Here is a 71112-nt window from a genome sequence, read left to right as displayed (position 1 = left end):
GTGCTGAGAATGACCCACCATCCAAATAGTATCTGCTCTGTGAGGGTCCATGGGGGTCCTATGACCTAGCTTCAACTTGCCTTACCTTAGAAATATAACACAGTCCTGGACCCACCAGTTTACATCTTGACATCTTGAATTTTTTCCTAAATCTTAATAATTTAGCCCATCAATATCACGTCCCTTTTAACAGAAAATCTGGGAAAACATACATTTATTAAAAACATCCTAAAGACTTTTATTTTGAAAGGCCTTTTCTTATTAAATGTTATTGCTCTGTATTGTTATATTGTATTTAATTTACCTTTGTAGCACCTTGAGATATTCACTTTAACGAAAAGTACATTATTATTAAAATGTATTGTTGTTATTATTTTCTCTGGGTACTATTTTGCCTCAGAAGGCCTTACATGTATCCCTCCACCATGAGTTCAGCGCTAAAAATCTTCTCGAAACTATTTCAGACATCAGGCGGCATATTCATAATCATTTCATGCAATATTTCTCTGTAACTGAGCGACTTCGAATGGCTTTGTTTACATCTTAACAATGTAATTGTTAACCGAAGAAGTCGGTTTCCTATTCGAATTTTCCCGTTCCACCTTAAATGCTGCAGCAGTCACATCCTGGCGCCTGATGCCACAATGTAAGACTGCACCGTTTAAGGTGGAACGGGAAAATTCGAACAAGAAGCTATTAAGATGAGCTAACCTAGCTGGCCGAAAGTGCCAAGTCCTGCTCCTGTGTTACTTCACGACTCCTGATGTTTTAAAAAACCGAACCATTCTGCGAAGATGAAGGAAAAACGCGGTATAAACGGTCGAAGTTATCGCACCTTCAGCAGCGCAGCTCCGGCTTTTCTATCAACACTACCCGCTGTAGCGCAGCAGGCTCTTCTTCTGCTCTGTATTAGTGCATGAGAACCGCAGTTACACACTTAGCGCCACCACTCGGACTCGGATCTCTACAGAGACAGATATACACACACCTCGATGCCGGAGAAGGGTCCGGCTGGAATCATGCACCGCCAGCTTCACAGCCGGTTTCCTATTCCCACCCATTATAGCAAAAACAGGCCTGCTGAACTGCAGAGGACGCCCGCGAGCGAATCCTCAATCAATGGGAGTGAATGGAACCCAACGGCTAAAAACGAAGTTAAAATAGTTTCTAATCACTGAACTAGAATTTTCCTTTAATTTTACACAGTAGAAGGATGGATTTCCCTGAAAGACTAAGAAATCTTATCCATATATTTCACTTTTTTCTACAGTAAACGGATTTCAGGAAGAGGGAGGCGGGCTTCACTGCTAGAGCGTGATGATTGAAGGGCGAGCGGAGCAGCTCATTGGCTGTTCGCGCTCACAGACATACATGAGGCGCCGTTTTAAACTCCATCCATCCATCCATCCATCCATTTTCTAAGCCGCTTCTCCGTCAGGGTCGCGGGGGGATGCTGGAACCTATCCCAGCAGTCTTCGGGCGGAAGGCAGGATACACCCTGGACAGGTCGCTAGTCCATCGCAGGGCAGACAGACAGACACAGACAGTCACTCACACCCAGGGGCAGTGTAGCATGTCCAATCAGCCTGACTGCATGTCTTTGGACTGTGGGAGGAAACCGGAGAACCCGGAGGAAACCCACGCAGACACGGGGAGAACAAACTCCACACAGAGAGGACCCTGGCTCAGAGAGTGACGCCCACTTTCACGAGTTTGGTTTTTCCGCCTTCGTGTTAGAACTTCCGGTCAGCTACTTGGCTAGCTAGCTACAAGAAACAAAATGCACAAGGTTACATGGGGGGAGACCAAAGAAGCAATAAAAAGCTCGAATGGGACAACATTACCTCACCCAAGGGTCAGAACACAGTGGGTGGATGAGATGAAAGGGTGGTCTGAGGTTACCTATGGCAACATTTTCAATTATTTTGTACTGTCGGGAGACGTCGACGGTTCGGCGATGAAAAACTATAAAGGTTAGAGATACTGAAAAGATACTGAAAAATTAAATGCAGATACAAAATAATGCATAGTGAAGACTGAATAGTTCATAGTAGTCACTAAATATTAATTGTAGATAAATAATCTACAATAATCTAAATCTAAATAATCCACCATGGATACTGAATATTCATAGTGGACAGTACAAAATTCATAGTTATTACATGATAATTTGTAATAGATAGTGTATAATTCATAGCACAAAAAATCATAGGAATCACCACATGTTAATAATAGACACTGTAAAATGCATAGTCGATACTGAATAATTCATAATAAAGACTGATTCATGTGTGAGTGTTTCAGTAGCGTGTCCGAGTGTTTCAGTGGCATGTGTGAGTGTTTCAGTGGTGTGTGTGAGTGTTTCAGTGGCTTGTGTGAGTGTTTCAGTGGCGTGTGCGAGTGTTTCAGTGGCGTGTGCGAGTGTTTCAGTGGCTTGTGCGAGTGTTTCAGTGGCGTGTGCGAGTGTTTCAGTGGCTTGTGCGAGTGTTTCAGTGCCGTGTGCGAGTGTTTCAGTGCCGTGTGCGAGTGTTTCAGTGCCGTGTGCGAGTGTTTCAGTGGTGTGTCCGAGTGTTTCAGTGGCTTGTTTGAGTGTTTCAGTGGCGTGTGTGAGTGTTTCAGTGGCGTGTGCGAGTGTTTCAGTGGCGTGTGCGAGTGTTTCATTGGCGTGTGCGAGTGTTTCAGTGGCATGAGAGAGTGTTTCATTGGCGTGTGTGAGTGTTTCAGTGGCATGAGCGAGTGTATCAGTGGCGTGTGTGAGTGTTTCAGTGGCATGTGAGTGTTTCAATGGCATGAGCGAGTGTATCAGTGGCTTGTGTGAGTGTTTCAGTGGCATGAGCGAGTGTTTCATTGGCGTGTGCGAGTGTTTCATTGGCGTGTGTGAGTGTTTCAGTGGCGTGTGAGTGTTTCATTGGCGTGTGTGAGTGTTTCATTGGCGTGTGTGAGTGTTTCAGTGGCGTGTGAGAGTGTTACAGTGGCGTGAGCGAGTGTTTCAGTGGCGTGTGTGAGTGTTTCCGTGGCTTGTGTGAGTGTTTCATTGGCGTGTGTGAGTGTTTAAGTGGCGTGTGCGAGTGTTTCATTGGCGTGTGCGAGTATTTCAGTGGCATGAGCGAGTGTTTCATTGGCGTGTGTGAGTGTTTCTCTTGTGTGTTTGAGTGGCGTCTGTGTGTTTGAGTGGCGTCTGAGTGTTTCAGTGGCGTGAGCAAGCGTTTCATTGGCGTGTGCGAGTGTTTCAGTGGCGTGTGAGAGTGTTTCAGTGGCGTGTGAGAGTGTTTCCGTGGCTTTTGTGAGTGTTTCATTGGCATGTGTGAGTGTTTAAGTGGCGTGTGCGAGTGTTTCATTGGCGTGTGCAAGTGTTTCATTGGCATGTGTGAGAGTGTTTCAGTGGCGTGTGAGAGTGTTTCATTGGCGTGTGTGAGTGTTTCAGTGGCGTGTGTGAGTGTTTCAGTGGCTTCTGTGAGTGTTTCATTGGCGTGTGTGAGTGTTTCATTGGCGTGTGTGAGTGTTTCAGTGGCGTGTGAGAGTGTTTCATTGGCGTGTGTGAGTGTTTCATTGGCGTGTGCGAGTGTTTCAGTGGCGTGTGAGAGTGTTTCAGTGGCGTGTGAGAGTGTTTCATTGGCGTGTGTGAGTGTTTCATTGGCGTGTGTGAGTGTTTCAGTAGTGTGAGCGAGCGTTTCATTGGCGTGTGCGAGTGTTTCAGTGGCGTGTGTGAGTGTTTCAGTGGCTTCTGTGAGTGTTTCATTGGCGTGTGTGAGTGTTTCATTGGCGTGTGTGAGTGTTTCAGTAGTGTGAGCGAGCGTTTCATTGGCGTGTGCGAGTGTTTCAGTGGCGTGTGTTTCAGTGGTATGAGCGAGTATTTCATTGGCGTGTGTGAGTGTTTAAGTGGCGTGTATGAGTGTTTCAGTGGCATGAGCGAGCGTTTCACTTGCGTTTGTGAGTGTTTCAGTGGCGTGTGAGAGTGTTTCAGTAGCGTGTTCGAGTGTTTCAGTGGCGTGTGAGTGTTTCAGTGGCGTGAGCGAGTGTTTCATTGGTGTGTGTGAATGTTTCAGTGGCGTGTGAGTGTTTCAGTGGCGTGTGAGAGTGTTTCATTGGCATGTGTGAGTGTTTCAGTGGCGTGTGAGAGTGTTTCCGTGGCTTGTGTGAGTGTTTCAGTGGCTTCTGTGAGTGTTTCATTGGCGTGTGTGAGTGTTTAAGTGCCGTGTGTGAGTGTTTCATTGGCATGTGTGAGTGTTTCAGTAGTGTGAGCGAGCGTTTCATTGGCGTGTGCGAGTGTTTCAGTGGCGTGTGTTTCAGTGGTATGAGTGAGTGTTTCATTGGCATGTGTGAGTGTTTCATTGGCGTGTGTGAGTGTTTAAGTGGCGTGTGCGAGTGTTTCATTGGTGTGTGTGAATGTTTCAGTGGCGTGTGAGTGTTTCAGTGGCGTGTGTGAGTATTTCAGTGGCATGAGCGAGCGTTTCACTTGCGTTTTTGAGTGTTTCCGTGGCTTGTGTGAGTGTTTCAGTGGCTTCTGTGAGTGTTTCATTGGCGTGTGTGAGTGTTTAAGTGCCGTGTGTGAGTGTTTCATTGGCGTGTGTGAGTGTTTCAGTAGTGTGAGCGAGCGTTTCATTGGCGTGTGCGAGTGTTTCAGTGGCGTGTGTTTCAGTGGTATGAGTGAGTGTTTCATTGGCGTGTGTGAGTGTTTCATTGGCGTGTGTGAGTGTTTAAGTGGCATGTGCAGGTGTTTCATTGGTGTGTGTGAATGTTTCAGTGGCGTGTGAGTGTTTCAGTGGCGTGTATGAGTGTTTCAGTGGCATGAGCGAGCGTTTCACTTGCGTTTTTGAGTGTTTCAGTGGCGTGTGAGAGTGTTTCAGTAGCGTGTCCGAGTGTTTCAGTGGCGTGTGAGAGTTTCAGTGGCGTGAGCGAATGTTTCAGTGGCGTGTGAGTGTTTCAGTGGCATGAGCGAGCGTTTCACTTGCGTTTGTGAGTGTTTCAGTGGCGTGTGAGAGTGTTTCAGTAGCGTGTCCGAGTGTTTCAGTGGCGTGTGAGAGTGTTTCAGTGGCGTGTGAGAGTGTTTCAGTGGCGTGAGCGAGTGTTTCAGTGGCTTGTGTGAGTGTTTCAGTGGCATGAGCGAGCGTTTCACTTGCGTTTGTGAGTGTTTCAGTGGCGTGTGAGAGTGTTTCAGTGGCGTGTGAGAGTGTTTCAGTGGCATGTGTGAGTGTTTAGGTGGCTTGTGTGAGTGTTTCAGTGGCGTGTGAGAGTGTTTCAGTGGTGTGAGCGAGTGTTTCAGTAGCGTGTCCGAGTGTTTCAGTGGCGTGTGTGAGTGTTTCCGTGGCTTGTGTGAGTGTTTCAGTGGCTTGTGTGAGTGTTTCATTGTCGTGTGTGAGTGTTTCATTGGCGTGTGCGAGTGTTTCAGTGGTGTGTGTGAGCGTTTCAGTGGAGTGAGCAAGTGTTTCAGTAGCGTGTGAGAGTGTTTCAGTGGCGTGTGAGTGTTTCAGTGGCGTGAGCGAGTGTTTCAGTAGCGTGTCCGTGCGTTTCATCGGCATGAGCGAGCGTTTCACTTGTGTGTGTGAGTGTTTCAGTGGCATGAACGAGCGTTTCACTTGCGTTTGTGAGTGTTTCAGTGGCGTGTGAGAGTGTTTCAGTAGCGTGTCCGAGTGTTTCAGTGGCGTGTGCGAGTGTTTCATTGGCGTGTGTGAGTGTTTCAGTGGCATGAGCGAGCGTTTCACTTGCGTTTGTGAGTGTTTCAGTGGCGTGTGAGAGTGTTTCAGTAGCGTGTGTGAGTGTTTCAGTGGCGTGTGAGAGTGTTTCAGTGGCGTGTGTGAGTGTTTCATTGGCGTGAGCGAGTGTTTCAGTGGCGTGTGTGAGTGTTTCATTGGCGTGTGTGAGTGTTTCATTGGCGTGTGTGAGTGTTTCAGTAGTGTGAGCGAGCGTTTCATTGGCGTGTGCGAGTGTTTCAGTGGCTTGTGTTTCAGTGGTATGAGCGAGTGTTTCATTGGCGTGTGTGAGTGTTTAAGTGGCGTGTGTGAGTGTTTCTGTGGTATGAGCGAGTGTTTCATTGGCGTGTGCGAGTGTTTCAGTGGCGTGTGTTTCAGTGGTATGAGCGAGTGTTTCATTGGCGTGTGTGAGTGTTTAAGTGGCGTGTGTGAGTGTTTCAGTGGTATGAGCGAGTGTTTCATTGGCGTGTGTGAGTGTTTCATTGGTGTGTGTGTGAGTGTTTCAGTGGCGTGTCTGAGTGTTTCAGTGGCGTGTCTGAGTGTTTCAGTGGCGTGTCCGAGTGTTTCAGTGGCGTGTGACAGTGTTTCAGTGGCGTCTGAGAGTGTTTCAGTGGCGTGAGCGAGTGTTTCAGTTGCGTGTGTGAGCGTTTCAGTGGCGTGTGAGATCGTTTCAGTGGCGTGTGAGTGTTCCAGTGGCTTGAGCGAGTGTTTCAGTAGCGTGTCCGAGTGATTCAGTGGCGTGTGTGAGTGTTTCAGTGGCGTGAGCGAGTGCTTCAGTGGCGAGTGTGAGTGTTTCAGTGGCATGTGTTTCAGTGGCATGACCGAGTGTTTCAGTGGCGTGTGCGAGTGTTTCAGTGGCGTGTGCGAGTGTTTCAGTGGCGTGTGTGAGTGTTTCAGTGGCGTGTGAGAGTGTTTCATTGGCGTGTGTGAGTGTTTCATTGGCGTGAGCGAGTGTTTCAGTGGCGTGAGCGAGTGTTTCAGTGGCGTGTGTGAGTGTTTCCGTGGCTTGTGTGAGTGTTTCAGTGGCGTGTGTGAGTGTTTCATTGGCGTGTGTGAGTGTTTAAGTGGCGTGTGTGAGTGTTTCATTGGCGTGTGTGAGTGTTTCAGTAGTGTGAGCGAGCGTTTCATTGGCGTGTGTGTGTTTCAGTGGCGTGTGTTTCAGTGGCGTGTGCGAGTGTTTCATTGGTGTGTGTGAATGTTTCAGTGGCGTGTGAGTGTTTCAGTGTCGTGTGAGTGTTTCAGTGGCATGAGCGAGTGTTTCACTTGCGTTTGTGAGTGTTTCAGTGGCGTGTGAGAGTGTTTCAGTAGCGTGTCCGAGTGTTTCAGTGGTGTGTGAGAGTGTTTCAGTGGCATGAGCGAGCGTTTCACTTGCGTTTGTGAGTGTTTCAGTGGCGTGTGAGAGTGTTTCAGTAGCGTGTCCGAGTGTTTTAGTGGCATGTGAGAGTGTTTTAGTGGCGTGTGAGAGTGTTTTAGTGGCGTGTGAGAGTGTTTCAGTGGCGTGTGAGAGTGTTTCAGTGGTGTGAGCGAGGGTTTCAGTAGCGTGTCCGAGTGTTTCAGTGGCGTGTGTGAGTGTTTCCGTGGCTTGTGTGAGTGTTTCAGTGGCTTGTGCGAGTGTTTCAGTGGCGTGTGCGAGTGTTTCATTGGCGTGTGCGAGTGTTTCATTGGCGTGTGAGTGTTTCAGTGGTGTGTGTGAGTGTTTCAGTGGAGTGTGTCAGTGTTTCAGTAGTGTGTGAGTGTTTCAGTGACGTGAGCGAGTATTTCAGTAGCGTGTCCGAGCGTTTCATTGGCATAAGCGAGCGTTTCACTTGCGTGTGTGAGTGTTTCAGTGGCGTGTGTGTGTTTCAGTGGCATGAACGAGTGTTTCAGTGGCGTGAGTGAGTGTTTCAGTGGCGTGTGTGAGTGTTTCAGTGGCGTGAGGGAGTGTTTCACTTGCGTGTGTGAGCGTTTCAGTTAGGTGTGTGAGTGTTTCAGTGGCGTGTAAGTAATTCAGTGGCATAAGCGAGTGTTTCAGTAGCGTGTGTGAGTGTTTCAGTGGCATGAGCGAGTGTTTCAGTAGCGTGTCCGAGTGTTTCAGTGGCATGAGCGAGCGTTTCACTTGCGTTTGTGAGTGTTTCAGTGGCGTGTGAGAGTGTTTCAGTGGCGTGTCCGAGTGTTTCAGTGGCATGAGCGAGCGTTTCACTTGCGTTTGTGAGTGTTTCAGTGGCGTGTGAGAGTGTTTCAGTAGCGTGTCCTAGTGTTTCAGTGGCGTGTCCGAGTGTTTCAGTGGCGTGAGCGAGTGTTTCAGTAGCATGTCCGAGTGTTTCAGTGGCGTGTGTGAGTGTTTCCGTGGCTTGTGTGAGTGTTTCCGTGGCGTGTGAGTGTTTCAGTGGCATGAGCGAGTGTTTCAGTGGCGTGTGAGTGTTTCAGTGGCGTGAGCGAGTGTTTCAGTGGCGTGTGAGTGTTTCAGTGGCGTGAGCGAACGTTTCAGTTAGGTGTTTGAGTGTTTCAGTAGCGTGTTCGAGTGTTTCATTGGCGTGTGTGAGTGTTTCAGTGGTGTGAGCGAGTGTTTCAGTAGCGTGTCCGAGTGTTTCAGTGGCGTGTCCGAGTGTTTCCGTGGTTTGTGTGATTGTTTCAGTGGCTTGTGTGAGTGTTTCAGTGGCGTGTGTGAGTGTTTCATTGGCGTGTGCGAGTGTTTCATTGGCGTGTGCGAGTGTTTCATTGGCGTGTGAGTGTTTCAGTGGCGTGTGAGTGTTTCAGTGGCGTGTGTGAGTGTTTCAGTGGCGTGTGAGTGTTTCAGTGGTGTGAGCGAGTGTTTCATTGGCATGAGCGAGCGTTTCAGTGGCGTGAGCGAGTGTTTCAGTGGCGTGTGAGTGTTTCAGTGGCGTGAGCGAACGTTTCAGTTAGGTGTTTGAGTGTTTCAGTAGCGTGTTCGAGTGTTTCATTGGCGTGTGTGAGTGTTTCAGTGGTGTGAGCGAGTGTTTCAGTAGCGTGTCCGAGTGTTTCAGTGGCGTGTCCGAGTGTTTCCGTGGTTTGTGTGATTGTTTCAGTGGCTTGTGTGAGTGTTTCAGTGGCGTGTGTGAGTGTTTCATTGGCGTGTGCGAGTGTTTCATTGGCGTGTGCGAGTGTTTCATTGGCGTGTGAGTGTTTCAGTGGCGTGTGAGTGTTTCAGTGGCGTGTGTGAGTGTTTCAGTGGCGTGTGAGTGTTTCAGTGGTGTGAGCGAGTGTTTCATTGGCATGAGCGAGCGTTTCACTTGCATGTGTGAGTGTTTCAGTGGAGTGTGTGAGTGTTTCAGTAGCGTGTGAGTGTTTCAGTGGCGTGAGCGAGTGTTTCAGTAGCGTGTCCGAGCATTTCATTGGCATGAGCGAGCGTTTCACTTGCGGGTGTGAGTGTTTCAGTGGCGTCTGTGTGTTTCAGTGGCATGAACGAGTGTTTCAGTGGCGTGAGTGAGTGTTTCAGTGGCGTGAGTGAGTATTTCACTTGCGTGTGTGAGTGTTTCAGTCGCGTGTGAGTGTTTCAGTGGCGTGATCGAGCGTTTCAGTTAGGTGTGTGAGTGTTTCAGTGGCGTGTGAGCATTTCAGTGGCATGAGCGAGTGTTTCAGTAGCGTGTCTGAGCGTTTCATTGGCATGAGCAAGCGTTTCAGTAGCGTGTCCGAGTGTTTCAGTGGCGTGTCCGAGTGTTTCAGTGGCGTGAGCGAGTGTTTCAGTAGCGTGTCCGAGTGTTTCAGTGGCGTGTGTGAGTGTTTCAGTGGCGTGTGTGAGTGTTTCCGTGGCTTGTGTGAGTGTTTCAGTGGCGTGTGAGTGTTTCAGTGGCGTGAGCGAGTGTTACAGTAGCGTGTCCGAGCGTTTCATCGGCATGAGCGAGCGTTTCACTTGTGTGTGTGAGTGTTTCAGTGGCATGAACGAGTGTTTCATTGGCGTGTGAGTGTTTCAGTGGCATGTCTGAGTGTTTCAGTGGCGTGAGCGAGTGTTTCAGTTGCGTCTGAGAGTGTTTCAGTGGCGTCTGAGAGTGTTTCAGTGGCGTGTGAGATCGTTTCAGTGGCGTGTGAGTGTTCCAGTGGCGTGAGCGAGTGTTTCAGTAGCGTGTCCGAGTGTTTCAGTGGCGTGAGCGAGTGCTTCAGTGGCGAGTGTGAGAGTTTCAGTGGCGTGTGTTTCAGTGGCATGACCGTGTTTCATTGGCGTGTGAGAGTGTTTCCGTAGCGTGTCCGAGTGTTTCAGTGGCGTGTGAGAGTGTTTCAGTGGCATGAGCGAGTGCTTCAGTGGCATGTGAGTGTTTCAGAGGCGTGAGCGAGTGCTTCAGTGGCAAGTGTGAGTGTTTCAGTGGCATGACCGAGTGTTTCATTGGCGTGTGAGAGTGTTTCAGTGGCGTGAGCGAGTATTTCAGTAGCGTGTCCGAGTGTTTCAGTGGCATGAGCGAGTGCTTCAGTGGCATGTGAGTGTTTCAGTGGCGTGAGCGAGTGTTTCAGTTGCGTGTGTGAGCATTTCAGTGGCGTGTGAGATCGTTTCAGTGGCGTGTGAGATCGTTTCAGTGGCGTGTGAGTGTTCCAGTGGCTTGAGCGAGTGTTTCAGTAGCGTGTCCGAGTGTTTCAGTGGCGTGTGTGAGTGTTTCAGTGGCATGACCGAGTGTTTCAGTGGCGTGTGAGAGTATTTCAGTGGCGTGTGAGAGTGTTTCAGTGGCGTGTGAGTGTTTCAGTGGCATGAGCGAGTGTTTCAGTGGCGTGTGAGAGTGTTTCAGTGGCGTGAGCGAGTGTTTCAGTGGCATGTGAGAGTATTTCAGTGGCGTGTGAGAGTGTTTCAGTGGCGTGTGAGAGTGTTTCAGTGGCGTGAGCGAGTGTTTCAGTGGCATGTGAGAGTATTTCAGTGGCGTGTGAGAGTGTTTCAGTGGCGTGTGAGTGTTTCAGTGGCGTGAGCGAGTGTTTCAGTGGCGTTTGTGAGCGTTTCAGTGGCGTGAGCGAGCGTTTCAGTGGCGTGTGTGAGTGTTTCCGTGGCGTGAGCGAGTGTTTCAGTAGCGTGTCCGAGTGTTTCAGTGGCGTGAGCGAGTGCTTCAGTGGCGAGTGTGAGAGTTTCAGTGGCGTGTGTTTCAGTGGCATGACCGTGTTTCATTGGCGTGTGAGAGTGTTTCAGTAGCGTGTCCGAGTGTTTCAGTGGCGTGTGAGAGTGTTTCAGTGGCATGAGCGAGTGCTTCAGTGGCATGTGAGTGTTTCAGAGGCGTGAGCGAGTGCTTCAGTGGCAAGTGTGAGTGTTTCAGTGGCATGACCGAGTGTTTCATTGGCGTGAGAGTGTTTCAGTGGCGTGAGCGAATATTTCAGTAGCGTGTCCGAGTGTTTCAGTGGCATGAGCGAGTGCTTCAGTGGCATGTGAGTGTTTCAGTGGCGTGAGCGAGTGTTTCAGTTGCGTGTGTGAGCATTTCAGTGGCGTGTGAGATCGTTTCAGTGGCGTGTGAGATCGTTTCAGTGGCGTGTGAGTGTTCCAGTGGCTTGAGCGAGTGTTTCAGTAGCGTGTCCGAGTGTTTCAGTGGCGTGTGTGAGTGTTTCAGTGGCATGACCGAGTGTTTCAGTGGCGTGTGAGAGTATTTCAGTGGCGTGTGTGAGTGTTTCAGTGGCATGACCGAGTGTTTCAGTGGCGTGTGAGAGTATTTCAGTGGCGTGTGAGAGTGTTTCAGTGGCGTGTGAGTGTTTCAGTGGCGTGAGCGAGTGTTTCAGTGGCGTGTGAGAGTGTTTCAGTGGCGTGAGCGAGTGTTTCAGTGGCATGTGAGAGTATTTCAGTGGCGTGTGAGAGTGTTTCAGTGGCGTGTGAGTGTTTCAGTGGCGTGTGAGAGTGTTTCAGTGGCGTGAGCGAGTGTTTCAGTGGCATGTGAGAGTATTTCAGTGGCGTGTGAGAGTGTTTCAGTGGCGTGTGAGTGTTTCAGTGGCGTGAGCGAGTGTTTCAGTGGCGTTTGTGAGCGTTTCAGTGGCGTGAGCGAGCGTTTCAGTGGCGTGTGCGAGTGTTTCCGTGGCGTGAGCGAGTGTTTCAGTAGCATGTCCGAGTGTTTCAGTGGCGTGAGCGAGTGCTTCAGTGGCGAGTGTGAGAGTTTCAGTGGCGTGTGTTTCAGTGGCATGACCGTGTTTCATTGGCGTGTGAGAGTGTTTCAGTAGCGTGTCCGAGTGTTTCAGTGGCGTGTGAGAGTGTTTCAGTGGCATGAGCGAGTGCTTCAGTGGCATGTGAGTGTTTCAGAGGCGTGAGCGAGTGCTTCAGTGGCAAGTGTGAGTGTTTCAGTGGCATGACCGAGTGTTTCATTGGCGTGTGAGAGTGTTTCAGTGGCGTGAGCGAGTATTTCAGTAGCGTGTCCGAGTGTTTCAGTGGCATGAGCGAGTGCTTCAGTGGCATGTGAGTGTTTCAGTGGCGTGAGCGAGTGTTTCAGTTGCGTGTGTGAGCATTTCAGTGGCGTGTGAGATCGTTTCAGTGGCGTGTGAGTGTTCCAGTGGCTTGAGCGAGTGTTTCAGTAGCGTGTCCGAGTGTTTCAGTGGCGTGTGTGAGTGTTTCAGTGGCATGACCGAGTGTTTCAGTGGCGTGTGAGAGTATTTCAGTGGCGTGTGAGAGTGTTTCAGTGGCGTGTGAGTGTTTCAGTGGCGTGAGCGAGTGTTTCAGTGGCGTGTGAGAGTATTTCAGTGGCGTGTGAGAGTGTTTCAGTGGCGTGTGAGTGTTTCAGTGGCATGAGCGAGTGTTTCAGTGGCGTGTGAGAGTGTTTCAGTGGCGTGAGCGAGTGTTTCAGTGGCGTGTGAGAGTGTTTCAGTGGCGTGAGCGAGTGTTTCAGTGGCATGTGAGAGTATTTCAGTGGCGTGTGAGAGTGTTTCAGTGGCGTGTGAGTGTTTCAGTGGCGTGTGAGAGTGTTTCAGTGGCGTGAGCGAGTGTTTCAGTGGCATGTGAGAGTATTTCAGTGGCGTGTGAGAGTGTTTCAGTGGCGTGAGCGAGTGTTTCAGTGGCGTTTGTGAGCGTTTCAGTGGCGTGAGCGAGCGTTTCAGTGGCGTGTGTGAGTGTTTCCGTGGCTTGTGTGAGTATTTCAGTGGCATGAGCGAGTGCTTCAGTGGCGTGTGAGAGTGTTTTAGTTGCGTGTGTTTCAGTGGCATGACCGAGTGTTTCAGTGGCGTGTGAGTGTTTCAGTTGCGTGTGAGTGTTTCATTGGCGTGAGCGAGTGTTTCAGTAGCGTGTCCGAGTGTTTCAGTGGCGTGAGCGAGTGTTTGTGTATTTCACAATAAACAGCCACACACAGACATCACACACACACACACACACACACACACACACACACAGAAAAAAGAACTGACCCTCATACACACAGAATAACACACATTTTAAAAGAAGAAATCACACACAGAAAGACAGACACACACAAAATAACACACACAGATAAACAAAAATACACACACAACCACACTGTAAGGGGGAGCGAGGAGGCGGACGCACACGCTGAGATAAGCGAGATTTAATACGGGCAAATCCAGGGTCAAAGTCAAAGCGGTCTTTGAGAGCCAACACGGATAGAACGAGGGTAATACATGATAGACGGCAGAATACAACTGTTAACACAGACAAGCACATTCAACAGAGACCGGTACAATCACACAAAGACTGGCAAACACAAGGGGCATACCCAGGGCTTAAATACACGGAACAATGAGGGACAGGTGAACACAATTGTGGTGGAGTTACCAAACCAAAACAATCGCACATGGACAGGACTGGGACACCAAAACAAAGAAGCACATGGCATGGGAGGAGCCAATCGTGACACACACACACACACACACTGCACAATATCACTCACAAACACACATTGAAAGGAAATCACACACATGCACACACACAAACACACATTGAAAGTAAATCACACACACACACAAATTCATTAACAGAAACAAAAATAAATAAAATATTAAAAATATCAGCAGCCTGTTTATTCTTTACTGTTACTGTGTCCAAGTAACAAGTTCCTTTTTAAGTATGTGTACTTCAGTTAAACAATCTAGCGACTGTTTATCAGTGTGGGAACAAACTGAAAGTGATGTTTATAAAGGAAAAGGTTCTATTTAGGACTAGAGTTTTATACAGAACCACTTGCCTGATTAAATGGTTCTTTCGATGGTGAAAAGGTTTTTCAGATTGATGGAGAATGTGTTGTATGTTGTTCTAGATAGCGCCAAAAAGCATTATGCTACTGTTACAATGTCCAACTTGCCTACAATTGCAAAACCCTTTTTGGTGCTACATAGAACCATTTACAAAAGGGTTCTTAAAAGAACCTTACACATGTTCTCCATTAATCTGAAGAACGATTTCATCCTTAAATGGTTCATTGCATGGGGCAATGGTTCTTCAAATTGTTGTTCTCCATTACATGGTTCTGTATCGCACCCAAAAGGGTTCTGTTATTGTATACAAGCTTGACATCATAACAGTAGCAGAATGCTTTTTTGGTGCTACATAGAACCAAATACAACACATTCTCCATCAACCGTTTCACCATCCAAAGAACCATTTAAAACGGTTTACATTTTGTAAACCATTTACAAAATGGCTCTTCAGATCCCTGATTTAGGAATGATAAGTATGTTCCATAATCACTTGGGCAGCTCCTCAGGGTCTAGACACTTGCAGAAGGAGGTGAAGATGGACTGAGCGTATGCGGTTCCTGCATTCCAGCTTCAGCTTTTGAGGAACAGGTGCTTGCAGAGGGAGGTGAAGATGGACTGAGCATATGTGGTTCCTGCATTCCACCTTCAGCTCTTGAAGAACAGGCACTTACAGAAGGAAATGAAGATGGACTGAGCGTATGTGGTTCCTGCATTCCACCTTCAGCTCTTGAGGAACAGGCACTTGCAGAAGGAGGTGAAGATGGACTGAGCGTATGCGGTTCCTGCATTCCACCTTCAGATTCTTCAGATCCCTGAAAGGCTTAGTTGTTCACAAGCAAGTATGGGGCAAGGTTCACCACTTTGTGAACAACTGCGTGAGCAAATAGTCCAACAGTTTCAGAACAACGTTTCTCAACGTGCAATTTCAAGGAATTTAGGGATTTCATCATCTACAGTCCATAAAATCGTCAAAAGATTCAGAGAATCTGGAGAAATCTCTGCAAGTAAGCAGCAAGGCAGAAAACCAACATTGAATGCCTGTGACCTTCGATCCCTCAGGCAGCACTGCATTAAAAACCAACATCATTCTGTAACGGATATTAACCACATGGGCTCAGGAACACTTCAGAAAACCACTGTCAGTGAACACAGTTCGTCGCTCCATCTACAAGTGCAAGTTAAAACTCTGGATTGTTATCAGCGCAAAGTTCAAAAGCCAGCATCTCTGATGGTCTGGGGGTGTGTTAGTGCCCATGGCATGGGTAACTTGCACATCTGTGAAGGCACCATTAATGCTGAAAGGTTTTGGAGCAACATATGCTGCCATCCAAGCAATGTCTTTTTCAGGGACGTCCTGCTTATTCCAAGCCACATTCTGCACGTGTAACAACAGCGTGGCGTTGTAGTACAAGAGTGTGGGTACTAGACTGGCCTGCCTACACTCCAGAACTGTCTCCCATTGAAAATGTGTGGTGCATTATGAAGCGCAAGATACGACAACGGAGACCCCGGACTGTTGAGCAACTGAAGTTGTACATCAAGCAAGAATGGGAAAGAATTCCACCTACAAAGCTTCAACAATTAGTGGCCTCAGTTCTCAAACGCTTATTGAGTGTTGTTTAAAGGAAACGTGATGTAACACAGTGGTAAACATGCCCCTGTCCCAACTTCTTTGGAACGTGTTGCAGGCATCAAATTCAAAATGAGTGAATATTTGCAATAAACAAAGTTTCTGTTTGAACATTAAATATCTTGTCTTTGTAGTGTATTCAAGTGAATATAGGTTGAAAAGGATTTGCAAATCATCGTATTCTGTTTTTATTTATGTTTTACACAATGTCATACAATTCATTGGAACTGGGGTTGTATACAGCACCAAAAAACATTCTTCCATTGTTATACTGAACCCTTTTTGGTGCTACATCGAACGCTTTTTAAAAAGGTTCTGTATAAATCCATCTGCAGCACATTATCATTATCGTTGAAGAACACTCACAATGCAAAGAACCCTTTAATCATGCAAACGGTTCCTGATTGTTCATGGTTCTAAATAGAACCATTCCCTTTACTAAAGAACCCTTAAAAAAACATCTTTTGTAAGTATATACAGTCAATAAAGATTATTCTTCAAGGTTGCTTTCATAAAGGCAATGGTTATACTCAGAACTGTGAGTTCTATGTGGAACCATTTCATGCTTGAATGGTTCTTTGCATGGTAAAATGGCTCTTCAGTGGATCTTGATGGAGAATGTGTTGCATATGTCAAGCTTGTCACTTTTCTGTACTTCATATTTTAGAACCTTTATAGTTTTGTGGAAAGGTTCTATATAGAACCCTATACAACATCAATCTTGAAGAACTATTAAAGCATAGAGAACCCATGGTTCTCAATAGAACCATACCCTGTACTAAAGAACCCTTGAAGAATCGTCTTTTTGGGGGGAATGTACGCAAATGTCTCGTTAGGAAATGTGCATCGATCCACAATCGTTCAAGAAAGAATCACGGTGCAGCTGAGAATCGATTGTTTTCGGCCCACCCACTGATACGGTGCACATCGTGCTGTTTTGCAGCAGTACAGCGAGAGCGGACAGAGGCTTGGGAGCGGCAGGGTTGCCAGCTCGGGCGTTTTTAATCTGGCAACCCGGGTTGGGGAGCGGTCGGACATCTTGATGAGGATGAGCTGCTGAGAGACCGCAGTGTGACCAGGGAGCTCTGCCTCAACAACAGCGAATAAATTACCTTTAGTGCTCCTTTTCGGGCTCACCCAGAGAGCCGTCGGTAAGTGTGAAGCTCTGTTTTCGCTGTTTATGTAAATTAAAATCCCGGCGAAGGAAACGAGTTGAATTCGGGAAGCTTTATCTCAGCCACGACCAGCTAATGGAGCCAACACAAGTGCTTCTACGAGGCTGAATTTGGCTTCCTATTCCCCAGCTTCTCGTTCGAATTTTCCCGTTCCACCTTAAATGGGGCTGCAGTCTGCAGCCTGGCTCCTGAAGCGCTCGTAGTACTTGCTGCGGCGTTTAAGGTGGAACGGGGAAATTCGAACCAGACGCTATCGAGTAAGAAGCTAACTAGTAGCAATCTAGTATTTTGGCAAGATGATGTGTGTGGGCTTATATTTAACCCGATGGACCGCAGAAACCGTAAAATATTATATCTTTAACGTTATTTAAAGAATAGTTGGTGCCAAAATCGTAGCTAAGCTAGGTTAGCGTGTTTGCTTGTTAGTCTGCCTGACACGAACTGGTTAGCTTAGCTTATTTTAGCATAGCCAGCAGTGATGGCCAGGTCATTTAATCACATTTCAAACGCTGGTTTTGTTTTAAAATGAACATGTGTTTGATTATTTCGCACCTTAGACGTGGGTAATAATCTTAAGCACGGTATTATTTCACCAAAATCAAGAAAAACAGGGACAGTATTTTTTCCGTTGGGTGGCTGGCTAGTAGGCATTCAGCTTAACATACAGCGAAAATGTTCCTATTTTCTGCTCTAACACGTCTAATTTAGATAATCGACTAATTGCCGAACACTTCATGGGGTTAAAAGTGGTGTTTCTGAACAGGACACTCGCTCAAATGTGCATTTAACGCTACACGGTTGGGAAGCTGCCATAATCCAGCAGCGCCTGCCCGCCGCAGTGCCTTTGGGCGACATGTCGGCCGCTGCGGGTCGGTGGAACAGCGGCAGTGCGGGTATAACGTTACAGAAACAGCGGTTTTCTGATTAAACCGGTTTATTATAGCAGATTATTTCTTACAGGAGCTCGTTTTGAGTTCACATGTGCTGAACTAGTGATGCAGTGTGCGGTCTGCAGTGTGACATGACCTGATTGGTCCCAGCTGGTATTTATGCGTCTAAAAGCCCAAAGTGAAGTGTCTGTCTGATCTGTGGAGCCGCTTAGGTGACATGGTGATTACTTTTTAATAAGACGTGGCCACAAGTTAATATATTGAGGCTATGGAGTAATATATTGAAGCCACATGTTACTATTTTGAGGCCACAATATGCTATATTCAAGCCACACATGAATATATTGAGGCCACAGGTTGCTACATCGATGCCAGAATATGTAATATTGAGGCCATGGGGTAATATATTGAAGCCACAGGTTACTATTTTGAGGCTACAATATGCTAAATTCAGCCCACAAATTAATATATTGAAGCCACAGATTACTAAATTGAGGCCAGAATATGCAATATTGAGGCCACACGTTTATATTACTCCATAGCCTCAATATATTTTGAAGCCACAGGTTACTATTTTGAGGCCGCACTATGCTAAATTGAGGCCACAAATGAATAAATTTAGACCACAAATTAATATATTGAGGCTATGGGGTAATATATTGAAGCCACAGATTAGTATTTTGAGGCCACAATATGCTAAATTCAGGCTACAAATTAATATATTGAGGCCACAAATTAATAAATTGAGACCACAAATTATGAGAAAATGATGACTGTCTCGTTGGGGGCTCAGTACTAATGAGTGGTTGTTAATTATTCTTATGAAGGTAATGTATAGGCGTGGGGTTATACAGGCTCCATCGTTATAAAACCTGCACAGTCACTGGTTTGTCTGATTTGGTGAATAAAGCTTTCAGTTCACTGATTTGTTGGAGTTCATACATACAGGCGCACTGGAAATATACAGCTGGTCACTGGAAAGCGGTGGTCGAGAGCCGGGAGCGCTCATTACAGCACTCTTAATTACAATAATTACAAACCGTGTGTTTGAGAGACTTTTAGCTTTGTGTTTATTTACCCGAGATGGTAAAGGTAGTGCATCTCATCGGCGTGTCCTTGGTTGGTTTCTCTGTTCTCAAGAGCATTAACACTACCAGGTGTATTTTTAGGTCTTCCTAAAAGGAGAGGATTAGTGAGGGGCTCACAGGTCGAGCTTTCGCCTTCCTTGCTCTTTATTATGGATAAAGTGTTAAATTCAGAGGTTAGTCACACGTCTGTGAAGCAAAATTTGTTTTATAATATGACTTTTTATTATTAATACACTGTACTGGCTGGTAACTGCGAGGGATGTAACAGTGCGGTATTGTGTATTGAATTGTATTACAACTTTGTTGTATTGTGGCTGGCTGTTTAATCAGGACACTGGACAGCACAGCCTCTGTTTCATGTGGTCATTTAAATGTTTTAATGCTTTAATAAACTGAAAATGGAAATGGTAAGAATTTAACCGAAGACACGTTTTCAGTCGCTCGTTTTTTACTGTGTTAAAATCAAGGCGCCACCATATTTTACCGTATTGAAATAGACTTTCCTGAACCGTTACACTCGCCGTCACCACTGTCCTTTTGCAGCTTTGAGCCTGTTCAAGATTCAGGTGTTACAATACAAAGCACTATAGAAATTCTCAGTATAAGAAACCACAAAAACAGAATGAGAGCGAGAAAATATGCAACATATTGTCACTGTCCAAAGAAAAACGAGTGTCCCCAAAATAGTGACTTCACAGGAGAAGTCAAAAACACTAACCTTTCAGTGCAAGTTAATGTAAAGAGGTTTTATTGCAAGTGATTTTAGAGCATTTCTGGTGGTCCATTCGTCAGGATATTCACACAACGTCAAGGATTTTGGTGTAGAAAACTAAAAATTGACAAAAATGAAGATGCGTGGTTTACGTTGGACAGTGGCGCTGCATGTCGTTGATGTTGAAGGACGCGTGTGTGTGTGTGTGTATATGTGTGTGTGTGTGTGTATATATATATATATATATATATATATATATATATATATATATATATATATATATATATATATATATATATATATATACACACACACACACACACACACGATGACTTGTCTGGTTCAGAATCTCAAACGGTTTCCTTTGGTCCAGGTCTAGAGTGGCATACACTCAACACAGAATGCTTAAAACTTCGGTGTTATAAGATTCATCCTTATATCTTGATATTAGGCAGCACATTTGGCTTACTGGAACCTTTCTGCGATGCTTGTTCTTACGCTTGAGTCGTGAATGACAAACACTGCAGGGTATTTTGTACACGCTCGCATTGGCGAGATATATTTTTGAGTGTTGTCTCCTTCTTCACTTGCGTGGCCCTTGATGCGGAAAGCATAAATCAGGCCTTGTCGTGCACGTTGGGCGTGCATCGCGCGGTTTTATGAAAGGCTCCACTGATAACACAGCAGTGGCAGTAGTAAGATAGAGAGTCACTGTGGTTACCATTTCTGATCTAGTCCACTTTATCAGGGTTTCATGTATTGGAAAGTACATCACAGTCACAGTAAACCATAATACAATCGCAGTATTTTCATACTGTTTTCCTGTTTTCTTCTTTCACATTCTTCTTTTGTGCTGTGCGTATTGTGACCTAACCAGAGTACTGAACCTGGACTCTGTCCCTAAATCACCCTTTACGGACGATCTTTTATTTTTCTGAGCCAAATCAATCACAGCTCTGGAGAACCAAAACATTTTTAATACAGGAACAATTTCATAACGCATGGAAATCATGTCCTAAGAAATGCAAATCATATCAAACTTGAAAATTCTTGTTCAGCCAAATATGTGTATTTATACAGTACTGTGTGAAAGTTTTAGGCATCTAAAGAAATTTTTTAAACACTTTACCTCAGCAGGGAGTTTATCACAATATACATTAGAATAAAGTCATATTCATAACTCAAATAAACATAAAAACAATAAAAAGTAACAAGATTTCTTTGGTCCATATTTTTCCCCGACACCTTCACAGCTGCCACAGAGACTTGTTCATATCATCAATTACATCATGAGCTCAATTTACTGAAGCACTGATTGGTCAAACCAGGAGCTGCTGTTTAACTACATATAATACTGGGCTTCCTCGAGGAGAGGTTTGGAAATGTTTATCCAGAAAATCCAGAAAATCACTGTTTATTACATATATATAAAATCATTATTAATTAATTTTCTATGCATTTTGTTTATTCAAATATTAACACTTTTCTCAGCAACTAAACACAAACCACACAAATAAATAGATGTTGAAAATGTGTCTTGGGTGCCTTTCATACAGACTTTCATACAGTACTTTGTGTGTATATATATTTGTGTGTGTATATTTTTTATATATATATATATATATATATATATAATAATTATTCTGCCTTCATGCATATCAGTCTTTGCATTGCTTCAGAAAACAGCCTGATTTCCCTGCCGAGCTCCATATTTAATGCAAATGCGAACTCGCTGCTGGAAATAGCGCAGCGCTGTTATGACGTGGCAGACTTATAGCTGAGTTGATGTGGCTTCCGTGAGTTTCTCTCTAATGCCCTCATCATTTCAGGTTATTGTGTGTCGGTAACCTCGTTTCTCTTCCTTCCAGTTTTCCCACCATGGCCAGCGAACACTAAGCAGAGGCTGCCACCATGATCGGAGGACTTTTCATCTACAACCACAAGGGCGAGGTGCTGATCTCCCGCGTCTACCGCGATGACATAGGGTGAGAGCCGCTCGGTCCATTGGCGTCCCATTTGTGTTGGGACTGGAGGATACGACGGGCGCAGTGGACAGAGCATAGGGTTTGTGGTTTGGGTGTGGCGAAAGGGAAGGAAGATAGCTGCAGGAAGGTTTTGTAACCATTTGATCTGCTGTATTATCCAGTATTTTTGAGTTTAAGCACCACATCCAGTTCAGCCCACATTCACGTTTGTTTCAAGTCAGTTGTTTTAAGCCTTTGCATTTGCATCGAAGTGTGAAATTGTTTTTGTCTGTGAAAACTACAGATATATAGATAGATTAAAAAAATAATAATATATAGAGATAGATAGATATGAATATATATATATATCAATATCAAGAAAAATATATACAGAGGCAAAAAGGAACAGAGTTGAATACAGAGCAGTGCAACACACTACAATACACTACATATCTTTTAGTCCAGCTCCTTAATCTTAGATTACATTTAAAGTTGTTTTTGACACAAATTTTGCACAAAACAGCAAAATGTTCCCAAAGACCCAGACCCTGACTGTTAAAAGCACGGTTGCCGTGGTTACGTGGGGTCTGTAAATCGCTGCCTGTCGCAGAGCCGGGAAGCGCGTGTGAGTGAGTCACTGGTGTTTGCTGAGCTGAGCAGGGCTGGAAGAACGAGGGAGCTCAGAGGGTAAAGGAAGAGGAGATGCTGAATAGACAGATGGACCCAGCCTGAAAACGTACAAACATAAAATTCTAAGGTCTTGGAGATCGATGACAAGAGCTGCGTCATGGGGCTTGACGCTGTTTTCACATATAGTTTGTTTTAAAAGAACCAAGCGGAGTTCTGTTAGAGTGAACCGGGAAGGGAATTGACTGCAAACGACCTCAGTCTGTTTTGTGTTCACAGTGTAAGTGAACTGTAAAGATGTTGGGCCGTTTCAGCATCTGTAGTGGACTCAGACCGCTGAGTCATGGTTTCTTTTGCGTATGTGAACAGACCAAACGAACTCGGACCCCTCTAAACCAAAAACAACCACCTCAAGAGTTCGGTTCATTTGTAGTTCGTTTTGTGGTCAGATTGATTTGTGCATTGTGAAAACGAAACGGCCCCCGTCCGCTTTAGCTTTGCTTTATGCTGAAGACCTTGAGGCTCAGCGTACACATAGCCACGGTCTTCAGCACCTCAGCAGGTAAAACAGACCAAGGGTCATTTATGAGGTTCTACTCAGGATATTGTCTGTCTGCGATCTGAGACAGACAGCAACACTGACTTATTAAAGCAATAAGATGCGAGAGTTCGCGTGATTTTACCATGTTAAAGACCTGAGCTGAGGGCTCTGAACGCTGAATGAACGAACCTTCGCTGGGTGGAGCTTCAGTGAGGAGCACAGCCAAAAACAGAGCCCACCCCCGCGGACCCACAGGGCCATTTTTACAATTTTGCGCAATGCGCTTAAGCCAATCGTTTCAGCGCGGCCAATAGGAGAGCAGCAGGCGGGTCTGCTGATTCTTCTTGTCACCCGATAGGTCGGATTTATCAGAGAATACTGCCCACTTGCCAAGCGCTTTGCACCGTGAGTGCTGTGAAAGTTCTAAAGGAGCTGTAGTGTAAGTGGTCTAAGATGTCAAATCACCTGTGAACACAATAAGAACTGAGGCCATTTGCAGTTGGTTCCCTTCCAGGTTCACTTTAACACTTTTTTTTTTTTTAATTTAAATGAACCTTATGTGAAAACACTGTCAGTGAGTCCACTTCAGACACTGAAATGGCCCAAGTGTGAAAACGCCCTGAAACTATGCTGACAAAAAAATGTAAAATGCTCATCATTGTCATATTCAAATTGTTACAGCTTTATGAACATCTCTAATTGTTGAGTTCAGTCAGTTTATCAGTATAAAATTGTTAAATAAATCTGTGTTTAGAACAAGTTAAAAATGAGTGACCCATTTTGTTGATTGCGTTGGGCACAGAAGGGCCCAGCATTAAGAGTTCCTTTCACTGGAACTAAGGGTCCAACCCAACTCCTGAAAAAACACCCCCATACCATAATCCCCCCTCCACCAAACTTTACACTTGGCACAATTAAGTCAGACAAGTACCGTCTCCTGGCAACCGCCAAACCCAGACTCCTCTATCGGATTGCCAGATGGAGAAGCGTGATTGGTCACTCCAGAGAACACGTCTCCACTGCTCTAGAGTCCAGTGGTGGCGCTTTACACCACTGCATTCCACGCTTTGCATTGTGCTTGGTGATGTACGGATTGGATGCAGCTACTCTGCCGTTCCATGAAGCTCTCTATGCTGTTCTTGAGCTGATCTGAAGACCACATGAAGTTAGGAGGTCTGTAGCGATTGACTCTGCAGAAAGTTGGTGACCTCTGCGCACTATGCCCCTCAGCATCCACTGACCCCGCACTGTCATTTCACGTGGCCGACCACTTCCTGGCTGAGTTGCTGTCGTTCCCAGTCGCTTCCACTTTGTTATAATCAGGGGTGCACATAACTTTTTTAGTGAGTTACTCATGTGAGTACCAGCAAATAGTGTTTGGTACTCACCTCATCCGTGATAAGTCTTAAAAGTCCTCCTCACTATCCACCGCACTGTCGCCCCCATTGTCCTCCTCAGATGCTGCTGCTGCTATAGATGTACTTCCTTGCCCTTGGTTGAGCCTCCGGTTGGCTGTCTCCATCCACAGGTCAACAGCTGGCTTTGGGTTAAATGTCTCTGTGGTCTCCTTTGACAGGTGGATGTGCATATGGGCTGAGAGACGAGCATGTGACAGGCGGGATCTGTATTTGTTTTTGATTGTTAAGATGTGAAAAACCTCTCTCACAAGCTGCACTGCTCAAAGGCAGTGCAAGAGACAGCTTAACCAGCTCTTTGATGTTGGAGTAAGCATCCGGGTTACTTGGATTATTTACTATTTGGACTAGGTCATACACAGAAGATGCTCCCAGCCGTTTTGCTGCCTGCTTTAAGCGCATCCATTCTGTCAGAGTGATGTCTTTATTGAGCTGCAAGATGGCCTCGTATTTTTGGAGAATGTTGCAAATTGTTGTGTTTCCAAAACTGTGGAGGCCTTGCATTTCCTGAGGCCAGGTTGAATGGTCAAATACTAAGAAGTGATCACATGACTTAAGGGAGTCATATCTAGTTTCAAACTCTTCAATTAACGCACTGAGTAAGTCTGTCTTGTCTATGTCAGCCTCAGCATTAGAAACAGTCTGTGCACTATGGTCTCCAGCATCAAGCATAAGTTTGAATTGCCCAATGGCCACCATGAGTTCGTCCTTACATTCCCCTATGGTCAGCTTTTCTTTCTGAAATCTGATTGATGTGGTCTTCAAAATGTTGCCAATGTCAACCATGTGTGTTAGAAAGCATTGAAAACGCTCTGTGCAGATATGCTGCAAGTCAGGGTTATCACTTGTAGCCAATTGCATTTTAATGGCTGGCAATAGTCTTGATATTTTTAACAGTACTTCGTGCCGCCATGCAGACCACCTAATATTATGAAACTTTCCCAATTTCACAAAGGAGATCCCATTTTCTTCACATAGCTTCTGCAATGCAGCCGTTTTTTTTCGCACCACCTTTCTGTAAATAAAACTGCAGCAGCCTGACCACAGACTGATTGAAGGTGTTGCAGTACGGAACCTTGCGGTCAGCTGATTTTGCGCAATTCTCCAGCGTGTGTGCAGTGCACAGAATGTGCACAAGATTGTCTCCAATCGCAACTAGTCCCTTTAGTTTTGGCACAACGCCGTTGTACACCCCGACGTTAACAGCTGCGCCGTCTGTGCACACAGCGACCAACTTTGTTCTCCAGTCGTCCAAGCATGCGTCCTGAAAAAGTTTTACAAGCCCGTCTGTTATTGCCTGTGCGGTGCGGTCGGCACCCAATTCGACCAATCCGAGAAAGTCTGACGAAAACTCTCCATTGGTGGATACTGACACAATGTACACGATTTCCTGCTCAGTTTTTGTGATGTCTTCGGACCCGTCAAAAAGCAGTCCCCAAAACTGAGCAGCCTGCAACTTTGCTCGTAGCTCCCTGCTGATGGTATGCGCTATGCTCTGCATAATCCTTGTGCCCCCTTCACGTGAATGATAAGCAGTCCCAACATTAACTCCTAGCCGCTTCAGCAACGGAATATCCTCCGCAAATGACGACATGGGACGGGTGTGTTTCGCTTTATGGAAAGCAAGGAGAAAAACGTTAAAAAGGGCTTGCCTTTGTTGATCAGTAAGCTTGTCTCGCCATCTGCTAAGTGGACGACTTGCTATGTCTTCTCGGCTAGCTTGTTTATTAGCAATGGCTTGCGCCACAGTGGCATGTTCCTTGCTCTTTTCGTGTTTGTTAAATAACGGATGATTGAAATTCTTCGACCCTTTATAAAATGCACCTGTTTTGTCTGCTAGCTGTGGATGGGCACGGCAAATCTTGCACCACATTTCTGTTCGCTCATCATTAGCCTCAAGCCACGGCACTTCTTGCAGCCACTTCTCCGAAAAAAGTCTTTTCTTCGGCTCTGGCTCCAGTTGCTGTTTCTTAGTTGGGGGCGAAACTCCAAAGAAGCTGCTTACTGTTGTCTGTTTCTTCTTAGACATGTTTGACTATAATTACCAACATTTACCGATGTACACTGGCGACTTGAGCAGTCATGTGAAATATTTCAGGAGGGATCGTCAGTACGCAAGAGCGCGGTAGTGACCCAAGTGGCAGTACGCGTTGCTAATTTTTGTCGCGCATGCGTACCTGCGTACCAGTTATGTGCATCCCTGGTTATAATCCCTCTGACAGTTGACTGTGGAATATTTAGTAGTGAGGAAATTTCACGACTGGACTTGCTGCACAGGTGGCGTCTGATCACAGTGCCACGCTGGAATTCACTGAGCTCCTGAGAGCGACCCATTCTTTCACTAATGTCTGTAGAAGCAGTCTGCAGGCCTAGGGGCTTGGGTTTATACACCTGTGGCCATGGAAGTGATTGGAACTCCTGAATTCACTGATTTGGGTGGGTGAGTGAATACTTTTGGCACTATAGAGTATTCACTGTATATAGTCCTAACAGTATACAGTACAGTTTCTGCAGCACTTTATTTCATTTGATGTCCAGTCTACTCCAGCCAAACTTTGAATAAAGCATATATGAGACAAGTGACACCAGGTAAAGATTATTAAGGAAGAAGCAGGGCTGTCAGTCCTGTAGTGATATTTAATGTGACAATGGTGTTTCTTGCTAAATGGAGAGAAAAAAAGCAGCTGTTAGGATAAATGTAGTAAATTAACTCTTACTTCCAGTATGAAAAGATGAACTGGTTTTCAGCATGAAATGCATAAGCTGCAATATCTGAGTCATCAAACCAGACCTGCGTTACTTTCTCTGAAGGAGTTGAAGTCTATAAAATATGCTTTTCTGTCTCTAAGTGTTCAGTGGGCTGTAGACACAGTGGGTGTGAGTCACTTTGGCGAACCAGATAACCTGATAAGGGTTTACTGTCTGTTCAGTTTAAACATGCACTTTGGATCCCTTCCAGCTTCAGGCAGGAGAAATACTACTACTACTTATATTTAATAAGTAGAATAATAATTATTATAATAGTAATAAAACATTTTGGTAGATTAAACAAGTGGGTTTGAGACGAATAAAATACAAAGGAGCAAAAGACAAATTTTAAAATTAGTAAGGGTATGTACTCTAATGTGCACTAGAGGTGGACGATATGGCAAAAATGTAATATCACGACACTTCAAGAAATTTTCATGTCACAATACTTGTGTTTTTGGACATCTGATCAGTTGACACATTGGAAAAAGAACAAGTAGCACTACATTAAAAATAATCCTATAGGGGCTCCTGAGTGGCGCAACCGTCTAAGCACCTAGCCTGTCCTATGTAGCGGGTTGAATTGGAAATAACTAAAATTGGGGAGAAATCAGGTCAAAAATAAATAAATAAATCAAAAATTTGAAAAGGGATTATTTTTTTAATCAAACCAGTGAACAACATGATTTTTACGCAGTATTTGGCATGCTGTGTTGCAGTAAATCCAGTTCAACAGGACAAATTTTGCTCTCTTTTTAATTAAACATGCAGTTGGTCAGTGTTCCTACGATTACTGATGGTATGCATGATACACTAAGTATTCGCTTGTCTGGCTTCACACACATATATGAACTTGAGTGACATCCCATTCTTAATACATAGGGTTTAACATAATGTCGGCCCACTATATGCAGCTATAACAGCTTCAACTCTTCTGGGAAGGCTTTCCACAAGGGTTAGGAGTGTGTATATGGGGAATTTTTTACCGTTCTTCCAGAAGCGCATTTGTGAGGTCAGACACGTTGCACAGATGGCGTCCGATCACGGTACCACGCTGGAACTCACTGAGCTCCTGAGAGCGACCCATTCTTTCACTAATGTTTGTAGAAGCAGTCTGCAGGCCTAGGGGCTTGGTTTTATACACCTGTGGTCATGGAAGTGATTGGAACACCTGAATTCAATGATTTGGATGGGAGAGTGAAAACGTTTGGAAATATAGTTTATGTTCAGAAAAGCATATTGTGTCGTATTGTGACATAATTTATCATGATAACAATATATATTGTCACAGTACCCAGCCATATTGTGCTATATATATATATATATATATATATATATATATATATATATATATATATATATAAACAAACAGATTACAAAGTGAGGACAAACTCATAAACAAGAAGAATGAAACTTACACAGTGTAGTTTTAAGTTTTGGGGATTTGGATGCCTCTCTGGTGGAAGTATGTAATTGCATACAAAATGCTGAAGAGCATTTTGGGTTGTGCTTTGGACTCCTTCCTCGAGAGGGTGAATCTGAGGATTTAAAGTGAATTCAAAGAGAACTCGCTCATTACTATTATTGTCATGTCATGTCTGTGCATGTGAAATTTATGCGTAAAGACGTATAGCGAGGTGTGAATCTCCCAACTCAATAGCTCTAACTTTTAAATGATTAATTCAGGCTTTATAGGGTGGCTCACATAAGCAGACGCTCACTGTATTTTTGCAACTCTCACATATATGTTGCTGTTGTCGGAAGAAAACCTTGTATCTCCAAAATAACTTCACAGAAGGAAGAAAAAAAACTATTTTTAATGTAAGTCAATGGAGCCAGATTTTTTCCAGTCATTTTGGGCCGTTTCTTTTGGTCCATTCATCATGACATTTATACATGATGTAAAAAAAAAAACAGGCACTTTCAGATTTTGGAGATAGGAGGTTTTCTTCCGACAGCAGCAATATATTTATTCTTCATATTTATGCTCACCTGTTGTGTCTGTTTTGTTGCAGGAGAAACGCAGTGGATGCGTTCCGGGTGAACGTTATCCATGCTCGGCAGCAGGTTCGCTCTCCTGTCACCAACATAGCCCGCACCAGTTTCTTCCACGTCAAACGTTCCAACATCTGGCTGGCCGCTGTGACCAAGCAGAATGTCAACGCAGCCATGGTGTTCGAGTTCCTCTACAAGATGTGTGACGTTATGACCGCTTACTTTGGCAAGATCAGCGAGGAGAACATCAAGAACAACTTTGTGTTGATCTACGAGCTGCTGGATGGTAAAGTGGAACTCATTCATTTGTTCATTCAACTCTTGGCTATGTGTGATTACCTTTAGCCCAGGAAATGCAGATGCTGATATTTTAATAATGTCTGTTGTCAGTCGTAGATGCTGTCTCTCTTTCTCTCTTCGTGTTCCTTTTTTCCAGCATATTCCTGCTTTCCGTCATCCCAAAGTGTGTCTGGAGTTTCTGTCGTGCTGTTGTTTTTTTAGGTTTTGATTTTTATGGCTTGTAGATGAGAAAATCAAAACCTAAAGAAAATACTGCGCAGACAGTGCAGCGTCTCTGCGCATCTCGGGAGTGATCTCACAACAGTCCTAACTAGGCTGCTTGTGAGGAGCGTGGGTGTTTGACAAGAGTGCTTATTGAGTAGTGTTTAGTGAGTGTCCATGTGTCAGGTAAATCACCGTTCACTTGCTTGGTTGTTTTCCTGCTACTATAGAGATCTTGGACTTTGGTTACCCCCAGAATTCTGAGACTGGCGCGCTAAAGACCTTCATCACTCAGCAGGGCATAAAGAGCCAGGTGGGTGCAAGAAGAAAGCCCAGAGGTTATTGCTACTTATTTGCCCAGTATGAAGTGATGATTTAGCCAAGAATCTAATTTATACAGCTTTCACTTCACCCCAGATGTAGTTGATCATCCAGGACATGTTTGCTGTCCGATGTTTGTTTTGCGCTGAAGTTACGAGTCTAACATAAGAAAATTAAGGCTTCAAGCTGGCTGTATGTCATACGGCATCAGAAACCACATAATTAATCTTTAAACATTTGACAATTTGACACAAATCAAAGTTAGTGATTGGGTATAAGCTTCTAATCCTTGTCAGCTAGATTAGCTTCATAGCTCCAGTGCAAAACTGAAATAGTGGGATGCACATGCCTTGGCTGAAGGTCTACATTCGCTGTAGGCAGAAAATTGTGTGTTAATTTGACTTTGGGCCAAGCCATCACTTCCAGTGCTAATTATTGCCATTTGTCTTTTTAATTAGGCTAATTAGTAGAGAAAGTTTACCTTTTTTTAATCATTAAAGTGTAACACACACCTTGAGCTTTCCAAATATCTAAAGATTAAAAGTGAGTTTTCTAACATGTGGTTATTTATTGTTGTTGTTAGATTTATTTATTAGTTAAAAAAACTTAATACAACATCACTCTGGAAAAAAATTGTCACTGCAAGTAGAATTAAAGTGAATCTTGCCAAATCTGGAAACCCTAACCAGGTTGCAGAGACCTGTAGAGAGCAGAGGACGCAGCATCTTTGACATGCGTGCTGTCTAATGTAAAAAGAAATATTTTTTTGGGTTCCCCAGCTTGCCACACTGGCAGACCCCTTTAAGAAGCCTCCAGGAGCCCTTTTGAAAAGAACGGTTCTTGAATGAAGTAAAACTGCTGAAGCAAGATGCTTGATGAAGCCCAGTGAAGTAGTTTGAAGTTCCTGTTAGAGCTTGTAGAGTTTTAAGGGTTCCTCCAATAACCTTTAATGGGTTTATATGGGACGTTTTTAAGCACTGAAAATCGATCTTTCAGTTCTCTAAATAACCTGTTGGAAATTTGAGGCCCTGAAAGTTTTACAGGGTTTTATTCTCAGTTATGAATGTGGTGACATTTTTGCATAACGTCCAGGCAAATCATCTTGCAGTCTTTAGATGCTACTGATGATTCAGTAGTGTTTAGTCTTTTTTGTCACACTGATTAAAAAAAAATGCGCTGAACTGCTTTGATAAAAATGAATGAAAGTTAGAGATTCACATAGCTTTTCTGTTTTATTATTTTTTAAAAATATCTTAATTATTGAGTCAAATATTCACAATGTTTATGAATAACTACTGTATGGCTAAGCTTTACAGGCCATGCTTTCTCCGTCTGCGATTGTCGATGAAGCTTCTTTCTTTTTTGCATTTTTCAAAAAACCCCAGCTGCTCCTATGTGGACATCATTCATCGCTTAGGGGTGTAGAAAATACTTCAGTCTTGTTAAATAGCATGTATTAAAGTTAAAGCCAGTGAGAGACTTTGCATTTTTGGCATACTGACACAGTACTGAGTGAAAGATTTAGCCATCTAAGCAAACTTTTTAAACACTTTACCTCAGCAGTGAGTTTATCATAATACACATTAGAATAAAGTCATATTCATAATTCAAATAAACATAAAATCAAAAAAAGGTAACAAGAATTTCTTGGGTCCATATTTCACTATTGTGTGTGTGTATGTGTGTGTGTGTGTGTGTGTACGTATATGTGTATGGGTATGTGTGTATATATATATATATATATATATATATATATATATATATATATATATATATATATATATATATATATATATATATATATATATATATATAAAATCATTATTAATCAGTATTCTATACATTTTGTTTATTCAAATATTAACACTTGGCAAATAAACACAAACTACACATAAATAGTTTTTGGAAATGTGTCTTGGGTGCCTAAGTCTTTGGCACAGTACTGTATGTCTCAGATTATCTTTGAAGGAGCCAACTGGTAGGTCAGCTTTGTTTCAGTTCTAACTGTTGTGTGACCGGATTGCTTTGGTGGAGTTGTCACCTTGGTATGAATCACATTTTTGATTTAGCTTCTCAACACTGATGATACTGGGTTTCAGGAAATGAGCAAGTGTTTCAAATGTCAGAAGTTTTATTTATTGTAATTTAAACCTATAAACAAAGACATAAGTGCATCGTGAATATCATCGCTGTCCAAAGAAACACATGTAGCTCCAAAATAGTAACTTTACAGGAGAGGGCTTTCTTTACAGCTAATGTAAGTGAGTGGAAATATATTTTTTTTCTAAGCAGTTTTTGGCACATTTTCATTGGTCCATTCATCATGAAATTTTCACCCGGTGTAAAGAATGACTGCCGTGCTCAAAGCCTGTAGAAAAGTGCAAATGCCAAAAAATGGAGATGCATGTTTTTCTTCGCACGGCGACCATATGCTACATTCTGATTCAGTCAAGCTGACGATGCTTATGAAGATGGATAAATGCAGATAAAATGTCAATGTAAGTGATTCAAATAAAAAATCAGAATTCGTAAAGAACAATTTCATAATCACATCTTGGGTCCCTAAATCGAAATCTAATGGAACGTAGAGATTCTCACCCTGAACTAGTTCATATAAACAGATAAAAAAAAACAAATAAAACAAAGTAGTTTTGTTTTTTAGTCTTCGGTTTAAAGGGCTCAAGTCCTACATTTTTATAGTAATGTATTTTAATTTTTTTTTTTTTGACGTGTGGTTTTATGTCCCTCCAAATTAAATTTTGATTGTCATTATAAACTGACAGTCCTGAAAGTATGTTTTTCTTGAGGGAGAGAAAACGGAGTCGCTAATGTGTTTTGATCATATTTTTTTTTCTTCCTTTGCCGCACCTCATCGCCTGATCTGACAACTTTAACTGCTGCTTTCCAGCATCATGTGAGTGCAAATGTGTTACGTCAGTTTTTACTGTGCCATAAATATACAATCAGACTTGAGTGTCTGTCAGTCAGACAAACGCTTTGATTTCACCTCTTGCTCACCTGCCTTCAGACAAAAGAGGAGCAGTCCCAGATCACCAGTCAGGTGACCGGACAGATCGGCTGGAGGCGTGAGGGTATAAAGTACCGGCGCAATGAGCTCTTCCTGGATGTTCTGGAGAGCGTTAATCTGCTGATGTCACCACAGGGTAATGTTGATCTTCTCTGCGTCTGAGCTGGAGCAGCATACTTTATAGTTTGCCCTTCATATGAGTTTTCAGATTTTTTTTTTTTTTTTTTTTTTTTTTTTGCATTTTTCAAAAAACCCCAGCTGCTCCTATGTGGACATCATTCATCGCTTAGGGGTGTAGAAAATACTTCAGTCTTGTTAAATAGCATGTATTAAAGTTAAAGCCAGTGAGAGACTTTGTATTTTTGGCATACTGACACAGTACTGAGTGAAAGATTTAGCCATCTAAGCAAACTTTTTAAACACTTTACCTCAGCAGTGAGTTTATCATAATATACATTAGAATAAATTCATATTCATAATTCAAATAAACATAAAAGCAAAAAAGTAACAAGAATTTCTTTGGTCCATATTTTTCCCCGACACCTTCACAGCTGCCACAGAGACTTGTTCATATCATCAATTACATCATGAGCTCAATTTACTGAAGCACTGATTGGTCAAACCAGGAGCTTCTTTTTAACTACATATAATACTGGGCTTCCTCGAGGAGACGTTTGGAAATGGTTAAACACACTAACATCCAGAAAATCACTTTTTATATATATATATATATATATATATATATATATATATATATATATATATATATATATATATATATATATATATATATAATGTAAAATAATTGTTAATTAATATATATATAATTATTAATTAATATTCTATACTAATATTCTACACATGTTTATTCAAATATTAACACTTCTCAACAAACTACACAAATAGATTTTGAAAATGTGTCTTGGGTGCCTAAAACTTTCACACAGTATTGTGTACTTCTATTTAACTGCTCTAAGGAACATTTTTCTTAAAACGTCTTTGACCCTTGACACCACATAATTGTCATTCCTTGAAACTCGGATGCAGTTTAGATTAGTTTGGAGCTGATGGAGCATAAATAGCATTGGTTGCACACAGACGAGGATATTTCAGGAGAGTCTGGCTGCAGACCTGCTCTCTCAGCCCCACTGACATGTGCACATGCATTCTCTGCCACAACAGCACGGTAACCTTTGGCTGCTGCTGCTTAGCGACACCATCACTTAATCCATTTTTCGTCTATAATGAGGAGAACTCCATTTAATGTACCTCCCTGTTGAAAAAAAGTCATAGAACCCATTACAAGTGTCCTCTGGTTCCTGGTGGTTTTCAGTAGTCTCTGATGGTGTTCTGTGTTTTCCTGATGGGTTGAAATCACAGTGTAAAGGATTCTGATTGTTCAATCAGGTGTTTTTGGGACTGATTCCAGACACATTTGATCGTTTCTTAATGATTTCTAATGGCAAACATCAAGCCAATTCCTGATGGGGAAACAAAATCAGGTTTTATTCCTCGCGGCTCTGCAAACACAGTTATGTTGTGACAGTGTACTGTTTTGATGCCCACAACTTCGTCTGCTTGGTGCTCTCTACAGTGTCATAACACAAACATAATTCTTCAGAAAGTTGTGACTACATTGTCTGACCATTTTCTAGGAGACGACGTTGACGAGACGGCAGAAGTAATCAGTACCACGTTGACTGTACGCTGTCACAATCTTCTAGAATGCTTAATGAGTTTAATCAGTATTACAGTTTTTCATACCCGGTTCTTCATCTTCAGCATGGCTTTCATTAGTTTTGGTAGCCTTTCTGTTTTTTTTTTTTAGATTAGATTAATTAGATTAGATTAAGTGACCCTTATTAGTCCCACAACGGGGAAATTTAACCCATCCGTGAAGTGAAACACCACGTACTCTCTAGTGAGCACACACACTAGGGGGCAGTGAGCACACTTACCTGGAGCGGTGGGCAGCCCAATCCGCAGCACCCAGGGAGCAGTTGGGGGTTAGGTGTCTTGCTCAAGGACACCTCAGTCATGTGCATTTGGCTCTAGGGATCAAGCCGGCGACTTTCCGGTCACAAGGCTGGTTCCCTAAATTCTAGCCCATGACTGCCCCATTTCTGAGAATAAACCTGACATTTGAGTTTAATCGTCGTGGTGGGTTTTATTTTGAACGTTTCTTTATTTAATTATTAATATAGGGTTAATATACATCCAGTGCAGCTCTTGTTGCCCAGCAGTTCGTGTTTTGCTGTTTTTCCTCATAAAACAGACAAAAACACTGTCGTGGCACAGCAGCACTGACGTCATCAGTAGGCTGGCAGTGCATGTCAGGCTGAGAGTGCATATCCGCAGCCAGACCCTTCTTGGATATTTACAGACCCCCTGAATTTAAAAGCAAGGCAGTGTGCCTCACATAAAGGGAAGCCGTCACATTGTTTAAAGAATATACACATGCTTGCTACGCTTGAAAACATAAGACTAATGAGCTGCTGCGTTGTTGTTTTGTATTTTTGGCCCCTGGCTTACCACAGATCTTACACTTTGGTCATCCAAGACTGAAGACTTGGAGCCTTTTTCTGCTACTCCTTCAAAGTTAGCGTGGCATTTTAAAGTTTTAAAACAAAGAGAGCATAACTGAGAGAACAGCTGTGAATTTGTGAGCACTGCTGCATGATTGGAACAAGTGTAGAGAGACCCTCCCACCCCCACCATGGACTGTTCTCGCTGCTGGCCTCTGGAAGGAGGTTCTGAAGCCTTCGAAGCAGAACAGCCAGGTTCAAAAACAACTTCTTCCCACATGCCATAAGACGGCTGAGCACTAAATAAAAAAATCTATTTATCTGGTGATATGCATATGTTTACATACGCACTACACTTTGCACTACGTTGTATTACTTATACATTTTTATTTATTTATTTTTTAATCTCCCCAATCTACTCTGAGCCAAGGCACCGAAATTAACGGAGTTAATTTGAATGACAATAAAATCTGTGTAAATCTAAGTTTAAGTGTGTATGTGTGTTTTTGTTTTTTTTTGCAGGTCAGGTGCTGAGCGCTCACGTCTCAGGTCGTGTGGTCATGAAGAGCTACTTGAGCGGAATGCCCGAGTGTAAGTTCGGTATGAACGACAAGATCGTCATAGACAAGCAGGGTAAAGGGGGCACCACTGATGAAGCAGGCAAAAGGTGAGGTTGTTTAACCGCCATCTGGTCTTTTATCATGTAAGTCTGGTCTTTGTGAAATTTATGGATATGTAAACATCAGAACTGAGATTTGAGTGAAGTACTGATATTTGAAAATCACTGATAGATCTGATTTAAAAATACTGGTAGACTGTTTTCTCTAATATAAAGAAAAACACTGTCTTGTCCTGTAGGCCTAACTTTGTTCCTTTAGAAATCTACATTTTATGGTTTGGCCACACGGTGGCATGAGGAAGGTTCCTGCAGCACTTGGCCATTGAACTGGTTCAATTTATCTTTGAAAGAAAATTTCCCCAAAAACCACAGTTTTGCTCTTAATCTCGTGATTGCTTTTCTTTCATTGTTTGCCCCAAGAGGTTGGGAAAAATGATTGATTCCGAGATTCATCACTTTTCTCTATTGAAAGATTCTGCATCAGTATAAGAATGACCTAATCATACTTTTTATATTTCATGGACTTATGCATACAAAAAATGCCTTGTAGTGAACAATGTAACACACAGAACCAAAATATTAAAATTAAGTTTTATTCATTGTCATTTAAACCTATAAACAAAGACATAAGTGCACTGTGAATAGCATCACTGTCCAAAGAAACACATGTAGCTCCAAAATAGTAACTTTACAGGAGAGGGCTTTACAGCTAATGTAAGTCGAAGGAAAGGTTGTTTTTCTTTTTCTTTTTTTTTTTTTTTCCTTTTTTCTTTTCTAAGCAGTTTTTGGTGCTTTTTTTTTTTTTTTGGTCCATTCATCATGAAATTTTCACACTGTGTAAAGAATGACTGCAGTGTTCAAATCCTGTAAAAAAAAAAGTGAAAGTGGCAAAAAGTGGAGATGCATGTTTTTCTTCGCACGGCGACGATATGCTACATTCTGATTCAGTCAAGCTGATGATGCTTATGAAGATGGATAAATGCAGATAAAATGTCAATGTAAGTGATTCAAATTCAAAAATCAGGATTCATAAAGAACAATTTCATAATCACATCTTGGGTCCCTAAATCAAAATCTAATGGAACGTAGAGATTCTCACCCTGAACTAGTTCATATAAACAGATAAAAATGTAAAAAAAAACCAAATAAAACAATAAAGTAGTTTTGTTTTTTAGTCTTCGGTTTAAAGGGCTCAAGTCCTACATTTTTATAGTAATGTATTATTTTCCAGAGGTCCATTTATGACATGTGGTTTTATGTAGCAAAAAAGCCATGACCATTTCAAGAAGATCTCTCATCATGTGTCACTTCAAATTAAACAGCTTTTTTTTGTTACTGCTTTTTTAAAACTGATCTATGTAAATGGGTTCTGTTATTAATGTGCCTCGTTCAAAAAGCAGTCCAGGCTGAAACACTTTGCGTAACATCTTTGCGAATGTGTGCTTTTAAGTAGGCGACTGATTGAAAAATAAAGATGCATAAAGAACCGTTTTAAATCGCTTCTTGGCTGAATCAAAATACACCGATTAGGCATAACGTTCTGATCACCTCCTTGTTTCTACACTCATTGTCCATTTTCTCAGCTCCACTTACTGTATAGCTGCACTTTGTAGTTCTACAGTTACAGCCTGTAGTCCATCTGTTTCTCTGATACTTTGTTACCCTGTTCTTCAGTGGTCAGGACCCCAATGAACCCTCACAGAGCAGGTACTATTTGGGTGGTGGGTCATTCTCAGCACTGCAGTAACACTGACGTGGTGGTGTTGTGCTGGTACGAGTGGATCACACACAGCAGTGCTGCTGGAGTTTTTAAATACCTCAGTGTCACTGCTGGACTGAAAATAGTCCACCAACCAAAAATATCCAGCCAACAGCCTCCTGTGACCACTGATGGACTAGAGGATGACCAACACAAACTGCAGCAGCAGATGAGCTAGTGCCTCTGACTTTACATTTACAAGGTGGACCAACAAGGTAGGAGTGTCTAATAGAGTGGACAGTGAGTGGACACAGTGTTTAAAACCTTCAGCAGCACTGCTGTGTCTGATCCACTCAGACCAGCACAACACACACTAACACCCCACCACCACCATGTCCGTGTTACTACAGTGCTGAGAATGATCCACCACCCAAATAGTACCTGCTCTGTGAGGGTCCATGGGGGTCCTGACCGCTGAAGAACAGGGTAACAAAGTATCAGAGAAACAGATGGACTACAGGCTGTAACTGTAGAACTACAAAGTGCACCTATACAGTAATATAGGTCATAATGTTATGCCTGATCTCAGTCTGACCCTTTCACTGTATTAAATATGCGCAAGCAGTTAAGCAGCAAAGTCTGTCGTCAAAACACAAATTTCATTGTTCAGAAAACTGAAATTATCACGCCTCCCAAGGCTGGAGAACTGAATTAGTCATCAAATACCCCAAACCAGAGAAGCAAATATGTAATTCGGTCAAGCTTGGATGCAAATGAATATCGAGTGAGGATTTATTCACACAAAAAAGAAACAGATTTTTATGAAGCATGTTTTGTTTGAACACTGATGTGAGTACAGTCAGTATGCGTGGTGTTATTATAAACCCCCGTCTTGTCATGCATTGTCATCTTTATTTTCCCGTGTGGTTGTGATGGCAAGTGTCTAAGTGCTAGGTTCTCTTCTGTTTCTCCTGAAAGTGGCAGTGGGTTTGTCCTTTGGTTCATCCTCTGTTTTGTTTTGTTTTTTGTTTATTTTTATTTTGTGCCGTTTTCTCTTCTCTCTCTTTGCTGGACTTCAGTGAGTTGGGGGGCAGGTAGCGTACCTCTCACTCCTGACCTCACCTGGTCTGCCATCTGCATATCGTCCTGTCTTTACTGTGTGTAGAACCGTCTGGTGTGTTTGTGTCATGCCATCATGCCGGTCTCAGTAGGATTTAGGCTCTGTGACAGACCTGACTTGACTTGCATGGCATGGCACTTGTGTTGCCTTTATTTGTACTTGAGAATGAGTGTTAGTAAGGTGAGTGAGGTCCATCTTTGTTTATTTGTGGCCTGTTTCAGAGGTTTAACTTTTCTGAAATCATGAATTCATCTGTCCTGTCCTTTTGTAAAACTAGCCACCCCAACTGTGCCCCTTCCTACACCCTACAAATGTTTTTAACATAATAAATGGCCACTATTTCAATTTTATAAGTATTTGTACACCTGTGACCTCCTTATTGGGCCCGTGGTTCCCTTCACACTCCCAAACTCTGACCAAAACAGAACTTGAATAGGGCCTGGCTGATATATTGCTTGCCCAATCACATTGGCTGACATTTAAGGTTTCATGGGTTTATCAGTGTTAAGATTAGGGTTGTCCTGATCTGATCCAAACGATCAGGATCTGAGCTGATCCAGGCATAAGTTCACAGATTGCTATCAGGCCTTTTAAGCCCAATTGCATTCCAGTCTTTCCTTCTTACCTTTTGCGTTCTTAAGCCAGGGTTACAATAAACAGCTTTTCCCTGATTTTAGCCCAGATTCTCAGTCTGGCAGAGTCTGTGCTTGTCAGGTCTAAGATGTTATGCTTAGAGTTTCTTCCGGCAGTATGCCACCAGAAGCATGTACAAAAACTTCAGCCTATATTTTTCTGCTGACAGGTAATGACACGCTCTGCTTTACGAGCGCCTTCTGGTTTTAAAACCAGTGTGTTAATCGAAACAGTACATTCAAACAGGAGCGGGCTACTGTGAGCATACAGCACTATGAAATCCAAGAGTATTCACACGAGTATTAACTGATTATTTCACATAATTAGTCGACAGAAATCAGAAAATCAGTTAAGAGTCTTTACAGCTGTACACACATGATAAAAGATTATTTCACTGCAGAACATTGAAGTACCTGATACAAAGAACAATTGGGGACATCTATCACATTTGGTCCTATGCCAGTAAAGTTGTGCGCAAAGGTTTGAGCACCCCTGGCCAAATGACAGAATAAGGGAAAACTCCCTCTACAGCATGTGTCATGCTCCAGTCCTCGTGGGCCACTGTAGACTTCAGTTCACTGCCTCATTAAACACCCCGATTCAGCTAATCAGCAAGGCAGTCATAACCTTTAGTCAGAGCGTTAGATGAGTGTAAACACTGTTCTCTTCAGCACTTTGGGTTGGAAGGTCCCCAGTTTGACATGCCTGCTCTCTACTCCTGCACATCTGAATGCATAGTTACTTTTTATTTGTAGGGTTCAGCCTATTGGGATAAACATAAAACCCAGTGTGGCCTTTGTAGAGGTTGTGGCACTTTTTATTTTTTTCAAATCTGTTAAATTCAGCACACAAATTTGCAGAAAAATGTCATGTATAGGTTTGTGCTCTGTGTTACTTACTTTATATTTATTTTCAGTTGGAAAATCAACAAAACATGTACTTTCTCCAGGGGTGTTCAAACATTTCTGTGAAACAGGCTATAAAAAGTAGGCATCAGGCAAAATTAGAGTCCAGGTTGTCACACAATGCGCATACTAAAAATGAAGTCATTTTCTGTAGGATTAAATATTGATGGGCTAGGATATTAAAAGAAGCAGATCAGGATCGGCTGATTTATCAACATTAACATACCCTGATCAGATGGAGGAGTAGAAACCGCTGGATCAGGACATCCCTACAGATTCAGATTCCTTTATTGATCCCAGGGGGAAATTGCAGGAAATGTGGCGTCAGATTAGTGTTGTTAGCCCTGGCTCTTTTCATATTGGCCACGCCCCATTCCCGTACATGTTGTCATATAGAGTTTGTTTAAAAACATGCTTGTGACTGAGGTTTTGTTCTGGTCAAAGTGATGCAAGCCCCAGTCCCTCCCAATATGTTGCTAATGCATAAACCTACTGCTGTAGTTCAGTTTCACTGCACTAAAGCTCTTTGTTCACCATCTGTCTGCTGTGTTCTCCTCTCTGTGTCCTGCAGTAGTGGGAAACAGTCTATAGCCATTGACGACTGCACCTTCCACCAGTGTGTACGACTCAGCAAGTTTGACTCCGAGCGCAGTATAAGCTTCATCCCGCCGGATGGAGAGTACGAGCTCATGAGGTCTGTGTGTGTGTGTGTGTGTGTGTGTGTGTGTGTGTGTACGTCAGTTTATACACCATGTGTCCTTGTGTGGGCCTTTTAACCAATCCTGTCTCCTGTGCATCCTTGCTGTAGGTATCGCACCACTAAGGACATTATTCTTCCTTTCCGTGTCATCCCGCTGGTCAGAGAGGTAGGCCGCACCAAACTGGAGGTGAAGGTGGTCATCAAGTCCAATTTCAAACCCTCGCTGCTGGCGCAGAAAATTGAGGTGCGTCAGTAGGTGCTAATTTAAGACAGCCACATAAGTACTATTCAGACAGGATCGGTTTTACAATGTAATGTGGTCTTTACCAGAATATGTCTGCATTTAGTTCTGAGTCCATCATGTCAGGACTGCACGTTTATGTGTCTGTGAAGATTATGGCAGCTTTTTAGCTACCATTAAATGTACTGAGTAAATAATTTAAGCTTATGTCTAGGGCTGAATATTATGAGTATTGAAACTATACTGTGAAAGACTGCAATTTTTATAATGCAAGAGATGCAGTTTTTATTGCAGCCTGCATTATCATAATGTTTAGCTTATTAACTGTCTGTACATGAGTTTGGAAGCGACCAAATGTCTGTGTACTGTGTATGTTAACTGGCAGTCTGACACAGTACATTCAGTGTTTAACTTTTCAAGCCAGAAAAGGCGAGTTAGCTGGTGGTCTTGGATAAAATAACAAGACTGGGCCTTAAATAAGAGAAAATAATCACAATTTTGTCACAAAATTTGTCAGAAAAGGCATAGTTAAATATTTTGGCCAAATAGTTCAGCCCTAGTTACACTATATTTCCAAATGTTTTCACTCACCCATCCAAATAATTGAATTCAGGCGTTCCGAGCACTTCTATGGCCACAGGTGTATGAAACCAAGCCCCTAGGCCTGCGGACTGCTTCTACAGACATTAGTGAAAGAATGGGTCGCACTCAGGAGCTCAGTGAATTCCAGCATGGTACCGTGATTAGATGCCACCTGTGCAACAAGTCCAGTCGTGAAATTTCCTCACTACTAAATATTCCACAGTCAGCTGTCAGTGGGATTATAACAACGTGGAAGCGATTGGGAACGACAACAACTCAGCCATGAAGTGGTCGGCCACGTGAAATGACAGAGTGGGGTTAGCGGATGCTGAGGAGCGTAGTGCGCAGAGGTCACCAACTTTCTGCAGAGTCAATCACTACAGACCTCCAAACTTCATGTGGCCTTTAGATCAGCTCAAGAACAGCGTAGAGAGCTTCATGGAATGGGTTTCCATGGCCGAGCAGCTGCATCCAAGCCTTATATCACCAAGCACAATGCAAAGCGTGGAATGCAGTAGTGAAAAGCGCCGCCACTGGACTCTAGAGCAGTTCTCTGGAGTGACCAATCACACTTCTCCGTCTGTAAATCCGATAGATGAGTCTGGGTTTGGCGCTTGCCAGGAGAACGGTACTTGTCTGACTGCATTGTGCAGAGTGTAAAGTTTGGTGGAGGGGGGATTATGGTGTGGGGTTGTTTTTCAGGAGTTGGGCTCGGCTCCTCAGTTCCAGTGAAAGGAACTCTTAATGCTTCAGCACCGAGAGATTTTGGACAATTTCGTGCTCCCAACTTTGTGGGAACAGTTTGGGGACGGCCCCTTCCTGTTCCAACGTGACTGTGCACCAGTGCACAAAGCAGGTCCATAAAGACATGAATGAGCCAGCTTGGTGCGGAAGAACTTGACTGGCCTGCACAGAGTCCTGACCTCAACCCCATAGAACACCTTTGGGATGAATTAGAGCGGAGACTGTGAGCCAGGCCTTCTCGTCCAACATCAGTGTCTGACCTCACAAATGTGCTTCTGGAAGAACGGTCAAAAATTCCCATAAACACACTCCTAACCCTTGTGGTTCATTTGCATGTGAAGGCAGACGAGCGAATACTTTTGGAAATATAGTGTGTGTTGATTTTTGCACGCTAAATGAGCTACCAAAGCGGTTATTGAACTAAATCAACTAACCTAAACACCTAAACTGTCCTCTAAACAGAAAATCTCCCAGATTTGGTTGCACTGAGAACTTAACACTAGGGGGAATATACATTTTGCAGAGTTTGCTGTAAAGAACATGCCATTGTATCATAAAGGCTGCCCAGCAAATAATTAGGTCATATTATTTTTTGTTTATTAATAGTAAGGTCAAAAAAATAACAACTACAACAAAATATTCACTAATAAAAGGGTCAATTTAATTATTATTGCCTGTCCAATTTTGGAATTGCATGTTTTGTGCGCACCGCACTTCATATGTGGATTGTATTGATTTGATTTTATTTGCTTGTTTGATTGTTCAGTGTAAAAGACGTCTGCCACTATCGATTGTTCATGATCAATTATTGCACCAACACAGAAATTCCATATTAGTCCTTAAAATGAGCTAAAATGTTTGATGTAGAGCAGTAGAGTAGTAATCAAGTCTGCAGAAATGGAAAAATCTTGATGAACCCTTGATGTGTTAGAAAAATGCAAATCTAAAAACAAAACCGAGCCCTAATTTAATTACCGTGTTCTGTTTCCTCAGGTGCGCATCCCCACCCCTCTCAACACCAGTGGTGTGCAGGTGATCTGCATGAAGGGAAAAGCCAAGTACAAGGCCAGTGAGAATGCCATTGTTTGGAAGTGAGTACCATCTGTATTCTCTCCTCTCTGCCTCAACTCAGCTCTTATGCTGCATCTCATCTTTAATATATTTCCTACTTGTTTTGTTAACCGGCTTTGTCCTTTGTCTCTGTTTTTGCAGGATCAAGCGAATGGCAGGTATGAAAGAGTCCCAGATCAGTGCAGAGATTGAGCTGCTGCCCACTAATGACAAGAAGAAGTGGGCACGTCCACCCATTTCCATGAACTTTGAGGTCAGTTTGGTGCCCTGGTTGTGTTCATCACCATATGTGCCCCAAACTATATCGGGTTGTTGAAGCCAAACTCCACCAATTTTTCCAGATGTCTGCATAATTCAGTGGTTGGAATGTCAACAAAGTCATTCAGAGAGGTGTGATGTGAAATAGTTAGTTGTGTAGAAAATTACTGGCTCAGATTGCTTTACTGTGGTCAGTGGAATTAGGGGTCAGGATGTCTACAACACAAATATAGCTATTTTATTTACTATCCAAAACCCTACAGGTGTATTGTGAAGTAGTGATGAAAAAAAAAATTCTTTGGAGACTGCTTTGCCCTGCATGTACATGTCCACCATGAACGGATTTTAGAAATACATTTTGGGCCAGTATCTCCACTCATCCTCTTAAAACAATGTCTCAGACATCAGGCAGCGTATTTATAACCATTCAGTGTAATGACTTTCTGTGAGGGAGCTTTTAAAGGTGGATGTCTGGTTCCTATCACCACCATTACAAACAATTTTGACCTGGTATGTTTCTCTAGAACAGAGCATTTTCCATCTCATCCACTGAATTATGCAGAAAAGTCAGTGGAGACTTACTCTTATCTGTAAACATGGACAAAAATGCAGACAAAATATAGGCTTCAGTGTTGCTGCTGCTGTTTTAAGCCATGGTGATGGCTTAAAATGTCCATTTTTAAACTGTAAATTTCATTTTTTGACAGCTGTCACATTGTTTAGGGTATGTTTTGGTTTTTCCATCTGAATTTTCGTGGCCAAATCATAAGGCAAATTATTCAGTAACTGCATGAAATAAATGTAAATTTTTATTTATTTTTTGTAAAAGCTCCCTCAGATTAACAAAACATGTGTTTTATGATCTACACACATCACTATATGCTTATTATTTACTGCTGTTTATTATTTCTTTGTGTTATTTTATAAAAGTAATGTTTACAGAGTAGATCACTGAAGAGACGCCGTCTGTTTATAGTTTATAGCCCAGATTTGGGGAAAAACGGTTCGACTTTCAGTAGAAAAACAAACTGAGTTCAGCTTCTTTTATTATATGGGTTTAAAATGACATCACCATCTATTTGACTGGAGAGAAGAGTTATAGCCTCACACGATGCCCAGCTTCTGAATGCAGCTTCTGAAATATGAAAGTTATGAATATGACTAAGTGCGTTCTGGAGTCACCCGTGGTCTCAAGGAGTTGAAAAGGTTAAACTCCGGTTCCTCTCTTCCAGGTACCCTTTGCCCCGTCCGGCCTCAAGGTGCGCTACCTGAAGGTGTTCGAGCCGAAGCTGAACTACAGCGACCACGACGTGATTAAATGGGTTCGTTACATCGGCCGCAGCGGCATCTACGAAACGCGCTGCTAACAGCCGACCCAGCGAGGAGAGGAAGAGCTTGAGAGATGGCCAAGCGATGGGCAGGTGGAGGAGGTCAACAGTGGCCTTTCCCCTCATCTTCCCTGTCCTCTTCTCCTTCTCTTCTCCCTTTCCCATGGGCCTCTGTTCACACACACACATACACACACACAGCGTCATACAATGAGAAACACAAAATTCAGTTTTAAAACCATAGTGTATCACTCATGTTAACAAAAGTTAACATGCTCATAAACAAAGAATATATATTTAAAAACGCATTTGCATTCATTACTGCCCCCCTTTGTGCGATTACCTGCAATAAGATGAGGCCCCTTTTCCATCAGCCTGCTAATTCTTCCTCTTCCAGTTTCGCCACATGCATTCCTGACCCCCCGCTGACTTATTGGGGAATCTGGGGGACCACGTTCACCCTAATAAGCAATTAGCAGTGAACCTATGCTTTTGTTCAGGCCTTGTTGGTGTTCGTATGGCCTCCTTTTCCTCTCTTTCACTACCGTTTCTGCTTGTGTAGGTGTACGTTATGCTGTAGTGTTGTCAGCTAATGGACACAAATTGTACGCCCCCCCCCTCCCTTTTTTCGCCCCTTCATTTTATACATGAGGATCCCTCCCCTCCTTAATCTCTCCACCCCGAGTGTATTAGTTAGGTATAGTCCATGTTTTTGTATTTGTATGCAGGGTGTTTTGTGTATGAATCACAATGCTCTTGCCCCAACTTGTATCACTTACATGCTTTTTAATTTTTCTTTCTGTCACTGTACTTTCATCCTGGAATATTTTTCTCTGTGGCTAATAATGAGGGAAAGTTGTCCGCTTTGGTCTCTGATGTTCTGTTTAGTTTCATCCCAGTTTAACTGTGTGACCAAACTTCTCAGAAATGAGAAAATATGAATTTAAAGCAAACAAAAGAACAAAAAAAACGACTAATACTAATAATAAATCCAGCCGTGTGTAAGTGTATGTGTATACGTATTATATACACCATAAAAAGAGGTATAAATGAACTGCCAGGCTGATGTAGAAAGCTGTGTTCTGCTTCCAGTTCGTGTCTGTGGTTGAGGCTTATCCGAGCTGGTTGTATGCATCGGCTTCTGTAGCAGAGGGGTCCCCCAACATCTCTCAGGGACTCACCCCCCACCCCATTTGTGCTGTCTTTTTCCTCCTTTCCAGAGTGCTTGATTGTTTACCAGGTTGTTTACCAGACGTTTAGGGTGTGTCGTCGTGGTTTTCCTCAGGCTAGTTTACTTCAAGATTTATGGCACAAACCTTGAGGGCGCAACTGTGAATGCGGATTTGGAAAAAAGGAAACGGGCAGCCAGAGCAGATGGGCGATTGGAATTCCTTTGAAACTGAACCAGCTCCATTTCAAGGGAATCTTCTCTTCAATCTCGGAATCGTTTTCCTGCCCAGTGAGGTATTTTAGAAGGCAGCATTGGATTCAAGTACTCCAACTTAGCTTCTCTGACCTGCTTCCAAGTCCTTCCCAATTAAAAAAAAAACAAAAAACAACACATTGCTATTCAAATATGTAGGCAAAGCTGAAGGAGTTTTCATTTCACCGCCCTTCAGTCTCTTTGCCTCGTTTAACATTGAAGAAAACGAGTGCGTTTGCCCTCTGCCCTTTAACGTGCTTGTGCTTGTGCTCTGGAAGCTGCATTGGTCAAACATAACACTACAAACCTTCAGGTTCTTTTCACACAACTGTCCTAGTCCCTGTTTTGAGAGATGGTGAGGGTCCTACAGGCTCGACCCCTCAGCTTCAGTGTGCTCTTCATTTTGTGATTTGTGACAACTTTGTGATTGTCCTGTTAATCCTAATAAAATGAAAGAATAAAAGCTTTCACTTCAGTGCGTGTTTCTTCTGTTGTGCAGATCGTGAAGAAGAACTAGTGTAGTTAGAATCAACAGTTTGGAATCATTGTTTTTATTCATGCAAGTTGCAGATGTTTGTAGTATTAATACGCTGCTCCTGTGTAACTTCACAGCTCCACTGTGTAAATTTCAGGCTTTACAGGGCGGCTCACAGCAGCACATGCTTACCATATTTTAGCCTGTTCTTTTTTTAATTTAAGTTTAGTACCATTGACCAATAGTGTTTGCGCACAGAGGAATTAGACCTCAGCATTTAACCCATCCGTGCAGTGAAGCTCCACACACACACACTAGTGTACACACACACACAAGGGGACAGTGAGCACACTTGCTCGGAGCAGTGGGCAGCCCTATCCACGGCGCTCAGGGAGCAGTTGGGGGTTGGGTGTCTTGCTCAAGGAAGCTTCACTCTGCCCAGCGTTCGTTTTGTGCTGTCACACTGTGTCAGTAAAACCCAGAGCTTATGTGAGTAACGCTATTTCTCAGTTTTGAGTCTTGACTTTGATGCACAGAAACACGGTTAAACTTTCAAAACACATCATTCACCTCACAGTCCATGCCTACGTATGAAAATGAAATGAATTCATTTCAATAAATCCATTGTTTCTGTAACGCCACAGCAGCCACATTTCCATATATATACAACCTCTTCAGGCTACAGCAGTTTACCCCATTTATGCTGAGGTTGCAAGGAGTGTTTCAGCTGCGCAGCCAATCAGATGAGAGCTTATTCACATATATCAGTCTTAAAGGCTCAGAAACAGCCTGTTTATTTCTAAGGGGCATAAAGGAGGTTGGAAAATGGTTTGGAAGAAATGAATTAGGACTGTTTTTGGGTCATAAAGCCACACATATGCTCTAAATGGACTACAGGGGGGAAAAATGCCCTTTAATGTAAGTGAATGTAAAGAGTTTTATTATGAATGACGCATTGGAGCATTTCGCTGCTGTCGGAACGAAAACCTCACATCTCCATTTTTGTAATTTTTCAGTTTTGGACTATTTGAAAATGCCTGCTGTTTTTTACATTGTGGGTAAATTCCGTGATGAGTGGACTAAAAGAAATGGCCCAAAATGACTTGAAAAGACGTCTGGTTCCATTGACTTCCATTAAAAGTTTTTTCCTTCTGTAAAGTTACCATTCCGGAGATACGAGGTTTCGTTCCGAGAGCATATGTTGGTCTGTTTTACATGCAATGTAGGGAATGGATCCGTTTTTTAAAATTATTTTTTAAATTCATGTAAAAATAAATAAATAAATAAATAAAGTCATATGCAAAAACTTTTGCACCCCTGGCAACATTATCACATCCTCTGCAGAAACACACTGCATATTTTAATACATAATTACTGCTTATTTATTCACTTCATTTAGCATATTGGGTGGGGGTAATGTGGCTTGGCAGTGTGCGGCTCCAGGGAAATGTAACTTGTCAGATATGGACATGAATGAGTTAAGTGAAGTTGGACTCGCAGGGAGGGGCTGAGTGTGTGGGTTGTGTTGTTTTTGTGGGGAGGCGAGTGTATGTGTGTTTAAATTCAAGGGTAACCGGTCCTGTGTGTGTGTGTTTAGGCTGACGTCATGGTCAATCATTAACTGGGTGCTGGAGCCAAAGGACGGTCCGACTGATGGATCGATGGCCAATTAAACTCTCGTCCCTCATGGCCAGTGAAAGAGGCACTCCTGTCTCTCTGCTCTTTCTCCGCTCTGCCCTTCCACCTCCCTCTCCTTTTCTTCCTCGCTCGTTCCCAGAGTGAGTGACAGCTCAGGGGTCAAGCGGCCTCCAGTTCCGCAGTCACCTGGACCGCTGCCAACAACACCCCCCCACCCTCCACCCCGGGCCCCCAGCCAGAAAGAGGGACGGAAGTTATGAGTCTGCTTTTCAGGTGTCCTTCACCAAATCCATGTTTCTCTTCCCCTTCAGGAACGCCATAGCAGTGTGTTAATCCAGCGCCTGAAGCTCTGCTCGAATACCAGCCTTAACATCGTACCAGCATGTGCCCTGTTGTCCAGAAGCTGCGCTCTTGGAACCATGCACTGAAAGGTTCTTTAGGGAACCAGAAGTTGTTCTTGTATGGCATCACTCCAAAGAACCTTTGAGCACCTTTATTTGTAAGAGTGAAGGCTTGAAATATTGGACAAATTCCAGCGTTTAAGTCTCGCTTCCAGAGCAGGATGTTTTAAAATGAGTGTTTTAAAGCTGCACAGTTGACCCCAGACAGTCCACACTAGAGCTGAGATCAGGCAGAAATCTGGGCCTTCTGGGGTTTAAGAACCACAGCTTTAGGGATCCTTAAGTGTTTCTTCTATGGCATCAGTCCAAAGAACCCATTTTAGCACCTTTAGCAACTGTTTTATTTGTAAAAGTTAAAGGGGAACTCTACCGATTTTGCAGTTATTAAAGCTATTTCATCATTCAGTCATTTGTAAACAAAATGAGTGGTTTGGTGTGAAATGCGCCTTTCTAGATTTACAGAGTCAGAAATGGTCACCATTATAGTACTAGGAACCAGATGTCTGAAGCATTTCATGGCTCTTAAAGCTACGTCCTGTTATGTTATTACACAAATATAGTTTTGTAATGAAGTTTTAACCTAAAACGTATTTTTAGTGAAAATCTTACTCCAGGATTACTTCCGTGTTTCTGTCAAAACCACATTCTCAACTGAGCACGAGAAAATGTGCTTTTGTGGTTACTAACCTGTAGCTCAGGTCAGGGCTGCCCTTTGTCACCGATTCTATTCATAATTTTTATGGATAGAATTTCTAGGCGCAGTCAGGGGACGGAGGGTGTCCAGTTTGGTGACGTCAAGGTCACATCGCTGCTGTTTGCAGATGATGTGGTCCTATTGGGGACATCAGGCCGTGAACTTCAGCTTTCACTGGATCGGTGTGCAGCTGAGTGTGAAGCGGCCGGGATGAGAATCAGTACCTCTAAATCCGAGACCATGGTTCTCAGGCAGCAAAGGGTGGAGAGGGTCTGGGATAAGCTCTTGCCTCAAGTGGAGGAGTTTAAGTATCTCGGGGTCTTGGAGTGATGGTACAAGGGAGCGGGAGATTGACAGGCAGATTGGTGCTGGGTCAGCAGTGATGCGGGCTCTGTACCGGTCTGTTGTGGTAAAGAAAGAGCTGAGCCATAAGGCAAGGCTCTCAATTTACTGGTCGATCTACGTTCCCACCCTCACCTATGGTCATGAGCTTTGGGTACAAGCGGCCGAAATGAGTTTCCTCCACAGGGTGTCTGGACTCTCCCTTAGAGATAGGGTGAGAAGTTTGGTCATCCGGGAGGGACTCGGAGTAGAGCCGCTGCTTCTCCACATCGAGAGGAGCCATTTGAGGTGGTTCGGGCATCTGGTTAGGATGCCTCCTGGACACCTCCCTTGGGAGGTGTCACAGGCAAGTCCACCTGGGAGGAGACCCCGGGGAAGACCCAGGACACGCTGGCGTGACTATATTGCCCAGCTGGCCTGGGAGTGCCTCGGAATCCCCCCCCCGGAGAGCTAGTGGAAGTGGCTGGGCCTCATTGCTTAAGATGCTGCCCCCACGACCCGAACCCCGGAGAAGTGGAAGATGATGGATGGATGGGTGGATAACCTGTAGCTACAGCCGTTCAACATGGGTAACAGCATCGAAGCGGTAGAACCCAGAGTGAATGGACACAGGCCAGTTTAAGGGGCAGGACAGCGAGTGTACATGTGGTTTATCGCAGCTCCTCTGCTGAATAACGTTACTCACATAAGCTCTGAGTTTTGCTGACACCATGTGACGCAGCACCGCCAACCCAAACATCACAGAAGGCGTGCGGGGCAGTGAGGCACATGCAGGGCCTTGTAAGGAAAAAAATAGTACCCCAAAATCATATATCTTCAAATTTAGCACTGTTTAACCAACAGCATGCCATATAAAACCTTATAAGACACTTGTAAGTTCACTGGTCATTTTGGATATCAGAGAAAATGGTGATATGTGTAGTGTGGACACACGTATGTCTGGTTGCCAGTGCTACAATAGTGACCAGTTATTTCTCCAGAAAGGCACATTTCACACCCAACTGCTCTGAATGATTTTGTTCACATCGGCGGAGTTCCCCTTTAAAATACTGATTAAACACCAGCCTCAGCGCTTTGAGAGCAGAGTGTTGTACGTAACACCTGTATTTTAACATAAAAGTCCCTCCATGCTTAACTAACCCTAACCCTATGCTTCTTAGTTTGGACAGAATAAAAGAGAGAACCTTTGCATTTTGTCAGGTTTCTTTAAAAAAGGGTCTTCTCATTTACGGAAAGCGGAACCGTCCGTTATGATTGCTTCTTTTATGGCATCACAAGTTGCACCTTTATTTTGAAGAGTGAAGGCCTGAAATTTTGGATAAATTCCAGCCAGAGCATTTTTAATATTTCACATTGTTGGAATCATCTGTGGAAGTGGTTCTCAGGGACCCCCCAAACAGTCCACATTAAAACAGGGATCAAGGAAAAATCTGGGCCTTCTGTGGGGTCCCTGAGGACCAGTTTGATAACCACTGCTTTAGAGATCCTTAAGAGGTTCTTCCATGGCGTCACTCCAAAGAACCCATTTTTAGCACCTTTATTTTTAAGTGTGAAAGTTTATATAACAACCTTAAAGCTGAGTGTTTTAAATAGCACATTTAATTTAAAATAAAAGTTCCTCAGTGCTTATTATTGCAAGGCTCCTAACGGAACTGAAGTGGTTCTTCTATGGCATCACAGAAAGAACCTGGGTAACACTTGCTTTACCTACATGCTGTGGGGGTTCTTTTCATAAGGCAACATGACAACTACATAAGCTTGGCATGACGACTGACATAACCTTACGTAACTGTTATAAATGCTTGTTCCAATAATATCATTTGCTATAAAGGTTACATTTTGATCAAAGTCACCTAAAGTAGTCTTTATGACAGATGACGCCTGTTGTGATAACCCTACATAACTGTTTATAAATGCTTATGTCAGTTGTAAGGACAACCTTATGAACAGAACCCTACAGTGAAGTGTTACCAGAACCTGTTTAAGCAACTCTATTTTGAAGAGATATATTGGATAAAAACCTATGAATTGTGTAGAACCTTTACAAGGAATTTTTTTAACTTTAAAAAGCCTTTTCACACTCATGTATAACATCTCTATCTATCTATCTATCTATCTATCTATCTATCTATCTATCTAATATACACACACTAACTGGCTACTTTTTAGGTACACCTGTTCAATTGCTTGTTAACACAAAAAGCTAATGAGCCAATCACATGACCACAACTCAATGCATTTAGACATGTAGAGGTGGTTAAGACAACTTGCTGAAGTGCAGACTGAGCATCAGAATGGGGAAGAAAGGGGATTTAAGTGACTTTGAAGGTGGCGTGGTTGTTGGTGCCAGATGGGCTGGTCTGAGTATTTCAGAAACTGCTGATCTACTGGGATTTTCACACACAACCATCTCTAGGGTTTACAGAGAATATATATATATATATATATATATATATATATATATATATATATGTATATATGTATATATAGACAAAACCTTGTATCTCTACAAAATGCTAACTTTACAAGGGAACGAAAAAACATACTTTTAATGTAACTTTTAGTGGAACCAGACTTCCTTTCCATGTAATTTAGGGCCACTTATTTTGGTCCATTTACCATTAAATTTACACACCACAGGCAGTTTCAACATATAAAAAAACTGAAAAATGGAGATACATGTTTTTTAAAGAACACTTCCAGTTCTGTATTCCTGGGGGGCTTGCATGCACAGCATATTTAAGATCTGACCAAAGATTTTCAGTGATGTTAAAGTCAGCCGACTGTGAGGGCTGTTCCAAAAAGATTTCTTGAGGTGTGTTTTGGATCTTTGTCCTGTTGTAGAAGCCAGTTTTCAGCTTTGGCCACTGTCTGCCACACAAGCATGCCAACAGACTCACCCCCACTAGGCAAGGTGTTCTTTTCATCAAATGCTGCTCCTGTTTTTCTCCAAACATATATTTTGGTGAATTTTATTTCATTAAGTCACCACTTATTTTCAAAATGCCTCTGCCTAATCTGCATGCTGTTTTATGCACATCAGATGTTGATGTCTGTGATTAAGTTAGCAGGTAAAGTTTATTTCTGATGACTCTTCATGTAGATCATGTCTGTGCGAGGAAGGCTGCGCAGTAGAACGGTGCACCATCACTCTTGTTTCAGATAAACCTTCCTGCAGTTCTTGCTGTCACATGGGGGTTTTGCTTTGCCTCTCTGGCCAGCATATGAGCAGCTATCTGAAAGTTTTCTTGGTCTTACCTTGACATTCCCACATTTTCCCTTCACAGCCATGTGGAAATCGCAAGCTGGAAGTGCTTTGATGTCTTTATAGCCTTCCTCTGCTTTGTATGCATTAATTAGCTTCACTTTCAGATCCTCAGCCAGCTGATTAGTGGAGCACCTGGTTGCTAAATCTTAACAAAAGGCTGAAGAGAATTTATTGTGCTCTGGAATTCTCATCAGTGGACAAGCTGACGGTTCTTGACCTTCCTATCTAGTCCTAATGAGTCAATTAAGGCCTAATGAGTTAATTAAGTTCTGAGACTTTACAACAGGTAGGGTGCCAAAACTTTTGCACACGCAATTACCTTTGTAACTGTACATCACCGTATGCATAACAATACATGCATTTTCGTATAGTTTTTTCACCTTTTCCTCAACAAAATGTGTCATTTGACCAGGGGTTCCCAAACTTTTGCAGACAGTCCTTCAGGCCTGGGTAGGATGGGTTACTGATTTCCAGTTCGTCAGGATCAAACATCTTGCAAAAAATGTAACATAAGCTATGGCATGTGTGCTTTGTTGACAGTTTTGAAGCAGCTAATCATGATTTTTCTTTTTGCAATGTTGTGGTTATATTATGCTTGAGTCTTCCAGGCTTTCTTATGAAAGGACAAGAAAGGCATTGTGAAGTCTTATGAATTTTGAACTGGGATGGAGGTTATGCAAGGGCCCTTGGACAGAGGACCCTCCGTGCCAAGGAAATCCATCATGGAGTAATGATTTCCTCTTGGTCAATACTGGACCTCTCTCAGTAATGATCTGCGAGGTAAAGCATCGTGCTGTGAGAAACCGCAGCCCGTCAGAGGTCAAACAGGCTAATGGGGTTAGTAAGAGACTGAGGGCCATTTGGCCCGGGATGCTACGTGTTACGCCAAACTGTGCAAATGCCAAATTTACACCTCATTCTGCACAATGGATTTTTAATGAGAGCAGCCTGTGCATGCCTAATTTGTGGGCCTTTAAAATGCTGGTGTTGGCCATTTTGTCAGAAGTTAACTTGCAGACAATCCAAAAAAAGCAAAAATGTCATGCTGTGGTGGGCTCGGCATGAATGTTAAACATCTTGATGAGCTCTAAAGAGTCGTTTCTTGTCAAACTCTGTGAAGGTCCCCTTCTTTCCACACTTCCTTCGAGCAGAGGTCACTAATCAGCGGACTGCGGTCCGAGTCCGGACCCAGACGCTGTCCTATACTGACCTGAACCTAGAACCGATAAACTATGGACGTGGTCCTATTTTAATCTGCGTAGCTTTTCTAGCCTTTATGGGAGCTTTAGCAACCCGAGAAACTCACAGACAGTTCCGACAATCACGTGTCGGAAATATCACACATAACGCTACTTAGCCAATCAGATCTGTGCATTACGATGAGCACTGAGACTCGAGTGAGTGATGCCACACGGGAGGGACGAGGAGAGAAGCAGCAGTCAGAGAAGAAAGTGACTCAGAGGGAAGTTATTCCACATGACGTGATCTAAAAAGAGAAAACTGACAGTAAATGTTGTTGAAATCTGACTGAACTGGAATTTATTTGATCTGATATTCAGTTGTTGACTGTATAAGATGTTGATATTCCCACTAGGCTACTTCAGTAAACAGTATAAGGCACTGAAGCATGATGCAAGTTAGACAGAATTATTTTCCGGACCTTTGCTTGATAATATTTTGTCTAATGGGACTTTGTTGGCTTGTAATTAAAGACCCCTGCCTTAGAGATTCCCATTGTAATCGGTGTTTGTGCAGATGTTTGGACAGACATTATTAGCCAATCATAGGTAAGTGAACAGCAGATCCCAGCACTGTTAAACATCCTACTGCATGACATCAGACACTATCAGCCAGTCACATTGCGGCAGACAAAGTACTAGGATATTATTAGCTACAACCCCAATTCCAGTGAAGTTGGGATGTTGTGTAAAACATTAAAAAAAACAATACGATGATTTGCAAATCCTTTTCAACCTATATTCAATCGAATACACTACAAAGACAAGATATTTAATGTTAAAACAGATAAACTTTATTGTTTTTTGCAAATATTCACTCACTTTGAATTTGATGTCTGCAACACATTCCAAAGAAGTTGGGACAGGGGAATGTTTACCACTGTGTTACATCACCTTTCCTTTTAACAACACTCAATAAGCGTTTGGGAACTGAGGACACTATTTGTTGAAGCTTTGTAGGTGGGATGCTTGATGTACAACTTCAGTTGCTCAACAGTCCGGGGTCTCCGTTGTCGTATTTTGTAGCTTTGTAATGCGCCACACATTTTCAATGGGACACAGGTCTGGACTGCGGGCAGGCCAGTCTAGTACCCTCACTCATTTACTACGAAGCCACGCTGTTGTAACACGTGCAGAATGTGGCTTGGCATTGTCTTGCTGAAATAAGCAGGGACGTCCCTGAAAAAGACGTTGCTTGGATGGCAGCATATGTTGCTCCAAAACCTGTATGTACCTTTCAGCATTAATGGTGCCTTCACAGATGTGCAAGTTACCCATGTCATGGGCACTAACACACCCCCAGACCATCAGAGATGCTGGCTTTTGAACTTTGCGCTGGTAACAATCCGGACAGTCTTTGGCCCGGAGGACACGACGTCCATGATTTCCAAAAACAATTTGAAATGTGGACTCGTCAGACCACAGGACACTTTTCCACTTTGCGTCAGTCCATCTCAGATGAGCTCAGGCCCAGAGAAGCCGGCGGCATTTCTGGGTGTTGTTGATATATGGCTTTCGCTTTGCATGGCAGAGTTTTAACTTGCACTTGTAGATGTAGATTTCTGCCTTGCTGCTTACTTGCAGAGATTTCTCCAGATTCTCAGAATCTTTTGATGATATTATGGACTGTAGATGATGAAATCCCTAAATCCCTAAATCCCTTGCAATTGCATGTTGAGAAACCATATTCTGAAACTGTTGGACTATTTGTTCACATGGTTGTTCATAAAGTGGTGAAACTCGCCCCATCCTTGCTTGTGAACAACTGAGCCTCTCAGGGTTGCTCCCTTTATACCCAATCATGACACTCACCTGTTTCCAATTAACCTGTTCACCTGTGGAATGTTCCAAACAGGTGTTTTTTGAGCATTCCTCAACTTTCCCAGTCTTTTGTTACCCCTGTCCCAACTTCTTTGGAACGTGTTACAGGCATCAAATTCAAAATGAGTGAATATTTGCAAAAAACACTAAAGTTTATCCATTTGAACATTAAATATCTTGTCTTTGTAGTGTATTCAATTGAATATAGGTTGAAAAGGATTTGCAAATCATCGTATTCTGTTTTTTTTTTAATGTTTTACACAAAGTCCCAACTTCATTGGAATTGGGCTTGTAAAAGCCAATACAAGAGCAAGGACCACTAGTCAGTCCTAGCTTAGGAGGCAGAGCAACTAGCCAATCATAGTGCAGAAGGCAGAACAACAAGCCAATCTCAGCTCAAGGAGCAGAACAATTTACCAATCCCACCTTAGAAGGCAGAGCAACTACCCAATCCTAGCGCAGGAGGTAGGACAACAAACCAATCCTGGAGCACAAGTCAGGACACCTAGCCAATTCTAGTTCAGGAGGTGGGGCAACTAGACAGTCCTAGTGCAGGAGAGAGGGCAACAAGCCAATTCTGGAGCACTGAACTGAATTCAGAACCATCAGCCAACTGTGTTTCTCACACTGTGGAATTAGTCCTCCACGTTTAACCCACCCGTGCAGTGAAGCACCCACATACACACTAGTGAACACACACACTAGTGAACAGTGAGCACACTTGCCCGGAGCAGTGGGCAGCCCTATCCACGGTGCCCGGGGAGCAACTGGGGGTTAGGTGTCTGGCTCAAGGGCGCTTCAGTCATGGACTGTCAGCTGAGGGGATCAAACCAGTGACCTGGTTCCCTAACCCCCAGCCCATGACTGCCGGCTGAGCAATATGCTGATGTTTTATTGCTATCATGATAAATTATGGCAGAATATGATTTTTTTTAACACATTGTGGATATTGGCAATCCTAAAAGAACACTCACTAACTACACGTTGCATTATTAAGCAAGCGTAATTAGTTTGCACTGAATACAAATCATTGCTGTAATGTGATGTATTATTATGATTATTATTATTATTATTACAGTATTTTTATATATGACACTACAGGTTCCATTTGGACAGTTTCAGTTGATTAAATCTCAGAAAAATGAAATCTTGTGATGCATATCATGTATCGTGATAATTATGCCATATCGCCCACCCTTGACTACTAACCAATCCCAACACAGGAGAGAGAGCAACTAGCCAATACCATAATTAGTTAAGATGACTAGCCAATCACAGCACAGCAACTTAACAACAAGCAAAATCTCGTGCAGGAGGCAGGACAAGACCAGCAAGCCTGTCCCAGCACAGGAAAAAGGACAATAACCAATACCTGCACGGGAGGAGGGACAGCCAGCCAATACCAGCAGCTGGCAGATACTACTGGCCAATCGCAGCGCAGGAGGCGGGGCTTTCCGGAATACGGGTGGGGAAAGAAATGACGCGTCTGCACTTCAGCCCGGAGCAGATGAGGAAAGTTCAGAGGCAAGAGAAGAAAGCAGAGGAGAAGCTGCTCAGAGGTACAGGCTGAAGTGTTGGCAGGAGAAACGCGAGACGGAGGAACGCAGGAACGCTTTGCGTGGCTGTGAGAGGAAACACGTGTCGTTTTTCTTCTTTTTTTTTGTCTTTTCTGTTTTTTCGAATGAGTAGTTTCTCTGCTCTGGCTGTGGGGCAGAGGGGGGCAGAGGGGGGACAGGGGGGAGTGCACGGATGCTCCTGCACACGCATGTAGTCTGTTATCTCCCAGCAGGAATGAAGGCAGCTCTGTGCTTTAATGAGTCCTGAAGCACATGTGGGCTGTCCAGAGTGGATTTGCACCCAAAGCAGTGAGTTTATTGTTTGAGGAGTCACTGACAGAGCTAGGGAGGGTGGGTTGGGATGTGCTGGGTTTGGACAGCACTGCTGCCTCTGGCACTGTTGCTGATAGTGCTCCCAGGCCGCACTGAAGGCTTCAAGCTGTGGACAAGAGAACCGGTAAGTGCACTTTATCCACCTCATCATGCTGTACGTTGTGATTTAGTCTGTGTGCAGTTTGCTGTGTGATGTGGCAGCTTGCTCAAGCTTGGGAAGCAGTCAAGTCACAACAGAGGTTACTGTCAGTCTGGATGAAGCTTCTTAGATTTGACTGAATGTTTAGAGCGGATTTTAAAGAATGGTAGTCTTTACTGATCACATGCACAGTTTGTGCTTTGAAATCAGATCATTTAGTGTAGAAACCCTTGAATGGCAACAGAGAAAGTAGATAAAACCCACAAAAGAACACTAAAAAGAACATGATAATGCGCTAAAATACAGAAAAATCTATACAAATTAGAAATAAATGCATATGGATAAAATACAGTGGCTTATGTAGTGTGAAATGTGGAATTTACTGGGGTTGTGTAGTGCAATAAAGAAAAATCAAATAGCTGCACTGTGTAGAATCTAAGAACTTGTGGGGTAAAAGCTTGGGATGAAAAGAGTCGGGGGGGGGGGGGGGGGGGGGTGCTGAAGGTCGTATGGAGGAGGAGGAGGGGTGAGGGTGGGTTTGCCTCCTTCTTTCTCCTCGCATGTGTGTGAGAGATATTTCAGCACTTGGCAAAAGATCTGGTAGCGAGTGAGGACAGGAAGAGTGAGACAGAGGGGTTTGGGATAGGGCTTCAACATCTGGGCAGCATTACTTTGGTATCTCGTTGTCTCTCTGTTACGTTTAGGCTGTGATTAGCTCTGGCCCATTTCGCCTGTTTCAGCTTTTTCATCCTTGTGGTTAACCTGTTTTAGCTTTTCACCTCTTTCTGCTTTTTGTCATTGACCTCTTTTAGCTTTTTTCTCTTGTGGTTAAGCTCTTTGTCCCCTTTCCACGCTTCTGGAGTTACATGTCTGCTAGACGTCACTCCGCCTGCTGCCTGGGACACGTCTCTCTGTATGAAGAGACTTACTGTGCTGTTTTTGTCAAAGCAAAGTATGATATATTCTCATATATATACACACATATAATGCGTAACATTCTGACCCCCTCCTTGTTTCTATGCTCATTGTCCATTTTATCAGCTCCACTTACTGTATAGCTGCACTTTGTAGTTCTACAGTTACAGACTGTAGTCCATCTGTTTCTCTGATACTTTGTTAGCCTGTTCTTCAGTGGTCAGGACCCCCATGGACCCTCACGGAGCAGGTACTATTTGGGTGGTGGATCATTCTCAGCACTGCAGTAACACTGATGTGGTGGTGGTGTGTTGGTGTGTGTCGTGCTGGTCTGAGTGGATCAGACACAGCAGTGCTGCTGAAGTTTTTAAATACCTCAGTGTCACTGCTGGACTGAGAATAGTCCACCAACCAAAAATATCCAGACAACAGCTTCCTGTGGGCAGTATGCTGTGACCACTGATAAAGGACTAGAGGATGATCAACACAAAGTGTGCAGCTGCAGATGACCCAAATAGTACCTGCTCTGTGATGGTCCATGGGGGTCCTCACCAGTTGCACCTCTTCATGGTGATGGTAATCCCAGATGGCAGTGAACTCTTTCAGCAGGATAATGCACACAGTGTTCAGGAATGGTTTAGGGAACACTCATGGTGTTCCCCTTACCTCTACATTCCTTAGATCTCAATCCGATCAAGCATCTTTATAGGACAAGAAATCTGATCCATGGCGGCTCCACCTCTCAACACATAGAATTGAAAGGATCTGCTGATTTTAGTGCCAGATACCGCACCTTCAGAGTGTCTTGCAGAAGCTGTGCCTCATTGGGTTAGAGCTGTTTTGGTGGCAACCATATGCCAGGTTGAACACCCCGACTCCTTCATCTCAGAGTCAGATTACATGTTTTGTTGGTTTTCTATTTTTTTTACAGCATGTTAAATTCAGCAAATAAATACTAATTGTGCATTAAAATGTGCAGCGGTGTGTTCTCTGTGTTATGTACACTTAAAAAAAAATCAAAACACAATCATTTGAACATTATATATATATATATATATATATATATATATATATATATATATATATATATAGACTGAATGAGCTCATTTCAGGCATGACAACTATATAGACAGCTCATTTAGTACATATTGCTGACTTACTGAAAAAGCTGACACTCTGAATGGCATTAATCTATAGCCCCATTTCTAAAAAAGTTGTGATGCTGTGCAAAATGTAGTTAAAAACAAAATGCAATGATGTACTGATGACCCTATATTTAATTGAAAATACTACAAAGACAACAAATCAGACGTTGAAACTGAGAAATTTTATTGTTTTTTTGAAAAATGTATGTTCAGTTTGAATTTGATGGCAACAACATGTTCCAAAAAAGTCGGGACTGGGGACTGTTTACCACTGTGTTTCATCACCTCTTCTTTAAACAGCACTCTGTAAGTGTTTTGGGAACTGAATTCATGATGGTTTAGGGGCATTAGTGCACATGGCATGGGTGATCTGCACATCTGTGAAGGCTCCATTAATGCTGAATGATATATACATGTTTTAGCAACATCTGCTGCCATCCAGACATCTTTTTCAGGGAAGGCCTTGATTATTTCAGCAAGACGATGTCAAACCACATTCTGCATGTATTACAGCAGCATTGCTCCATATTAAAAGAGCCTGGGTGCTAAACTGACCTACCTGTAGTCCAGAACGGTCACCACTGTGAACATCTGGCACATTATGAAATTAAAAATACGACAAATGAGGCCCCTGAAATTAATGAGCAGCTGAAATCCTGAATCAAACAAGAACAGCAAACATTTCACTTTCAGAACTACAGCAGTGTCTCCTCAGTTCCCAAACGCTTACAGAGGGCTATTAAAGGAAGAGGTGATGAAACACAGCGGTAAACAGGCCCCCGTCCCAACTTTTTTGGAACATGTTGTTGCCATCAAATTCAAAATGGGCATGTATTTTTCTAAAACAATGAAATTTTCAGGAGGGGGTGGGTGGTCACCAAACTTTAGCAACATCTGAAACGTGGAGTTACACATTCCCTGTTTGAGTGGAGCGACCGGCGACCTGTTCTCCTGTAACCGAATGTGAGTGATGAGATCAGTGGCGTAGCTCTGCTGACCTACAGTGAACTCACCTCTGTACTAACGTCCTAACAAGCTTTAGCAGAGTTAAATCACAATCTTCACAACTAAAGCGCCGTCAAAAAGTCATGTTTTAGTATTAGTGCATTCCACAGCAACAGAAGTTAAAGAAAGCAGTGAGTTCATGCAGTTACAGGCCTGATTTAAACGACAGTAAACTGAGGAAGCTGTGAGGTATTAGAGAGCGGGAGAGCGCCATCTTCCCAGGCTGGCTGTTTTTAGCAGCTGGCTAACTTGAAGCAACGCTCGGTCACTCACACAACGCGGCGAAATGATGATACTGTAGATCAAACATGACACAAAAGCTTCAAGTTTAGACGCAGCTAAAAGGAGGACTCTGTCTGTCTGGTGTTGATATATTGCAGTTCACCCCTCAAACACTCAAACACTACGGTAGAGTATAGAAACCCAGTCGTCTGCTAGCTGGTGTCTGAGTACTGTGATAGGCTCGGACATGGATGTGGTAGGAGTGATGGGAGTAAGGCGGGGTGATCCATCACTGACGTGCTGAGCCAGCTAATGTTTGCTGGATACAACGGGAGAGTCGAGCCTCGTCACCAGGCAGATAAAATAATCTGTTTTCTTTCTTAAATTATAACTACTATAAAAACTGTGGCCGAGCTTTTCCAGCTGGTAAAAACAGCTAATCGGACACTCTCCCCCACTGTCCCATGACAGGTCTGTGAAATGTTCCTCTGTTTGGTGAGTGTTTGTCGTGTTCTGACCATAAAGGATAGGTTAAAACAGCGATTAACCACCCAGGAGCAAAAGATCAGCCTTCAAACTTTAAAGAATGAATGATTTGACGTTTATCTCGTTGTGTATCGATATCAACTGATATGAATTTTGTTTATCGTGATAATATTTTTGGCCATAGCGCCAAGCTCTGTTGTCTTTGTAATATTTCCCTTTAAGAATATGGTGTACATGATTTGCACATCATTGAATCCTATCTTTATTTACATTCTGCTCAGTGTCCCAACGTTTTTGGAAATGGGGGAAGACTGATGTTTAACTGAATACACTTAGCTGTTTGTTGTTGTACAACTTCTTATTATTATGTACAGCTGATTTTTATAACGTCTCCTTTTATAATAATATATTCTTATTTCTAAGAGCCTTTGTGAATGTTATTGTAACTTTTTGAAGAGTGTCTCCATCACTTTTCTCATTCTGCAATGTGTCTGATCATTTAGGAGGTTACTGTGCCGCTTCTAAACCCTTCCTCTGAGCACAGCAGGCCAAGAGCACCACTGGCTCGAGCCAAACGCTACGCCATTAACCCTCTGGGCTACAAATGGGAGCACTTCAACATCACTTACAAGTAAGTCTGAGAGAGATTAAGAACTAATTTAGCTGGCTTTGCTTTTCCAGAAGAGGTTCTGTAATGTAATTTGATTGGTTGATTGGTATAGAATAAGGAATCAAAATTTCCAAAGACAGCCTGGATTGAGAGGTTCAGTATGTTCACGTCAGTGTTGTGTCAGAAGATGCACTCAATAACAATAACAACACACCTCATGCCCATGTCTATAAGGAACTTTTATCATTTAGCCATCAATAAAGTGGATGGGAAACAAGACCATTGTAACTGAGGGAGCCCTGCAATCAGCCAATTACGGAAGACCTTTCAGCCACAATTATTATTCTTATGATATTACTACTGGAGTAAAATCACTCCACAATTATTACTGTCAGACTGTAAAACTACACACGCTGCAGATTCACACTGGATTAAAATCACTCCACAGTTATTACAGTCAGACTGTAAAACTACACACGCTGCAGATTCACATTGGATTAAAATCACTCCACAGTTATTACAGTCAGACTGTAAAACTCCACACACTGCAGATTCACACTGGATTAAAATCACTCCACAGTTATTACAGTCAGACTGTAAAACTACACATGCTGCAGATTCACACTGGATTAAAATTGGGAGTCTCATAACAAATCACTTAATTGACAGAATCTCTGTGGGTAAAACTTTTCCAGCTTCAAAAAAACTTGATAATTAGCTTAATCAAGAAGAATGCTTTGAGACAGAGGAAGGAATGACAGGGGGAGATATGCTGTGAGAACGGGGGAGGGTTGAGTGATCAAAGCACAGACAGACTGAGATGTAAGAGGAGGAACGAGAGTGATGAGAGAAACGGGAAATTGTTGTTAGCAGATAAATCATAAATAGGTTATTAAGAGTGTGTGTGTACACGTTGGCATGCAGCTGTCTCATTTCTGTCTACGGAGAACTAACATCTTTTTTTGTCCTAAAGGATAACAAAGTTCCCCAACACGCTTAATAAAGAAGACACCCGTAAAGCCATCAGCATCGCCTTCACCAAATGGAGCGACGTGTCCCCTTTAACCTTCACCGAAATCACAGATCCTAACAAGAACGCTGACATCATTATTGGTGAGCTTGGACAGGTGAAGTTAACTCAAGCCAACAAGCGAAAGGATTTATTGTCCCTCATAGGGCTGTGAAAACGCGCTGATCTCAAAGTGCTAATTCAGCCGTGTCAGTTTAGAAATGCTAAAATCTGTGTCATGATCTCACGAAGATCTTTGGACCCCCACCTCCTCCACAGTCACACAATAACACAAAAATAATCAAACTGACAATAATTAAACTGCTTTAATAAACAGCTTGTGTTTGTTTGTGGGCACTTTGAACAGTGCTGGGAAAAATGTAAACAAACAAACTGATTAATTCTCCATTGATGTGCAATAGCCTGTTATTTCATGAACAGATATATTTCTGCAGAGTTTTGTTCTTAGGGGGCTTTTAATTATTTTAAACACAGCGGGGGCTTTTATTTCATTTACACATTCAATGGTTTTTCATTCGTTTAGATTTAGCTTCTGCAGTGGACTCTCCCTCTTCAAGCTGATTCGGGCCTTGTAGTCTGAGGCCCCTGGGAGCCAGAGGCCCCTGAACACTGGTCTGCTCAGTAATCCATCCGTTGTAAGAATTAAATTGATTTAATAATCTTCCATAAACCTCCTTACAGAACTTAGAACGATTAAAAAATACACTAAAGCATTTGAGGAAACCTGGTCACATTTTCTACAGTATAATGCGAGCTACTTTCTCTCCCCACACTCTGTGAAAATGACAAAAAATACACATATATTTATGTACAGGGTGCTTGAAAAAGATTCATCCAATTTCAAAGCGCCATAATTTTCCAACCATGAGGCGCAGAGGAACCAATCACAATCCAACTGTAAGAGGGGGTCAGAGTTTCTGACTGGCTCCCTTAAGTCTGAGAGGAGATGACCTCTGAGCAGGAAGCGTTCTGCGTTCCCCACTTCAATAAGAGTGAATCTGTCATAAATGCGCAGCGTGATTTTCATTGGCAGTGAAGCTCCAACAGCTCTGAGCGTTCAGCGTTGGCTCCACAGCACTGGATGATCTCCAAAATCGCACTGAAAGAGCCGTGAGTGCAGCGACGCCCGACACGCTCAATCCAGTATGGGATGAGTTAGACTGTGGTGTTGATGTCCGTGCAGCTGGAGGAGGTTCAGACTGAGACCTTGTACAATTACATAATAAACTTCATGCTCATTTAAACCATTTACAGTTCACTGCATTGATCTGTAAAGATTTGCAAGTGAAATGAATCATTTTGAAATCAGATGAATCATCATGTATATATATCTGTCTATCTATATATCGCTGCTGTTGGATCAAAACCTCATATCTCCAAAACGGTAACTTTACAGGAGAAGGGAAAAACCTACTTTACTTTAAATGTAAGTCAATAGAACCAGACATAGTTACTTTTGGCCCATTCATCATGAAAGTTTGACACAATATAAAGGACCAAATACATTTTCAAATTATGTAAAAACCTGGAAAACGACAAAAATGGAGATACAAGGTTTTGTTCAGACAGCAACAATATATATATATTGTATATATATATATATATATATATACGTACATATATATACGTGTGTGTGTGTGTGTGTGTAAATATATACAAATATACAAGTATACATATTTACCCACTCATGGTCACATTATGCAAAAAATGAACTACCTACTCACAAAAACATAAACATCTCTGTTCTGTCTGTCCACTTTGTCTGCTGGCTGTGTGTCTGTCTGTTCCATCTGTCTGCTCTCATTTGCTTTTGTTTATTGTTCTCCACTTAGCATTTCTTCACTTAAGTGGGTCGGCTGTTGGAAGGGGGGGGGCTTGAGGGGCTTATGAGTGGGTTGGGTACGTAGCTTCACCACTACCTGTAATGCATCATGTTGTGTCTCCACTGCTACGAAGGAACTGTTAGTTAAATGACAATAAAATAACGGAAAAGAGGAGAAAAAAATGGATCTCGCTGAAAGGGGGGAGTGAGGGTGTGGCCAGAGGATATTGGCCCAGTTTAGTTTTAAAAAATAAGTAAGTACAAAGGCTTTAATGTTATTATGAAATGTAATGATTTCTCAAATAATCATAGTTAATCGCTTAATTGCTGTGAGGTCAGAGATTTACCTCAGTGGCCTGCTGCTTTATTCTGAAATCTTAGGCCACTTTCTCTCTGGGTTTTTTTGCCTGGCCAGGTTTCTACACATTTAATCACACAGACTGCTGGTGGTCTCCACTGCACCCCTGCTTTGACGGGCTGAACGGCGAACTGGCCCACGCCTTCCTGCCCCCGCGGGGCGAGATTCACTTCGATAACCACGAGTTCTGGATCCTGGGAAAGTCACGCTTCAGCTGGAAGCAAGGTAACTCCAGAAAAAGCTCCTGTTAGAAAGTGTGGAAGTGTGCAGCTCAGTACGGATGTGATGTATTGATATGAAGGCGACTGAACTGCATCAGTTTTGGAATGGATTATAATAATATTCAATAAGCAATGGCTTATTTTATTCTGAAAGCCAAAATAAAATGTTCAGATATAAACGTCCACAAGTCATGTGTCCGAGGTGGACTGTTCAGGTCCTGAAATTAAAAATCCTTGCCAGGATTTGGTTCCCGCTACCTGAAGACCTCTACTGCAGGATGAATAACATGGAAAAGGGCTCACAGCATTGAAAATGGCATTTTCTTCTATTTTGTGTAAACACAAAATTTACTGTTTACGTCCCAGTTCATACAGTCCTTACCTGGAAATTAAAGGGACCTGCAATTTGACAGGCCTGCACAGAGTCCTGACCTCAACCCAATAGAACACCTTTGGGATGAACTAGAGCGGAGACTGCAAGCCAGGCCTTCTCATCCAACATCAGTGTCTGACCTCACAAATGTGTTTCTGGAAGAATGGTCAAAAATTCCCATAAACACACTCCTGACACTTGTGGAAAGCCTTACCAGGAGAGTTGAAGCTGTTATATCTGCAAAGGGTGGGCCAGCATCATATTAAACCCTATGGACTAAGAATGGGATGTCACTCAATTTCATATTCAAATAAAATGCAAGAAAAATGTAGGATATGGGCCCTTTAAGCTGACTAGAGAAGCATGACAGGTTGGAACAAAACCCTGGGGTGGATTTTTACCTCCTGGACCCGAACTCTTCTCCTCTGCTTTGTGTATCCATTGCCATGAATTGTACCACAATAAACTGAACTGAGTTGTGGAGCATGCTGACATCCTTCTTTCTGTTTCTCTGTTCTGCTCTATTTGGCTCTCTATCTGTTATGATCTATTTCTCTGGTCACTCTTCCTTCACCCCTTCCTCCTGCTCAGGCGTGTGGCTGAATGACCTGGTGCAGGTGGCTGCCCATGAGATTGGTCATGCTCTCGGCCTGTGGCATTCGCGGGATCCCAACGCTCTGATGCACCCCAACGCCACCTACACAGGCCAGCGCAACATCGCCCAGGACGACATCTGGGGCATCCAGCGGCTTTATGGTAAACCAGGACTGACCTGTATGAAGAGAGGCACTTTATGGACTTGACTACACACTTAAAAATGATGGTTCTTCAAAGGTTCTTTGGTAAAGAAATGGTTCTATATAGAACCATGAACACTCAGAGAACGCCTTGCATGATTAAACGGTTCTTGTGAAAATTGTGAAAGTGTTCTTCAGACTGATGGAGTATGTGCTGTTGAGGGTTAGTATTAGGGCCAGGATGAGGGTTAGGTGTTGGGTGAGGTTGGTACGGTTAGGTTTTGGGTTGAGTTTGAGGTAAGGGTTAGGATTTGGGCCACAGTGAGGGTTGGGATTAGGTTTTGGGTTGAGGTTATGTTTAGGATTAGGATTAGAGCCAGGGTGAGGGTTAGTATTAGGGCCAGGGTTAGGATTAGGTTTTGGGGTGAGGGTTAGGTGTTGGGTGAGGTTGATGAGGTTAAGTTTTGCGTAATGGAAGTAACACATTAACAACACATCTACTTACTGTAAGTAATGTATCACCAGAACATCTACAAGATATTTACTTCAGACACTTCACTGCGGCTACTTCACTGATATGTTGTCGATGTGTCACTGATAATCTGCTGAGTTTATTAATCAGCTACAAAGGACCATTTTAAATAAGTGTTACCAAACTTGTTCTATCTACATCGGCGATTATGTGCAACAATAAAAAAACATCAGCCCATCATTATCATATCACTGCATCCCTCATAAATAAAACTATTACTCACATTGGGCCTCATTCAGCAATATCTTCCTAAGTCTTTAACTTAAATGTGCTCTTGAGTGTGTGTACACTATATTTCCAAAGGTTTTCACTCACCCATCCAAACCATTGAATTCAGGTGTTCCAGTCACTTCCATAGTCACAGGTGTATAAACCCAAGCCCCTAGGCCTGCAGACTGCTTCGCCGACTTTCTGCAGCGTCAATCACTACAGACCTCCAAACTTCATGTGGCCTTCAGATTTCCATGATTTCAGGGATTCCATGGCCGAGCAGTTGCATCCAAGCCTTACATCAGTGTCTGACCTCAAAAATGTGCTTCTGGAAGAACGGTCAAAAATTCCTATAAACACACTCCTAACCCTTTTGGAAAGCCTTCCCAGAAGAGTTGAAGCTGTTGTAGCTGCAAAGGGTGGGCCGACATCATATTAAACCCTATGGATTAAGAATGGGATGTCGCTCAAGTTCATATGCGTCTGAAGCCAGATGAGCGAATACTTGTGGAAACAGTGTAGATTCTGTTCTTACCAAAGAACAAATCACTTGAGAAAACACTGGTGAATGTCAGGATCTTCGTGAAAACTGCATAAATAGGTTTTAGGAAGACATTTCTTCGTAATAACATTTGGTGAATGAGGCCCAATGTTCTTCTCAGGGTCTGAGACTGATGTGCGCACATTTAACTGGAGGTGTGCTTTTGTTTCAGGCTGCTTGGATAAGAAGCGCGTGTGTGACCCCTGGGCCCGGTTAGGGTTTTGTGAGAGGAGACGGAGCTTCATGAAGAAACACTGTCCTCAGCGCTGTGACCTGTGTTACGGTGAGTCTCTGTGAAGCCCGTGACTATAAAGTCATGCCCATGATGTAGTCAACCAGCCAGTGTTTGGTGTCTGACGTTTGCTTCTTTTGGAGGTACAAGGCAAATGTTGGTAACAAGTAATGGATGTTTATAACTATTCTACCAATTAACTCTGAAGAACTGAGCCCTTAAATCATCACCCGTTTGCCTCACACTGTATCTAGTTCATTATGTGGAGTCTGACACTGTATGATATCCTGCTAACTATAAACACGGACTAAATAAAGACAGTAATGCTCAGGATGCTACACTGTTTCTGACGATATATTCAATGTGAAATACTTCTGTTCCCTTTTTATTAACACTATAATTAACATGAAACCTGTGCGTGCAGGATGCACGGTGGTAGTGGTGGGGTATAAGCTTCTAATGCTTTTATAGCCTCATAGATCCAGTGCAAAGCTACAGAATCAGAGTACAGACACCAGACGTGCCTCGGCCGTCTACATTTTAGGTTTAAAGAGTTTTCAGAGTATAAAAGAGTGATCTGCCCATCAGAACCACTGGATGCTGTGTCCACCCCTACTCCTCCCCCTGCCAACGTTAAGGTCAAGATGGTGCCTCGAGGCAAAGTGGTGGGCTTCCGCTGTGGGACGAAAAACACGAGAGTGCCTCCGAAAGTCAGGTAGGACACAAAACCCAGCCTCACAAAACCGCACTCATTTCAGGTGAAGAGCTGTTTATGTTCGTGTAATTCATTTAAAATGACAGTTCGGAAAAAATAGAATATTCCCCTTAGCCCAAATGCAGTTCCCAAATTTGTACAATGTTCCCCTTAGCCCAAATGGAGTTGCCAAATTTGTGTTGAAGCATTAGTCAGATAATTATTGGATAAGCTACCTGATATCACTTGGTGAATTCTACTAATTTTCATCATATCACAGTCACATTTCACACAGAGAGACAACAATGTCCACATTATTAATATGGTAACATTTACCAGAAAAAACTTTTTTTGATTATATTAATTCATGTCCCAGTCGATTTCTAAAACAGTCCTGACTATTCGGGATAATTAATTACGATTCAACTGATTTGATACTGATGTGTTCTCAGCTGGTATAAAGATGGAGAGCAGCTGTTGACCTCCATCCCTGGCTACATTGTCATCAAAGACCGCGACCTGCGCATCGTGGCTAACGAGTTTAACGAGGGGACGTACACCTGCAGGATCCACCGACGCGGCACCGTCGTCTCGGCCAACTCCTGGGCAATCAGACTCAAACCAGAACGCTCATCCAACAACAGCTGATGACGAAAGAATGAGGGAGTGGAGGGAGGAGAGACGGATTTAAGCACTCACGCTACCTCCGCTCAGAACTTCTCTCCTTACCTCACATTCAGAAACAACACAACTGCAAATCGCATCTACATCCTCAGTGAACTGCTTCATGGGAGAGTGGAAGATTGTCTCAGAGAGACACAAAAGCTGGCTCGTGTGCTGAAAGAAGGGCTGGATGCTGTAGCAATTATGTTTTTTTGTATGTATATACATCTGATTTACAGTCATATGCAAAAGTTTGGGTACTCCTGGTCAAATTAAATCATCATCGTTAGCTGCTTAGTCCAGATAGGGTTGCGGGAGCAGTTGGGAGATCAGAGAATCCCAGACGACCCTGTTCCCCGTTCCTTCAGCTCATTCCTGGGCACCCCAAGCCGCTCCCAGACTAACTTGGAGATGTAATCCCTCCAGTGGGTCCTAGGACGACCCTGGGGTCTTATCCCGGTAGACTCTGCCTGGTACATCCCCACAAGGCAGTGTCCAGGGAGCATCTGATCCACCTCAGCTGGCTCCCCTCAATGTGGAGGGGTAGCGGCTCTACTCCGAGCTCCTCCTGGATGGCCGAGCTCCTCACCCTATCAAGTAGAGTGTAGGTGCCACCCTGCGAAGAGGCTCATTTCCGCCGTTTTCGGTCATTACCCACAGCTCATGATCACAGGTGAGGGTCGGGATGTAGACTGACCGGTAAACAAAGAGCTGAGCCATAGTCCGGCACAGTGACTGGATTACTGCTGCCGCCTGTCCCGATCTCACAATCCCTCTTCCCATCACTCGTGAACAAGACCCCGAGATACTTAAACTCCTCCACCTGGGGCAAGTCCTGTCCCCTTATCTGGAGTGGGCATGCCATCCTTTTCCAGGCTAGGACCATGGACTCAAATTAAATGCTTTGTTGATTTTCTAAATGGAAAGAATTCATCCTCTAGAGGGAACACATTTAAATAATGGCATTTTCTGCTAATTTCTATTTATTGGAAAAAAATAAAACATAAAATATTGCTGTCCAAAAAAAGCAAATATCTCTGAAAGGGGAACTTTACAGGGGAAAAACATTCTCAACGTTCACACATGCACAAACATTTTCTAAGCCGCTTATCCATCTGGTTTGCGGGGGGAGCTGGAGCCTATCCCAGCT

The 71112-nt window shown here is 43.1% G+C and overlaps 3 protein-coding genes across 4 annotated transcripts in view; 2 read left to right on the top strand and 1 right to left on the bottom strand.

The window, feature by feature from the left end:
• The window catches only part of LOC108440594 (zinc finger protein 658B-like), a 30926-nt gene extending 29869 nt beyond the window's left edge, over positions 1–1057 (bottom strand). Inside the window, exon 1 of the mRNA XM_037540207.1 lies at positions 989–1057. Within this exon, the coding sequence (XP_037396104.1) occupies positions 989–1021 (33 nt within the window). The 5' untranslated portion in view covers positions 1022–1057. The remainder of the gene's footprint in view (positions 1–988) is intronic.
• Positions 1058–16345: 15288 nt separating this feature from the next.
• On the top strand, positions 16346–46736 carry ap2m1b (adaptor related protein complex 2 subunit mu 1b). Of its 2 annotated transcripts, XM_017719522.2 has the most exons (13): positions 16346–16559; positions 21142–21258; positions 28584–28849; positions 29295–29377; positions 32294–32299; positions 32414–32549; positions 35461–35605; positions 38336–38350; positions 40486–40608; positions 40723–40858; positions 43175–43272; positions 43394–43505; positions 44743–46736. In XM_017719522.2, exons 2-13 carry the CDS (start codon positions 21185–21187, stop codon positions 44875–44877), a joined length of 1329 nt encoding a protein of 442 aa, XP_017575011.1. In that variant the 5' UTR covers positions 16346–16559; positions 21142–21184; the 3' UTR covers positions 44878–46736. The 2 variants fall into 2 exon arrangements, with proteins under 2 accessions (XP_017575011.1, XP_017575013.1); XM_017719524.2 differs by lacking the exon at positions 38336–38350 and having other exon boundaries at positions 16348–16559.
• Positions 46737–58055: 11319 nt separating this feature from the next.
• Positions 58056–70588, top strand: mmp23bb (matrix metallopeptidase 23bb). Its single transcript, XM_017719553.2, has 8 exons — positions 58056–58151; positions 62443–62570; positions 63523–63662; positions 65817–65984; positions 66945–67109; positions 68546–68656; positions 69194–69320; positions 69752–70588. The coding sequence occupies exons 1-8, from the start codon at positions 58056–58058 to the stop codon at positions 69945–69947; spliced, it is 1131 nt and encodes a 376-aa protein (XP_017575042.1). The 3' UTR covers positions 69948–70588.
• Positions 70589–71112: the final 524 nt, after the last annotated feature.

Source organism: Pygocentrus nattereri, chromosome 7, assembly GCF_015220715.1.
Source record: "Pygocentrus nattereri isolate fPygNat1 chromosome 7, fPygNat1.pri, whole genome shotgun sequence".
NCBI lineage: Eukaryota > Metazoa > Chordata > Actinopteri > Characiformes > Serrasalmidae > Pygocentrus > Pygocentrus nattereri.
This window is presented reverse-complemented; position numbering and strand designations above follow the sequence as displayed.

Bases quoted from the DNA above. Each gene is read 5' to 3' on its own strand.
- ap2m1b (XM_017719522.2), top strand. From the start codon at position 21,185: ATGATCGGAGGACTTTTCATCTACAACCACAAGGGCGAGGTGCTGATC. The intron at 28,850-29,294 runs GTAAAGTGGAAC...CTGCTACTATAG, and splicing joins GATCTACGAGCTGCTGGATG to AGATCTTGGACTTTGGTTAC. The intron at 32,550-35,460 runs GTAATGTTGATC...TTTTTTTTGCAG, and splicing joins TCTGCTGATGTCACCACAGG to GTCAGGTGCTGAGCGCTCAC.
- mmp23bb (XM_017719553.2), top strand. From the start codon at position 58,056: ATGTGCTGGGTTTGGACAGCACTGCTGCCTCTGGCACTGTTGCTGATA. The intron at 58,152-62,442 runs GTAAGTGCACTT...CTGATCATTTAG, and splicing joins AGCTGTGGACAAGAGAACCG to GAGGTTACTGTGCCGCTTCT. The intron at 69,321-69,751 runs GTAGGACACAAA...ATGTGTTCTCAG, and splicing joins AGAGTGCCTCCGAAAGTCAG to CTGGTATAAAGATGGAGAGC.